The sequence below is a fragment of the Mirounga angustirostris genome, unplaced genomic scaffold, assembly GCF_029215605.1.
Source record: "Mirounga angustirostris isolate CCGP_5_RB_7025 unplaced genomic scaffold, mMirAng1.0.hap1 SCAF_4, whole genome shotgun sequence".
Taxonomy (NCBI): domain Eukaryota; kingdom Metazoa; phylum Chordata; class Mammalia; order Carnivora; family Phocidae; genus Mirounga; species Mirounga angustirostris.
In genome coordinates, this window is record NW_026991712.1 from 114,314,351 (window position 1) to 114,375,298 (window position 60,948).

Here is a 60,948-nt window from a genome sequence, read left to right on the forward strand (position 1 = left end):
TCATAGCCTTACTGATACACTAGTCCAAACATGTCTGGACAGCTGATAGAACATGCCAAAGGAACTCCTGCCATCTGGTGGATAGAACATCATCATGCATAGAAAATAAATGTCAGGCTCACAGCATCCCAGATTATGGCAATTTTCCACTCAATGGTTTAAAAGCCCTAATAGGAGCTTAAAAAAAAATGGTTAAGGAAGAAATACATAATATTCTTAGACCAGGGGCACCTGGGTGGCTCAGTCGTTAAGCGTCTGCCTTCGGCTCAGGTCATGATCCCAGGGTCCTGGGATCGAGCCCCGCATCGGGCTCCCTGCTCGGTGGGAGGCCTGCTTCTCCCTCTCCCACTCCCCCTGCTTGTGTTCCCTCTCTTGCTGTGTTTCTCTCTGTCAAATAAATAAATCTTTAAAAAATATATATATATTCTTAGACCAGAGTCCCCTGGAGTGCGGGAAATGTAAGGGGCAGAAGGGAAGGGAAACAATTACATACTGTGTCAACATTATACTTAGGGAGCATGCTCTCACTCATTCCTCCAAACGATGAGGTAGGTATAGAAACCCCATTTTACAGCGAAGCAAACCAAGGCTCAAAGTACAGGGAAGAGCCAGCTTTGGCTGACTGCTTTGTTATGCTGCCTCTAGATGTGGTTTCTTTTTAATTGGTAACAGGTGAGTAAAGGGGCATTGGTCCTCCAGCTGTTACATCTATGCTTTCCACCTCAATGAAAATATTTAAGGCCCCATTTGGTGTGTTTTTTTGTTTTTTTTTGTTTTTTTAAGATTTTATTTATTTGACAGAGAGAGGCACAGCGAGAGAGGGAACACAAGCAGGGAGAGAGGGAGAAGCAGGCTCCCCGCGGAGCAGGGAGCCCGACGCGGGGCTCGATCCCAGGACCCTGGGATCATGACCTGAGCTGAAGGCAGCCTCTTAACGACTGAGCCACCCAGGTGCTCCAAGGCCCCATTTGGTGTTTAAAAGACATTGGAAGACTGTCCATTTTACTCATACTCATAATACATACATCAGTTGGTCCACAAAGCAAAAGAGAGCCTCAAATGCCACATTAATGCGGACGTATTTTTATTTTTATTTTTTTAAATTTTTAAAAATTTTATTACTTTAGTCACCATACAAGACATCATTAGTTTTTGATGTGGTGATCCATGATCCATTGTTTTCATATAACACCCAGTGCTCCATGCCGTACGTGCCCTCCTTAATACCCATCACCAGGTTAACCAATCCCCTCCTCCCCACCCCAAAACCCTGTTTGTTTCTCAGAGTCCATAGTCTCTCATGGTTCATCTCTCCCTCCGATTCCCTCCCCCCCATTTTTCCCTTCCTTCTCCTAATGTCCTCCATGTTATTCCTTATGTTCCACAAATAAGTGAAACCATATGATAATTGACTTTCGCTGTTTGATTTATTTCACTTAGCATAATCTCCTCCAGTCCCATCCATGTTAATGTAAAAGTTGGGTATTCATCCTTTGATGGCTGAGTAATATTCCATTGTATATATGGACCACATCTTTATCCATTCGTCTGTTGAAGGGCATCTCAGCTCTTTCCAGTTTGGCTATTGCAGACATTGCTGCTATGAACATTGGGGTGCATATGGCCCTTCTTTTCACTACATCTGTGTCTTTGGGGTAAATACCCAGTAGTGCAATTGCTGGGTCATAGGGTAGCTCTATTTTTAATTTTTTGAGGAACCTCCACACTGTTTTCCAAAGTGGCTGTACCAACTTGCATTCCCACCAACAGTGTAAGAGAGTTCCCCTTTCTCCACAACCTCTCCAACATTTTTTGTTTCTTTCCCTGTCCATTTTTGCCATTCTAACTGGTGTAAGGAGGTATCTCAGCGTGGTTTTGATTTGAATTTTCCTGATGGCTAATGATGATGAACATTTTTTCATGTGTCTGTTAGCCATTTGTATGTCTTCTTTAGAGAAGTGTCTTTTCATATCTTCTGCCCATTTTGTGACTTGATTATTTGTTTTTTGGGTGTTGAGTTTGAGAAGTTCTTTATAGATCTTGGATACCAGCCCTTTATTTGTAGTGTCATTTGCAAAAATCTTCTCCCATTCTGTGGGTTGCCTCTTTGTTTTGTTGACTGTTCCCTTTGCTGTGCAGAAGTTTTTTATCTTGATGAAGTCCCAAAAGTTCATTTTTGCTTTTGTTTCACTAGCTTTTGGAGATGTATCTTGAAAGAAGTTGCTGTGGCCGATGTCAAAGAGGTTGCTGCCTATGTTCTCCTCTAGGATTTTGATGGATTCCTGTCTCACATTGAGGTCTTTCATCCGTTTTGAGTTTATCTTTGTGTATGGTGTTAGAGAATGGTTGAGTTTCATTCTTCTGCATGTGGCTGTCCAATTTTCCCAGCACCATTTATTGAAGAGACTGTCTTTTTTCCATTGCATATTTTTTCCTGCTTTGTCGAAGATTATTTGACCATAGAGTTGAGGGTTTGTATTTGGGCTCTCTATTCTGTTCCGTTGGTCTATGTGTCTGTTTTTGTGCCAGTACCATGCTGTCTTGGTGATCACAGCTTTGTAATATAGCTCGAAACCAGGCAACGTGATGCCCCCACCTTTGTTTTTCTTTTTCAACATTTCCTTGGCGATTCACTGTCTTTTCTGATTCCATACAAATTTTAGGATTGTTTGTTCCAGCACTTTGAAAAATGTCATTGGAATTTTGATCGGGATGGCATTGAAGGTATAGATTGCTCTGGGTAGCATAGACATTTTAACAATGTTTATTCTTCCAATCCACGAGCATGGAATATTTTTCCATCTTTTTGTGTCTTCAATTTCTTTCATGAGTGTTTTGTAGTTCCTAGAGTATAGATCCTTTACCTCTTTGGTTAGGTTTATTCCGAGGCATCTTAGGGTTTTTGGTGCTATTGTAAATGGAATCGTTTCTCTAATTTCTCTTTCTACAGTTGCGTTGTTAGTGTATAAGAAAGCAACTGATTTCTGTGCATTGATTTTGTATCCTGCCACATTACTGAATTGCTGGATGAGTTCTAGTAATTTGGGGGTGGAGTCTTTTGGGTTTTCCACATAAAGTATCATGTCGTCTGCGAAAAGGGAGAGTTTGACTTCTTCTTTGCCAATTTGAATACCTTTTATTTCTTTTTGTTGTCTGATTGCTGTTGCTAGGACTTCTAGTACTATGTTGAACAGTAGTGGCGAGAGTGGGCATCCTTGACATATTTTTAAAGCTAAAAAACTAGAACACATTTCTAACATTTTCACACTACTTCTAGTTGAGAGACATTCTTAAAAATGCAATTTGGATGAAGAAATTTTGGAATTCACAGAACACATCAAGGACTGACAGTTTTGGACCTGAAGCAGTCTCAGGAAAATCAGAGATGAACAGGGTCCTACAGCATGAAAACGAATCACTTCAGCAAAGTATTATCAAGTGTGTATATAATGCTTTCCCATAGTACTTGATGCATACTTACAAGTCCTTGAATCGATTTGATTGTTATGGCACCTGGTACACTGTAGGAGGTAAAAACACAACTGTAATAATTATGAAATTTTTGCTCACTTGCCTCTTATACAAGGATGTGAAAGGTTATTTCAGACCGAATGTCCACCAGCTATTCTGTCTCCACTGAGGTCAAAGCAATGGGAATGGAACACCAGCAAAATGGAGTGGAGGGAAATTAGAACTGATACGGCTAGGATGGGGTGGGGAGTTGGGAAATCAGGAGAGGGAAAACAGTATAATCTTGTAGATGTTTAAAAATAAAAGGGCTGGGGTGCGTGGGTGGCTCAGTCAGTTAAGCGTCAGACTGTTGATTTCGGGTGATCTTGGGGGTCCCGGCATCCCAACCCTGTGTGGGGCTCAGCAGGGAGTCTGTTTCTCCCCTTTCCCCTGCTCATGCTCGCTCTCTCTCTCTCTCTCTCCCTCAAATAAATGAAATCTTTTAAAAAGAACAAAAGGGGCTGTCCTTAGGCTGGGATTGTCCTGGTAGGGTTTGGAAATACCTCCTGGTGTCAGGTTCCTAGTCAACCCCAAAGTGTTGACAATGTACTTGATTCTCTAATGTGGTAAGAAATGTGGGGGGACATAAAACAGTCTCTATCTTCCAGAAATTTATCATCTGGGTATCAGAAATCAGGAAATGATCATTTGGATTGATGAGGAAAGGTTTTGTAGAGGGAGGAATGTGACTTCTGACAGCCTACTAAGAGCACATTTGGGATATGCAGAGATGAGGGAGAGGCATTGCAGGTTATGGCAACTGAAAGTCCACAGACCCCTTTAGGGCTCTTCAGAACCTAAAGCCTGACATCAAAATATTGCTTTCATTTATTTATTTATTTATTTTTAAAAAAATTTTTAAAGATTTTATTTATTTGACAGAAAGAGACACAGCGAGAGAGGGAACACAAGCAGGGGGAGTGGGAGAGGGAGAAGCAGGCTTCCCGCCGAGCAGGGAGCCCAATGTGGGGCTCAATGTGGGGCTCGATCCCAGGACCCTGGGACCATGACCCGAGCCAAAGGCAGACGTTTAATGACTGAGCTACCCAGGCGCCCCAAAATATTGCTTTCATTTAAATTACATTTTTGTTGGGGGTCGGCAGAGTATACTGAAAAGAGATAATGTAAAAAGGAATGAGGCATTTCATTTTTATGTTGCTCCCTATCAAATAAATTATACCAAATTTAGGAAAATAGGCACCCGTATTAAGAGAGGTTTTTTTGGCTTAATATCTTGCCAGAAAAGCAAATTAATCAAACTTGACTTTAATTAAATATATTTAATTATATAGAAAAAATGTAGGTTAAGGAATATATACAAAAATAAATATATTCACTTAAATACTTATTGAACACTTGCTCAATAAATGCCAGGCCTGGTTGTCACACTGCATAGGGACAAATAAGAAAGATACTTCCTCAAAACATACAACTAAGGGATGTAAGATGCTCGTGTTTATTTTTACACATAAAAGTGATAATGGGTTTCAATATTAGGAGTACACATTTCATATGGCCATTTATCTGTGGAGTTTCAAAATAAGAAATTAAAATGACAGGACACTCACAGAACACCAGGCATTCATTTCACAAACCTTGAGGGAAAAGTGTAAAGGAGCATTGCTAATACTTGTCCAAAGATTACTCATATATATATATATATATATATATACACACACACACACATACATACAGTGGGGCTGGTTTTGTTTTTAATCAGAATATTTGAGTGTAGGAAGACCAGCAACATGCCAGAAGAAATAAAGAAACTTCTGGGTAAAAAAGTATTAAAGTATCTAGAAAAATTTGGTGGTGGCTAGATTCCCCACCCCCTGCTCCTTTTGCTTATGGACAGAGCTAAAATAACAAAGTGAGGCTACACAGCCATACATCTGCTTCTGATTTACTGTCTTAATCTTGTCTGAGTTGGAGTCATTTCTAATCTTCAGAGAAGTTACAGAAGGAATTTATACAAAGGGTGAGTACATCACTAATATACACCTATAAAAACACGTCATCAATAGAATGTAGGTTAAGAAATATATACAAAAATTCTGATTAGAAAAATTATTAGGTGCTGGGGCGCCTGGGTGGCTTAGTCAGTTGAGCGCCCAACTCTTGATTTTGGCTCAGGTCATGATCTCAGTGTTGTGAGTCAAGCCCTGATTCGGTCTCTGCACTCTCCATGGAGTCTGCTTGGGTTTCTCTGCCTCTGCCCACTCACCCCCAACTCACACATGCTCTCTAAATCTTAAAAAAAAAAAAAAAAAACGAAAAACAAAAAAACTATCAGGTGGCTCTTCCATTTTCTGAGTTGTGCCACTCATTCCCCAGCTGATAGGTTATTACTGATTTCAGGATCTCAAAAGCCCATCCCTTGGTTCATCTTGGTTTCTTACTAGAGGGAGTGACACTTGCCTTCTCTACATCTAGAATTAGAGATGAATCTGTAAGTTATTCTCTGTTTTCTTTCATAAGAGAGTATTAAATTTCCTAGTGCTAAACTGTTACTTTCCTTGAAGAATTGCTTCAGTAGGGTCCAAGATGGAATCCACTTAAGGGCTGGGATGGTGTGTTAAATTTAAAAGGGTATTTTGCATACGGTGCATGCTTAAATCAGAATTCTAAACCGTTTACAACATGTTTTCTAGTCATCTTCCTTGCCTTATAAAAGCTATGTACACACTCCCCCAATAAGATTTTTCTTAACCTTTTGAATTCCTTACCAGACCTTATTTTTTTTTAAGATTTTGTCAGACATTATTTTAATTTTTTAAAAGCACTCAAAACAGTGGTCAAGGGCAATTATTTTAATTCATTTTCTTCTATTAAGAAAAAAAACTGAGCAGGTCACATTAAGCTTGAACTATTTTGACATCACTTTTCTGACTTCATTTTTATAATTTTCTCACCAAACCTGCAACTGCTTTCCTAAGACCAGAGCCTTTTCATTATCTAAAATGTCATTATTTAGTAAACATTTGCCTTAACACTGACCTTTGTGGTTACTTTGTTGAAAATCTTACTGTAATCTGACACAGCATTAACTACTCCTGATTACTTATCTACTACATGGGTGATAACGTCCACCTTTCAAGAAAGGAAGACAGTTCAAACACAAAATTTGACAAAACTAGGAAATGGCAACCTCAGTTCTAAGAACAAAGGAAAAAATCTGAACGGGGAGTTGACATTTCTGCCTAGTGTTAGGTAGTGTTCTTTAAAGACCACAGACAGCACGCACAATGTAGGCGGAAACAATACATCTGCAGACACTGGCAGACAGCATTACCCGCCAAATTTGGCCACAGTTTCTTAAGATAAATAACTTTTCGGTGACGCGCAGGGCTGAAATCACATAAACAGCAGAAATTACTAAGACCTAAGCCTACATGTCTTGTGGGTTTCAAGATTTTACGCAATCAATATTCTGACATCTGTAACATCATTTTGTTCCTAAAATGCTAATGCCAGAAACATGAGATTAACATCACTTGATGACTTTTGTTCAGATTTTGAAACAAAGTTTCATTCTTTGGAATAATCATTCTTGAGCCATTTTATTTAGGTCATTAAGACAACCATAATCATCTCCATATAAGGAAAAGTTTCATTAAAAATGCTACAGAGCTGCAGCCTGTTTCGAAAACCAATACTTGAAGCTTGTTATATTAATAGTTCTAAATGTCTAAGGCTTATTAAATGAAAACACCCTTAACAGTTTTATCTCAAGAGTCTGAGCAGTAAGAATTTTAAAAAGCTGACAATGAAAAATAGCTGAATATTCTGGGAACTTCCATAATAATAGGAAATGGCATTAACTAGTTACCTTCTTCATCCTTCCCTAAAAATGACTATTTTGACTAATTAAAATCTTTTAGACTGATATATGCCATTATTTAGAAGGCTGAAAACCTTGAATATGCGTATGGAAGCGCCTAATTTATGTCTATATAGCACCCAATGCTCTAGTGGGGTTGAAATTCCCTGAGAACTAATTTACATCACTGGATGGCTTTTAACACAGTGGCTCCCTTTACCTCCCACCTCCCCTTGCATATCAGCCAAGTTCTCTTCTGTGATATTAATAAAAACTTCAAACAACCCTGAATATTAAACTTTCTTTGAGAACATCTCCTGCCCTGTACTTTTTGGTAGTTAAATTTTTCTTCCTGTTAATTTTCTTAGAATATGTTAACTTGATTGTGAAATCACACCATGAACTTTTTTTTTTAGCTAAGACTTCTGATTACTGAGATGACTTACTGCTTTACTATCTGCTTATAAATTTCCTATAGATGAGGTCAATAAGCACCTTTCTATAACAAAAATCTGCTTCCATCTTTCACATACTAGTTGAGCCAGGTCAATTTTTGTTAATCTACTGCCTACTATTTGCTGGAGAGAACATTCATCAGTCCCAGAAGGAAAATATTTCCAGTGATCAATACTTTTTTTTTTAAAGGGTATTTTTCAAATGAGTAGTCAGACATAAAAAATATAAAATAACTTTATTAAACATACAAATTCAAGAACATTCAGGTTTTGTTGTTTTTAAAGATTACAGTATGAGAAGACAGCACATCAGCGGTAGTGGTTTCTGTATCTACTATACTTACCAAAGAGAGTAGGTGGACATACTGACTTGAATGCACAAAATAACAATGTATGTTTTATATCCCTAGGCTGTTTCTATACTCTATCCCTACTAAATGGGAAACTTCTCAGCAGATCCATACCCCTAGACTTATCTCCCACAGAAAGAGTTTGATATATTGTCAATGACATTTGTCATTTTGGAATGTAGTAAGCCTCCATCTCTGATCCTCTTCTACTTTACCCACTTATCTCTCTCTCCCCAACACACCCAAGACTCTAGTAATCAACCTTCTCTGAGCAGGACCAATTTAGTTATAACAGGATATAGAGATCCTGATGACACTATGCAGAGGAAAAAAATCTCCAACAATATTCTCAAGGTTGTATTTATTTTTCCTTTTAGCCAGCTACCTAATTACACCTAGGACGGCGAGAAAAAGAAAACCATTTTGGACTATCCGTATTCACCTTGGCTCTGCAGCTTCCCTTTAAACAACCAGTGTACACAGTGAGTTCCCAACTGTAAACACAGGCAATATTTAACAAAGACCCAGAAACTTTGTGGAAAGCACCATATTATTTCCAAGGAGAATGTGTTAGGTGGGGAAAGAGAAAGTGGAAAAATCAAGAGAGAAACCATTAAGAAAAACATGGCAATTCACACAAAATATGCTTTAACAAAATACTTTGAAAAATGGATAAATTCAATTTTAAGTGATATTACCCCCCAAATTTTCTCATTAATTGTTTTAGTGTTCGGAAGTATAATATATGTCTCTAGAAGAGGAAATGATCTCCTTTACCCACAGAATGGTTAGAGCACCAGCACCAGGTTGAGTTTTCCAGAAGTACACACAGCTCACAGTTTAAAGAAACCAGTAACATCTTTTGACTCATTTAGTCCTGATCACATCCATTAATTTTAAGACTTACACCTGAAACTCCTATGTACTAGGCTGAAACAGCTTCTTTTTCTGTGTATGGCAGTGACAAGTAATTAGGGAAGCTAAAGATCTGATTCTACTTGGGTAGATCTAACTCAAAGATCACGTAGTTAGCCCAAAGAACTATCCCAGGCATTTTAAGTAATCTTAATCCATATTTTAGAATCTGCCAAAGAGCAAATACTAAAATTTTAAAATAAATTATTCATCCTGCTTGCCCTGGTCTCCAATCAAGAAGTTACAGCTATTACAAAGAACTCTTTTTCACCCCGTCTCGTAACACAAAACATCAAACATTACATGATGAACGATAATCACAAGCTCGTATCTTTAAAAAAAGGGTGCAACAAAGCCTCTTCTGCTGTTATTCTTGAAGCTGGATTTAGATCTAGAAGTTTATCAAGCAGGTCGTAAGCTTCATCAGGTACCTCATTCCAGCCTTCTAAATTGGTAGTATCCGTATTCAAACTACCCCCACAGCCATTACTGTCCCCTTTATACAAGGAATTCCCTGAGTGCTGTGCTTGAGGTGTTTGTATAAGGTGAGAAGCTTTATGGTCAATCTTCTCTGAAAAAGTTGGGTCACGAGAAGCAAGCCCCTGTATATCACTTGTTAATTTGGGAGTCTTAGAATCGATACCTCTGAGCTTCTCACAGAGTTTTCTCAAGTCTTGTGCTGGAACTTCTTTGCTACACAATATTGATTTGCCTAAAAAGGAAAAAATACATGTATTTTATATTATCTGAATATATCAGAATCATAAGAATCTCTCATAAGAATCATGCAAGTCCATAAGAATCTCTCATAAGAATCATGCAAGTCCAACCATGCACTTTGTGGATATATTTACACTGTGTGTGAGACAGAGCACCACATGCTCATATTTAAGTTCTGTTTTGTACTACATAGTAGTAAGTAGAAATCACACAAACAGGCAGTAGTGTATTATCTTGGCCTTATATTTCCTTATTAAACAGAAATGTGGGAGCACCTGGGTGGCTCGGTCGGTTAAGATGGGACTTCAGCTCAGGTCATGATCTTAGGGTCCTGGGATTGAGCCCCATGTGGGGTTCCCTGTTCAGCCGGAGTCTGCTTGAAATTCTCTTCCTCTGCCCCTCCCCCCACTCTCTCTCAAATAAATATCTTTAAAAAAATATTTTGTTACAGACCATGTCAGGCATTTGTTTTAGCTCAAGGTTTTTCTGAATTTCTTTGACAGAACTCAACAAGTACTTGATGACAATCCACAGTGGGGCCAGCTCTATGAGTTGAGGACAGTGAGGTAAGTTATACATAATAGAAGTAAAAGTACTCCCACTGCTAATCCCAAGCAAGTCATTTCTTTGGGTCTTAAAGGAGAACTGTGACTACTGAAGTTTTGAGTCCTTCTGTACTCAGCCCAAAGTTACAGTAAGATTTGACTGAAACAGCTGAAGAAGTCCTACTAATAAAACTGAGACAAGTACTACGTGGCATTATTATTTTTCTAATATGAGAACAAGCATTACAATGATAAACCTTTAAAAGCCCTTGCCTGCTATCCTGACACTTACCCTAGAATGTTTTTGTGTCGCATGTTGTGCTTCCATTGTTGATCCTCATTCTTTGACTACAGATAGGGGAGATTTAAACTCTTCAACAAAATGTTTTGGTGTTCACTCTCTGATAAACTTCATGTTCATAAAGTTCTCAGGAAGTTATTCAACAGCAGATGAAAAGTTTTCTCAATCAGTTGAGAATAAATATGTGTAAGAATGTCTAAGAATATAATTTCCAAGTTCTCAATCTTGCCTTCCATTTATTGTCACTTTCCCTTTGTATGTGTGTACTATTTCACCGTATTACCTCAGATAAAATTTTCTTATAGTAGGTGCAAGAAAGCTACAAGTTGTGGATTGACTTTGATGCAGAAACACTTTTTGGTAAGCCTCTATCACAAAGCTTTCTTCACAACCACCACCAAGTTTTTCTGATGGGATTAGACCGTAGCAGTGGTGTCTAAGTAAGGGGCAATCATTTTTGCAGTGGTTCTTTGAAGTTGTTCTTGGTCAAAATCACTTGATTTTTCAAATAAGCCTGGACCTTCCTATCATATTTTTCTGAATCTTATTTTCCAGGAAGGAGTGGGGTGAGAAAGTTCCTCAGATAATTTTGATCTGGACCCCTGATGGAAGACCCACTGATCCTGGGGCTGGGCACAAAGCAGCCCAGCTACTTTTGAAGTGGGCTGCCTGAAATTTTGTCCCACACGGGTGTTGTATATCATGTGGTAGCATGCTGACTCAATCATAGGCACCCACTTTGGAAAACATTAACTATAATTGTACATGGAGAATAAATACAAGGTGAGCATTTGATTTCAAGTCATTGGCCAGAACAAGGCTGAGATAATTCTCAGGTGCCCTATGAAGTACACTGCATATCCCAGTCTTGGAAGTGTAAGAATGTGGATAGCTAAGGAGAGGATTTCCCATGTCCAATATATGCTTACAATAATAACTCCATCAGCAAAGGTGTTCTGCTCATTTCTCCTCTTGCTACCCTAACCCTAAGGAATCTAACAACTAACACATATTAACTGTTTATTGTTAGTATAGACTAAGATCACTTAAGGCAGGCCCAAGAACACCTGATGCTTAATAAATATATAATAAATTAAAACATACTATTAAAAATATATAATAAAGTCAAACCATAACTACAGGGAGTTATTCCTTATTTTAAGATTATAAAGTTGAATTTTAATTTAAATATTTAAATAGCACTTTGTGCTTGGTAAGATTAAATGATTATATAGAAGAAAAGTGATAAATTATTTTCTTACACAATGCAATTAATTTTAGAGCAAGAGAAATTTTGTACCTAACATCAGAGAATTTTACGAACACAAAATATGTTTCTTTGTAAAGAGAATTTCATAATAATTTGATTTATAGGAGATAATAAAGGCATTTGTTTTGTTCTAGAAAATAAAACTGCTTACCAAAAGTTTTAGCAGCTTGGATAGTTTCCCTGGATCCACGAATTGTCATAATTTGAGCCAAAGCAGTTAAATCATCACTTGCTTTATAAAATGGATATCGCCCACTAAGCAAAGAAAGGAATATGACACCTGCAGACCACATGTCAATTGCTGTAACAGAAAACAAACTTTAAAAAAAAATCCCAAATCTGTAATTTTATCACCAGTAGTCAGTTTATATCAATGTTACATCCATAGCTCTCAACTTTCGTTGTGCAAATTATCTTGATCCTTACAAAAATTCTGATGCCCAGGCCCACTCCCTCAGAGATTCTGACTTAATTGTTCTGGAGTATGGCTCAGGCATCAGTATTTTTTTTAAGTTCCTCAGATGCTATAATGTGATATCAGGACTGAGAAACCCTGGTCCAACATTCTTAATACAAAATACAATGTCTTCTTTCTTAAGCAACATGTTAGTAAGTTTAAAGGATATTTCATCATTAGAAAACAATAAGTAGATATGTATTTTATAAGATCAAAAGAAATCCAAAAATAGCTGTATGGGAAAAATCTGGATGCTCCTCAAGAATTACCCACCATAGTGAAAGTGGTTTATTTTAGTGAAAAGTACTGAACATCAGAAGCTTTTCTTCAGCCAGGTACTAACCCTAACTTCTGCTATAGAAACTTTAATCTCTAGAATTCTGGCAATTAACATTAAGACCAGCCCAGGCTCACATTTAGAAACTATTTTTTTCTTTTAGGGACATCTCTCCTAATTGTTGACCTCCTAGTAAGTCCCAAGTTATTTGCTCTCTATTCCCTTGGCTTTTGTATCACCTGCCTTTCTTCGTTCCCTCTGTACATCTGCTTCCTCCTTCGACATTCTCTCCAAGCCTTAAGGCTGAGGTTCCCCAGAGTTCCAACCTCTTCTTCCCCTGTATACTCTCCCTGATTGGATCCATCTACCTCATGGCTTTAATGATCTTTTCTGCACTGATGGCATTCAACTATGTTTCCAGCCCGGACTTCCCTGAGCTTGACTTTTATTCTGTTGGACATTTCTGTGTCTCACAAATATCTCAAGCCAATTATGCCCCAATCCACCTTATCTTTCCTTGTAAACCAGTTGTTTATTCTCCACCTTTGTGAATGATACCCATTCAAGTCCCCTAAGCTAGAAATCTGATAAACATCCCGGGTGCCTTTTCCTTCACCATCCCAAACCCAAATCCCACATCCAATTATCTATCAAGTTCCACCTTTCCAATCCTTCACCTTTCTTTTCATTCCTATTAATGATGCCCTCATTCAGGCTTTCAGCATCTCTCACTTGGACCACTGTAAGCCACCACTCTCCAAAACCTATCCGCTCTGTATACCTGCCAGAATGATCCAGTTAGAACATAATTAATACCATGTCTTTCCCTTGAATAACTTTCCAACACTTACAGGATACAGTCCAAGCTGTTTAACATGTGTGATTTGACTTGTCTACCTATTATCAGGTTTATTTCTCACCATTCCTTTACTTCCATCTTACATTCTAGCAACACTAAACTTACTGTTTCCTATATGACTAGACCATTCTGTTTCTTGAGATCCTCTGCTCATTTATCAATGCCAACCACCCACTCCAATTTACATCTCTTCTCAGAGGTTCCCTCTTCTGTAAATTTCCTTCCATATTCCCTTCAGGTAAGAATAGTTAGGTATCCCTAAAATACCTTGTGTAAAGATTTATAACCATCCTCAGCAGGTTATTAATTATTATTTGGACAGTAAGCACTTTAATTTTTTTGTATCATTAGCAAGTTAGAATATACACAATGGGTGAATGTATTTCTTTGAAGTCCATAATCCAAGTGAATGGTAGGATTTATTTACTCAAGACTTTTCCTGGGTTTTGGCTCCATGATAACTTTTGTAGATTATAAACCTTTTCCTTTTTTAAAACTCTTGAATGCTACTGTATTATTTTCACATTAACAAAAAATAATTTTAATCACACAAGCGCATCACAAGACTTTTGGGGTACTGGGCAAACAGATAAAATGCTGCCAAGTCTCAAGTTAGCAAAGACTACTAAACACAATTTTTCTTCCAAAACAAAATTCCTGGCAAAAATCATCTTGTAAATAGATAAGCAAGATGTAATCTATAGGAAAAAATTTGTTACCAAAAAAAAAAAAAAAAAAAGGCAACACTAGTAGAAATTTTCATTAATAGCATGATCTCAAAAATGGGACTGCCACACTGCTAGAACCACTTATATAATTTATTAAAAGCAGAAAAACACTAATATTAGTAAAACAAAGATCATAAAATAAAATATACCTGGGATAACCAATTCTAATTGAGTTCTGTATTTGTAGTGCAACATACCTGTAGTTTGATTGGGGCACTTTGTCAAAACCTCTGGTGCTCTGAATCCCGGTGTACCTGCCCTAGGGGCAACCTGTTGCCGCCTTATGATGATGAAATAAGATTTTTCTAGTTATGTTAAAGTTTATTTAAAACCAAAAAGTAACATTTATTGATCTATTTCACAGTAAATTCTGCCTTGATATCTATATAAATAAAAGTTATTTATAAAGCAAAAGATAATCCAGTGTGATGAAAATCCTAGATTTTGTTTCTACTGGTCCCTTCCCCCTCTACCCCACAAATAACCAGGCCATATTCCAGAAAAATTTTAAGGTAACTTCCAGGTATAAAAATAGGTAGTAGATGATAAGGACCCTAACAGAAAAATGTAATACAACAGAACTGAATACAACAGAATTCAGAGGTATAAAAATTCATTTCTGTTTGGAGTGATATCAGAAAGTTTCTGATATACTTATTCTCATATATTTGGGTTAGGAGAGGTTCATGAAAGCTCATGCAACTTTTGAAAGAAAGGAATTTATGGGGCTAAGAGTAGGAAGTGGGAGTGAGAGAGACACTCTATTTTTGGTTCTGGTTATTCTACATAGGTGGGAATAAAGAAAGAAAAGATTAAATTAGCAAACAAAATGTGTGATTCTAAGGTTCCAAAAAAACTACCCCTACCCCCACCAAAATTATTTGCATATAAGAGCAAAGGTGTTTTTCAAAGAGCATGTAAATGTCAAATGAACAATACATGACAATAGTTATCATTTGCTCTTCAAGGTACCTCTCCCGACATCAGCGTGTGTTGTTTCTTTCCTCACACTAAATCAATTACCCACCAAAATCATTGCAATTTCTAATCTTGTCTGGCAGCATGCTGGTGATTTTATAGCACCATCAAAACACATTACCTTGAAAGGCAAATACTGCAAACTTTATCTGTTGCATAACAGTCACAGGTCAGGCTAGCTGGGCAAGAACTGGCAGTTTTCCTCATCACACCACTATTCATAACTTTTGTAGAAATAGCCTTCTTTTTTGTTGCTAACTTTCTAGATAGTACATCCCCAGTCTTTGACTGCTTCATAAGCTGTAAAAGAAAAGTCATATTTCCTATTTTCATGATATTTAACATACCTTCAAATGCTAGTATGGCAAAACGTTAACAGTAGAAACGTAACTTTTAAAACTGCCGAATGTGCTGTTGGATTTTAAGTAAACAGTTGTCTATTAAAGTATTTTAGATCTTTTTAGGTTTTCCTGTTGAATAAACATTTTAAAATTTACTAAATAGTCCTCAATTGGTAAATACTTGACTTACACTTTATCAGAACTTTTCCTGATTTATGTTACGAAAGTATAACATAGTTACGTTCTAGTGTCTAACTCCATTTCAGAACTGTAAACTGCACAATTACATTGGCTAAAATCAGAGTTTTAATTTGTTGCTCATGCTATCTGTTACAGGATATTGTAAGTCAATTTAAAACCATTTAACATTGATTACAATTTCGTAAACTTGACAAACATCTTTACACTATCACCTGTGTGTCAGAAATGTGTTAGTTATTAGGAGCTCACATTCTAGCCAATGAGAGAAAAGGCCTTAATGTTCTAAATGTTCCTTTAGAAAAGAGCAACAACAGTCAGCTAACCAAAAATGATGAAAAATTCCACCAGAAAAGTTCAGGAAAAAAAAACTGGAGAAAATAAAAGTGTTGACAAGATGCTCAAAGCAGTTAATACCGTCTGCCACAGCAAAACTCTACTTTTAAAAACTTAGTGATAATAAATACTAATCTACCAATCCCTAAATTCTCTTCACTGTACGACTGACTGATGATTGCACTATTAAGCTACATTACTTACTTTCACTGCAGGGCTCTCATGTGAAATGGAGCTGTGTATATTGAAATTTCTTTCTCCAAAAACAGAGCGCTGGACAGAAAGGCCTACAGATCCCTCCTACAATACCAACAAAAACAAGGAAAATAAGGATTATATCTGTAACACTTTCTGCCAGCCGTACTCTGCCAGTTTTGAAAGAGTTAAGTGACATGAAACAAAAACAGCTGCATCCAAGTCATTTTCAGGCACCAAAACACTTCTGTGAAAGGAGAGAATAGTCTAGACAGAACTCTTAACACCCATATAATGTTAATCATAATCCACAAATAATATATAACTAAAGAATTTAAAAACCACCTGCATGGATGTTACATTTTTGCTGTGCAGCTAAAATGGAGATAGACACTTCAGAATTTTTCTCCTATAACTGTTTTCTTTTAAAAAGGATAATTAATCTGAACTTTAGAACATGCAGGGAAAATTTGTTATTTTCCATATTTGTTACATAACGTAATGACAGAGACATTGTAAATCTACCAAGTAATTTCAGTTTTGAAATGGTAAAACAATCCATTATAAATCTTAGTGGAATCTAATCCATTTGATGTGTAACAAATGTAAAAATAATTTTTTAATTGCAAGTATTATCCTAGTATTATATCTCCCTCTGTTGGATGAGGAAGTACATTTCTAAAACCTTATTAGTATTTAAGAAATAAAAGAGATAGAACCTTTCCATCTTTTCCTTGTTTAATCTGACTTTGTGCATTTGTGTAGGGCCTTTTAACAGAAGTTTTCATGGTGGACTGCTGATCCAACTCCTTAGGTGCTGCTGGGCCACTCAATGAAATCTTGTTTCCTGTGATTACATGGGATTTATTTTGTGAACAGCTTTCCTGCTGAGCTTCAGACTGGACAAATTTGAGAAGCTCTATTTTCGTATCATGGGTTCCTTGGGCCAAACCAAAGTCTACCAATGCGTACCTAGGATAGACAAAAGTAAGCATTTTTACTTCTTTGTAACAACTAAAGCTTAATAACATCATAATACGCTCAAGTCATATTCATATAAAAAGTTAATTCTTTACGGGATCAATTAAGAATTTATAACATTCTTGAAAAAAGACAAGAAAAATGAGTTTATAGACAAGGTAATGATTTAGTAGCTAACTAGGCTTGAAAATTAAGAAATGATACATCCCATACACACACAAAAATCTTTCTGCCCTTTCTCCAATGGCCTGTGCTAACAAGGCAGACAAGGACTGCAGGATAGAAGCCCAATCCTTTGTTCTCTTACAATGGCAGAGATGGCATCATAGTAGATAATTTTTAATTAAACAAGCTTAAAAAATTTAAAATCATGTGTTTAAAATTTGATTTAATTAAAGAAAATTAAAGAGACAAGCCAGAAGTATAAAATTCAAGAAAAGAAGTTATAATTCTATACTCCCTACCATCCTCAGTGTGACCAATTGTATACTGAACAGTATTAAAGTTAGGTTTTCAGCTTACAATGTCTCTATCCGTATAAAACACACACACACATATAAACATATACAATATAAATATACATAAAAACACAACTTTAGTGTTGAAACAGGAAATTGGCTATCATGTGGGCAATCCTCTCCTTTACTAGAAAAGAAAAATGAAGCCCAGAGATAAGAGCAATGTGAAGGTCAAAAAGGCCTAGACTTTTTCGAAGTTTCTTTTAGCTAAGTGCTATTTCCACTGAACCATGGTATATCTAATGATGTACACTGCTTTACCAATACAATTTTATCTCTTCTTTCACTGTATTTTCGTTCCCCAACCACAATGAAAATTTGAAAGAAAAAAAAAATCTGTGCATGGCTGTTGCAGTATGTTCTGTATCTCCGAGATGAACCCCATAGCACAAATTCTTTCAAGTGTAGTTATTTTCTGGTAACTGTTCATACTTACTTTTTCAGGCGCCTATTATATAAAAAATTGCTGGGTTTAACATCACGGTGAACAATACCAAACTGATGAATGCGTTTCAAAGCTTTGAACAGATTAAACATATATTCCCGTACTTCTTGAAAGGAAAGAGAATTCAAAATGTCCTAAAATAAAGTTATGAATAAGGTCATAGAATTGTTTTCAATTAAATATTTAGCCAATAAAAATTCAAGTATTAAAACCTACCAAAAAGGACTCATGCTCCAGATATGGCATAGCAATAACCACATGATCATTTTTCCTAAAGCAGTATTTAACTCCCATGACATTGTCTTGCCCCCTAGTGGAAAAATGCATAATGAACTTTAGAAGAAAGGTCAAATGAATTGAAATTTTGTGCTCAGTTTCTTTAAAAATGAAATTTTAGCAATGCATAAATAATGCTAGAAAACTACTTAAAACCAACTTGTAGGATAGTATACATGTTTAACTTGTACACGATAAAGTTTAAAAAAGAAATCACCAGTTATGAGGTTACTATAATAATTCAAACATGAGATAATTATAGTTTTAAATTGGGGAAATGACAGAATGAGAAGCACAACATGAATAACAAGAATGAATTAACAAGTCTTAGTAGCCAATAAAATGGTAATAATAAATAAGTTAATTAAAAAATAATAGCTAACATTTATTGAGCATTCACTATGTCAAGCTTTGATTTAAGTAAGCACTTTACATTTATTAACTAATTCACTGAATCCTCACAACAGCTCTATCAGGACAATGCCATTATTTCCTCCCCCTTTTGTACAGATAAGGAAATTGAGGCACAGAGAAGTTCAGGAATGTTCCCAAAGACACTAAACTAGTAAGTCATGGAGACAGGATTTGAATCTGGACAGTCTGCTCTAAATCTGTGCTCTAAATTGCTATGCTATATTGCATCATAAAAGATGAGGAAAACAGGGTAAAGCTGACTTCCATGGTTTTGAGCCCAATTAGTAAAACAACATGGATACCAACAAAATATGTGGAGAAATCAGGAAAAGAAGCATTGAAAAACAAGACATTTTGATAAAAATTTCTAGATACAAAATTATATCTTATGTGAGAAGTGAGAGGTCAGTGACAGTACTTAAGAAGTGATACCTAAAGCTCTGAAAATGATTTGAGAGAAAACCTGAGTCTTGGAAAAGTCTCAAGTTGGAGGGCAAAATAAGGAAGAAGAGGCAGAAAGCCCAGAAAGGGATGTCACCCAGATGAGGAGTTTTAAAGGAAGGTAGTAATCAATATGAAGGTCATGAGAATAAGGACTGAGGGAGGTCTTTTAGTTTGGCAAAGAGGAATTAACTGGTGATTTTTCAGAAAGCAATTTAAGTGGAAAGGAAGAGGCCAAACAGGATACAATGGAAGCAGAACACTCAATTTCCCTGAAATATCTGGCAAAGAAGAAAAACCAGTGTGGGAGCTAGAAAGGAAGCAAGATCAGATAAAGATTTTTTTTTTTTAGCATGTACTTTTTTGAAGTACTCAGAAAGGAAAAATGGTAGAGAAAATATTTAAAATATGGAAAAAATAACAATTTTATTCAAGTGATTAGAACATATGTAATTCTGCCTTAGAGAGGCCATCTCATCCTCTTGTCTGCTCTCATAAACAGAGGGGTGAAACAAAGAAATAGGCTTGTCCATTCATCCAATAAATATTTAGTGGGCACAGGTATGTGGCAGACATTATGTTAGATATTAGGAAAGGGAAGGTGAATTAAAATTAACATGATTTCTGCCCTCATGGAGTTTATTATCTAATGAGCAATAACAGATAATAAAATAACACATGACAGATTATAAGGGTTTTGAAAGAGATCAAAAGGTGCTGTGAAAATAACAAATAAGTGAATCTAATTTAATTCAGAAGACATCTTTGTTTTTTGTTTTTAAGTAGGCTCCAGGCCTGGAGTGGACTCCAACTCGAGGCCTAAACTCAGGACCCTGAGATCAAGACCTGAGGTGAAATCAAGAGTCAGATGCTTAACTGAGCCACCTGGGTGCCCCTCAGAAGACATCTTTGAAGTGGTGCCACTCTTGCTCAGATCAGAAAGAAGAGAGGTCAGTATGCAAAGACTGGGAGAGGTCTTACTGGGGAACAGTATGGGTAGTGACACCAAGATGAGAAAGCTTGAGACAAATTTGAGGAACTAAAGAAACTAGAGCACAGAGAGAGGGAGATGGGAAGAGTGGCATTGAGCGTGGTATTGATAAGGCTGGATTTTTTTTTTTTTTTTCAAAGGACACTGGAAAACCACTGAAGGATTTTAAGGGATGGAACTAACAGTATACAATTTACATTATTTATATATATATACACACACACAAATTTTTATACTTTAAAAACTCTGGCTGTTTTGTTAACGATGGGTTTCAGCGGGAAAGAGAAGCAGCAGCCTAGTTTAGCAATCTAGGCTCGGTCTGAGGTAGTGGTTGAGAAGACAGAAAAACATGGATGGATTTTGATATATTTTGGAGGTAAAATGGCCAAGACCTGATGATTGATGCCCAAATGAGCAGATAAAATAGGCTGTTGCAATAGGGGTTTTTGGGCAGGCAAAGGAGTATTAAAATTTAGTTTACAGAATATGTTTGAGATATTTATTAGGTGCTCAAGTGGGTATGTCAAATCAGCAGGTGGGTATATACAAATCTGCAGGTAAGAGGTCTGAGGCAAGACACATACTTATGGGAATCCTTACCATACACTGAAAGCCACATGGAAATACATACTACCTACAGAAGAGTCCGGAGCAAGAAAGCCCAAGATCAGGCACTCCAACATTTAGACGTCAGGTAGAAGAGGAAGAACTGGCCAAAGGATACTGAAAATGAAAAGCCAAATAAAGCAGGAAGAAAACAAGGAGTGTGTGGCAGTACAGAAGTCAAAAGACAATGGTTCTAGGGCGCCTGGGTGGCTCAGTCGTTAAGCGTCTGCCTTCAGCTCAGGTCATGGTCCCAGGGTCCTGGGATCGAGCTCCACATTGGGCTCCCTGCTCGGCGGGAAGCCTCCTTCTCCCTCTCCTCCTGCTGTGTTCCCTCTCTCACTGTGTCTCTCTCTCTGTCAAATAAATAAAATCTTCAAAAAAAAAAAAAATGGTTCAAATCAATGATGTTAAACACTGCTTATGTTCGTATGAACAGAAAAAGAAAACTGGCAAAACGGAAGTCATGGATGACTCTATCTAAAGCAGCTTCGGTTTAGCACAGAGGACAGCAGACACTGTGAGTAGTGAAGGTAGGGTGTGAAAGTGAAAACAGTTTATGTAGATCATTTTTGGGAAGTCTGGCTGGGAAGGGCAGCAAAGACTTGACGGAGCAGCTGGAAGAGGGATGGCAATACAGGGGCATAAGAGATACCAGATCATGTACCTTGGTTGACAGGAATGACCTAGAAGAGAGAGACCAATAAGAAAGACATGGCAGATGTTTCTGTTGTTCAAAATTAAAGTATGAAATGAGGCTGTCAATAGCTGAGGAGATATGAAATATGAATTCCCCACATTTTAAAAAATATCTAGATCATGGTTTAGGATTTAGCAGGAAGATTAGAAAAAGCGGTAAGAGAACAGGAAGTCAAGCTAAGCCTCAAGGGTAATCCACTCTAAAAATATAAATTTAATTAACCATCCCAACGTTAGAGGAAAAACGCTACCAAACTGCAAACACCTGACTGAAAAATGTTTAATTCATGGATAACCTCATCATCCCTGTTAGATATCCCTTAAAAAATCTTAAAAATTATACACAGCCAGTTCAATTAAAATATCTTTAAATTACCTACCCAGCCACTGTTAGGCACTGAAGTTCAGCTGCAATTCTTATAGGATGACTTGTTGGAATTAAATGTTTTAGAGCAATTTTCTCTTCAGGTCCTACTTGTAACTGTGCTGTGGCCAAATAAACAGAGCTAAAAGTGCCTGTAAAACAATTTATTAGATTTTTCAATATTTGGTTTTTAAAAATGTCAATGAAACGATGCTAAAATAGATCCTAAAAACTGTATGGAATCCATAAAATTATCCTAATCATTAATATATTTAATGATACTAAACACGAAGAGTAACATTCATAAATACAACTTTCAATTTTTAATAAATTCTTAACTGTTCTCAGTTCTTTACAGGGTATATTAATTTACCAAAGCTCTACAGCAAATCTATTTGCCTGGGTTAAAATAAAATTTTTCCATGGTCACAATCCATTCTAATAACTATTTTTCTATAATACTGTCATTTGAAATTACTTTCTTACGACGTGGATACAGGTCTGTTAGAAGCAGAAATGTTAATAGTCTTCAGGGAAAAAAACCTACAAAAACACCTAGGCTTTTAAATTCAGCATTAAACTAAACAGAAAACATAAAAGAGTTAGTGGCCAGTTAAATGTGAGAAATACTGAGTTAAAACAAATTGATAAATTTCTCTACTACAAAATTTTCCAGAGGTTTAATGTGTTTTAAGTATATCACGAATAACCAAAAGGGAGCTATACCTACTACATTTTCCAACTTATTTAGCCATAGAACACCCTCCTCCTCCTTCCCCCCTCCAAGAATAGCTATCAATTTGTTAGGAGGACACCAGTGGATTCCAGAACAGAGTTCTGAGCACTAAGTCAGAACACACTGGGATTCAGTCCCGCACCCTGTTCAGCGCAGTTTCTTCTCCCTCTCCCCCTCCGCCCTGATCATGCTCTTTCTGTCTGAAATAAAATCTTTTAAAAAAATTTCTAAAAAAACAAGGTAAGGAAAAGATGGAAAGATCTACTTCTTACATCCCAAATCATCTCATCTTCTAATTCTTTTGCCCCCAATGACCCAGCCTTTTCTTGTCTGACGCTTTTCGTTGTCAAAAGCAAACAATGAAGTAAGTGGAAGGTTTTTTGTTTTTAACTATTTAGGCATTTCCCAATATAGCCACCAAAAACTTCTATTATCTTTTACCTTCTCATTCACTTCACAATTGATAAATTTACCCTTCATTCAGTCAACAAGATTGCCACTCTCAATGACATTTATGTTAACACCATTCTTTTTTTAAAAATTTATTTATTGGGGGGGGAGGAAAAGAGAGAATCTCAAGCAGACTCCCCACTGAGTGTGGAGCCCGATGCAGGGCTCAATCCTTCGACCCTGAGATCGTGACCTGAGCCAAAACCAAGAGTCGGACACTTAACCAACTGAGCCACCCCAATACTATTTTATAAACATCGTACCACTTTATTTTCATCTATTTTGCCACTTTAGGTTTCATACATGTTTCAATGTACAGTTCTACCTAACTATAATGGAGAAAGGAAAAGGAGCTGACTTCCTTTGATCAAATTCCTCCATATGAATTTATAATTTCTCATTTTTAATTATTATTAATAATATATTAGTATATCAATACTTTTAAAGGTATAACAGCATAAAGATTAAAATAGAACTATTCATTTTACTGTAAATACTTATTCTTTCACTCTTTCCAGGGGAAAATGAAAACCTGATGTCATAATTAGTAATATGACCATGGTCTTAATATTTTAGAAAGGATATACTTTTCAATAGGAAATAGTAATGAAAATCAAGATTATACAAAGGAAAATGTAAGGAAAAGAAACTTATAAATAAAGTATATCTCTAAGTTACCTTCTCCAATTTTGTCCTTAATCTTAAACAGATTACCAAGCTGTGGTACAGCTTCATAAAGCTTCTCAATATCTTTTTTAACACCTATCAAGGAGGAAGAATTTATAGTTATAATTAATGAGAGTATATTTTATACTTTAAGTTAAAATCAACTCGAAATAAATTCTAAAACAAGAGTAAATTACAAATTTAAAAACTGCTATGCTAAATCTCAAAATCATGATAAAAATACTTAAAATCCCATTAAATTGCTGTAACACACACACCTCTTGAACAAACAGATAAAACTGGTAAGTCCCAGAATCACACACATCAAACTGGTATTATTCTGGAATTACATACTAGCAGATACATTGTCACTGCATAGAGTACAACACAATAAAGAAGCTAAATTAAAAAACTAACAATTTGTCCTGTGATCACTAGATGGCATGACAAGGACATAATGCAATCTTCTTTAAAACTATTTCTTTCCCCCAAAGACACAAAATCTTACAGGCTTGGGAAAGTTTTATATATTGAATATTCACAGTGTACCTCCAAGAGAAAAGTCTACCAAAGCTCTCAGGAATGTTAGAAATATTTTTAAAGAATTGTCCCAATTATCAATAGTATCCTCTATCCTTGAGAGCAAATACGATAAATTGCTACTTTTAAATAAATATAAGCTCTTTGCAAAAATACACGTGGTTAAAATAAGGAGAGGCAATAATACTTGTTGTGATAAACTACTGGATATAAAAGAAAACTACATACTTATTAAGAGTCATTGGATTTTGGGAGGGAGGAGCAAGATGGCAGAGGAGTAGGAGACCTAAATTATGTCTGGTCCCAGGGAATTCAGCTAGATAGGGATCAAACCATTCTGAGCACCTACGAACTCAACAGGAGATCTAAGAAAAGAATAGCAGCAACTCTCTGAACAGAAAAGCGACCACTTTCTGGAAGGTAGGTCCTGCGGAGAAGTGAATCTGAGGCGATATTCAGGAGGATAGACAGCGGGGGAGGGGGCCTCCGTTGGCTGCTTCTGGCAAGTGATAGAGTAGCGGTGCACAAAATCAGAACTTCTAGAAATCTGCTCTGCTGGGGGATGTCACTCCAGTGGCTAAGCAGGGGGTGGAACCCTTGCTGGGACAGTGGGGTCTCAGGACCCTCGGGGTCACAGAAAGACCAGGGGTGCCTAAGTGTGGCAGAGTTCCCAGGGATCGGAGCAGGGAAGCCGGGGGCAGAGACGGAGCCGAGGAGGGGGCTCTCAGCTCGGGGTTGCCATAAACCGAGATCTGTGGCACAGTCGGGCCACTGCTCTTCCATCAGGGACCCAACAAGCGGCAGATCCGGGGAAACTCCCCTTCCTCCCCCGGGGAGGAGCAGCGTGCGAGCACACTGCAGGGATCTGCTGGTTTTGGAGACTCCATACTGGGTCAGGTGCCAGAGACAGAAACGCTTGGTCACAGGCAAGGTGAGCATGGAGTGCGGCCGGAGACCGGGGAGACGGGAGTGATTGACTGGTTTTCTCTGGGGCTCATGGAGGAGTAGAGCCCCAAGTTCTCAGCTCCCCCAGGGCAGAGATTGGGAGGCCGCATTTCACTCTCATCCTCCAAAGCTGTACGGAAGGCTTGCAGGAAACAAAAGCTACAGAGAGCAAACCCGAGCAGATTACCTAGCCCGGACCCAGCAAGGGCGGGGAAATTCTGCCTCCGGCAAAGACATTTGGGAACCACGGCAACAGGCCCCTCCCCCAGAAGATCAGCAAGAACAGCCAGCCAAGACCAACTTTACCGATCAATAAGAACAGCAGAACTCCAGCGCTAGGGGAATACTGCACATAAAATTCATGGCTTTTTCCCCCATGATTCTTTAGTCTTTCAAAGTTAAATTTTTTTTTTTTTTTACTTTTTCTTTTTTGAATTTTTCTTTTTCCCTTTTTCAATCAACATCTTATCAATCCCTTTTTATTTTTCATTTTTAATATATATACATATTTTTTAAGATTTTATTTCTTTTTTGACAGAGAGACACACAGCGAGAGAGGGAGAAGCAGGCTTCCTGCAGAGCAGGGAGCCCGATGTGGGGCGCAATCCCAGGACCCCGGGATCATGACCTGAGCCAAAGGCAGACACTTAATGACTGAGCTACCCAGGCACCCCTATTTTTCATTTTTAGAGTCGTATTCTATCCCTTCATAGTAGTTAACCTTATTTTTGGTATATATATATATACATAAGTTGTTCTCTCTTTAAAACTTGGGGATAGTTTCTTCTAACAGACCAAAATATACCCTAAATCTCTAGTGTATGGCTTTGTTCTAGTCTCCTGCCTGATCACATTCTTTTTTTTTTAAATCCTCTTTTTTCAACCAACTTTTTTTTTTTTAAGATTTTATTTATTTGAGACAGAGAGAATGAGAGAGAGAGAGCACATGAGAGGGGGGAGGGTGAGAGGGAGAAGCAGGCTCCTTGCTGAGCAGGGAACCCGATGTGGGACTCGATCCAGGGACTCCAGGATCATGACCTGAACTGAAGGCAGTCGCTTAACCAACTGAGCCACCCAGGCGCCCTCAACCAACTTCTTATCAATTCCTTTTATAAAATCTTTTATAATTTTCATCTTTACAGTCATATTCCATCCCTTCATCGTATTAACCCTTATTTTTGTACATATATAAGTTTTTCTTTCTTTAAAATTTTGGGAGTCACTTTCTTCTAACAGACCAAAATATGCCCAAAATCTGGTGTGTGGCACTGATCTATGCACCAGCCTGATCATATTTGATCATATTGTTTTTTTGTTGTTTTTGTTGTTTGTTTTTATCTTTTTCTTTTTCTCTTTTCTTTCTTTCCCTTTCTCTTCCCCCGGTTTCAGCTCTCTTCTGATTTGTTTAGTGTATATTTTTCTGGGGACGTTGTTACCTGTTAGCATTTTGTTCTCTCATTCATCTATTCTCCTCTGGACAAAATGACAAGACGGAAAAAATCACCTCAACAAAAAGAACAAGAGGCAGTACCAACTGCCAGGGACCTAATCAATACGGACATGAGTAAGATGTCAGAACTAGAGTTCAGAATGATGATTTTAAAGATACTAGCTGGGCTTGAAAAAAGCATGGAAGATATTAGAGAAATGCTTTCTGGAGAAATAAAAGAACTAAAATCTAACCAAGTCAAAATCAAAAAGGCTATTAATGAGGTGCAATCCAAAATGGAGGCTCTAACTGCTAGGATAAATGAGGCAGAAGAGAGAATTAGCGATATAGAAGACCAAATGATGGAAAATAAAGAAGCTGAGAAAAAGAGAGATAAACTACTGGATCACGAAGGCAGAATTCAAGAGATAAGTGATACCATGAGACAAAACAATATTAGAGTAATTGGGATCCCAGAAGAAGAAGAAAGAGAGAGGGGCAGAAGGTATACTGGAGCAAATTATAGCAGAGAACTTCCCTAATTTGGGGAAGGAAACAGGCATCAGAATCCAGGAGGCACAGAGAACCCCCCTCAAAATCAATAAAAATAGGTCAACACCCTGACATCTAATAGAAAACTTACGAGTCTCAGAGACAAAGAGAAAATCCTGAAAGCACCTCAGGAGAAGAGATCTGTAACCTACAATGGTAGAAACATTAGATTGGCAACAGACCTATCCACAGAGACCTGGCAGGCCAGAAAGGACTGGCATGATATATTCAGAGCACTAAATGAGAAAAATATGCAGCCAAGAATACTATATCCAGCTAGGCCTCCATTGAAAATAGAAGGAGAGGGGCACCTGGGTGGCTCAGTTGTTAAGCATCTGCCTTTGGCTCGGGTCATGATCCCAGGGTCCTGGGATCGAGCCCTGCATTGGGCTCCCTGCTCGGCAGGAGGCCTGCTTCTCCCTCTCCCACTCCCCCTGCTGTGTTCCCTCTCTCACCGTCTCTCTCTCTGTAAAATAAATAAATAAAATCTTAAAAAAAAAAAAAAAAGAAAAGAAAATAGAAGGAAAGATAAAAAGCTTCCAGGACAAACGAAAACGAAAGGAATTTGGAAACACGAAACCAGCCCTACAAGAAATATTGAAAGGGATCCTCTAAGCAGAGAGAGCCTAAAAGTAATATACACCAGAAAGGCACACAGACAATATACAGTAACAGTCACCTTACAGGCAATACAATGACACTAAATTCATATCTTTCAATAGTAAACCCTGAATGTAAATGGGCTAAATGCCCCCAATCAAAAGACACAGGCTATCAGATTGGATAAAAAAACAAGACCCATCGATATGCTGTCTGCAAGAGACTCATTTTAGACCCACAGACACCCCCAGATTGAGAGTGAGGGGGTGGAAAACCATTTACCATGCTTATGGACACCAAAGGAAAGCTGGGGTGGTAATCCTTATATCAGACAAATTAGATTTTAAACCAAAGACTATAATAAGAGATGAGGAAGGACACTATATCATAATTAAAGGGTCTACCCAACAAGATCTAACAATTGTAAATATCTATGCCCCTAACATGGGAGCAGCCAATTATATAAGCCAATTAATAACAAAAGCAAAGAAATACATCGACAACAATACAATAATAGTGGGGGACTTTAACACCCCCTCACTGAAATGGACAGATCATCTAAGCAAAAGATCAGAAATAAAGACTTTAAATGACACACTGGACCAAATGGACCTCACAGATACATTCAGAACATTCCATCCCAAAGCAACAGAATACACATTCTTCTCTAGTGCCCATGGAACATTCTCCAGAATAGATCACATCCTAGGTCACAAATCAGGTCTCAACCGGTACCAAAAGATTGGGATCATTCCCTGCATATTTTCAGGCCACAATGCTTTGAAACTAGAACTCAATCACAAGAGGAAAGACGGAAAGAACTCAAATACATGGAGGCTAAAGAGCATCCTATTAAAGAAAGAATGGGTCAACCAGAAAATTAAAGAAGAATTTAAAAAATTCATGGAAACAAATGAAAATGAAAACACAACTGTTCAAAATCTTTGGGATGCAGCAAAGGTGGTCCTAAGAGGAAAGTATAGAGCAATACAAGCCTTTCTCAAGGAACAAGAAAGGTCTCACATACACAACCAAATACACAACCTAACCCTACACCTATAGGAGCTGGAGAAACAACAGCAGATAAAGCCTAAGCCCAGCAGAAGAAGAGAAATAATAAAGATCAGAGCAGAAATCAATGAAACAGAAACCAAAAGAACAGTAGAACAGATCAATGAAACTAGGAGCTGGTTCTTGGAAAGAATGAATAAGATTGATAAACCCCTGGCCAGACTTATCAAAAAGAAAAGAGAAATGACCCAAATAAATAAAATCATGAATGAAAGAGGAGAGATCACAACCAACACCAAATAAACACAAACAATTATAAGAACATATTAGGAGCAACTATATGCCAGTAAATCAGATAATCTGGAAGAAATGGATGCATTCCTAGAGATGTATCAACTACCAAAACTGAACCAGGAAGAAACAGAAAACCTGAACAGACCTATAACCACTAAGGAAATTGAAGCAGTCATCAAAAATCTCCCAACAAACAAGAGCCCAGGGCCAGATGGCTTCCCAGGGGAATTCTACCAAACATTTAAAGAAGAATTAATACCTATTCTTCTGAAACTGTTCCAAAAAATAGAAATGGAAGGAAAACTTCCAAACTCATTTTATGAGGCCAGCATTACCTTGATCCCCAAACCAAAGACCCCATCAAAAACGAGAATTACAGACCAATATCCTTGATGAACATGGATGCAAAAATTCTCACCAAAATACTAGCCAATAGGATCCAACAGTACATTAAAAGGATTATTCATCACAACTAAGTGGGATTTATGCCTGGGCTGCAAGTTTAGTTCAACATCTGCAAATCAATCAATGTGATACCTTAATAAAAGGAAGAACAAGAACCATATGATCCTCTCAATAGATGCAGAAAAAAGCATTTGACAAAGTACAGCATCCTCTCTTGATCAAAACTCTTCAGAGTATAGGCATAGAGGGTACATATCTCAATATCATAAAAGCCATCTATGATAAACCCACAGCGAATATCATTCTCAATGGGGGAAAAACTGAGAGCTTTTCCCCTAAGGTCAGGAACATGGCACGGATGTCCACTATCACCACTGCTATTCAACATAGTATTAGAAGTCCTAGCCACAGCAATCAGACAACAAAAAGAAATAAAAGGCATCCGAATCGGCAAAGAAGAAGTCAAACTCTCACTCTTTGCAGATGATATGGTACTTTATGTGGAAAACCCAAAAGACTCCACCCCAAAACGGCTAGAACTCATACAGCAATTCAGTCAAGTGGCAGGATATAAAATCAATGCATGGAAATCAGTGGCATTCCTATACACCACCAACAAGACAGAAGAAAGAGAAAGTAAGGAGTCGATCCCATTTATAATTACACCCAAAACCATAAGATACCTAGGAATAAATCTAACCAAATAGGCAAAGAATCTGTACTCAGAAAACTATAGAATACTCATGAAAGAAATTGAGGAAGACACAAAGAAATGGAAAAAATGTGCCATGCTCATGGATCGGAAGAACAAGTGTTGTGAAGATGTCAATGGCTACCTAGAGCAATCTACACATTCAATGCAATCCCTATCAAAATACCATCAACATTTTCCAGAGCTGGAACAAATAATCCTAAAATTTGTATGGAACCAGAAAAGACCCCGAAAAGCCAGAGGAATGTTGAAAAAGAAAAGCAAAGCTGGTGGCATCACAATTCCGGACTTCAAGCTCTATTACAAAGCTGTCATCATCAAGACAGTATGGTTCTGGCACAAAAACAGACACATAGATCATTGGAACAGAATAGAGAGCCCAGAAATGGACCCTCAACTCTATGGTCAACTAATCTTCGACAAAGCAGGAAAGAATGTCCAATGGAAAAAAGTCTCTTCAACAAATGGTGTTGGGAAAATTGGACAGCTACATGCAGAAGAATGAAACTGGACCACTTCCTTACACCACACACAAAAATAGACTCAAAATGGTTGAAAGACCTAAATGTGAGACAGGAGTCCATCAAAATCCTTGAGGAGAACACAGGCAGCAACCTTTTCGACCTTAGCCACAGCACCTTTTTCCTAGAAACATCACCAAACGCAAGGGAAGCAAGGGCAAAAATGAACTACTGGGACTTCATCAAGATAAAAAGCTTTTGCACAGTAGAAGAAACAGTGAACAAAACCAAAAGACAATCGAAAGAATGGGAGAAGATATTTGCAAATGACCTATCAGATAAAGGGCTAGTATCCAAAATCTATAAAGAATTTACAAACTCAACACCCAAAGAACAAATGATCCAATCAAGAAATGGGCAGAAGACATGAACAGACATTTTTCCAAAGAAGACATCCAAATGGCCAACAGACACATGAAAAAGTGCTCAACATCACTCGGCAGCAGGGAAATCCAAATCAAAACCTCAATGAGCTACCACCTCACACCAGTCAGAATGGCTAAAATTAACAAGTCAGGAAACGACAGATGTTGGCGAGGATGCGGAGAAAGGGGAACCCTCCTACACTGTTGGTGGGAATGCAAGCTGGTGCAGCCATTCTGGAAACAGTATGGAGGTTCCTCAAAAAGTTGAAAATAGAGCTACCATACGATCCAGCAATTGCACTACCGGGTATTTACCCCAAAGATACAAATGTAGGGATCCAAAGGGGTACGTGCACCCCAATGTTGATAGCAGCAATGTCCACAATAGCCAAACTATGGAAAGAGCCAAGATGTCCATTGACAGATGAATGGATAAAGAAGATTTGGTATATATATACAACGGAATATTATGCAGCCATCAAAAGGAATGAAATCTTGCCATTTGCAACGACATGGATGGAACTGGAGGGTATTATGCTGAGCGAAATAAGTCAATCGGAGAAAGACATGTATCATAGGACCTCACTGATATATGAGGAATTCTTAATCTCAGGAAACAAACTGAGGGTTGCTGGAGTGGTGGGGGGTGGGAGGGATGGGGTGGCTGGGTGATAAGACATTGGGGAGGGTATGTGCTATGGTGAGCACTATGAATTGTGTAAGACTGTTGAATCATAGACCTCTACCTCTGAAACAAATAATACATTATATGTTAAAAAAAAAAAAAAAGAAGAAGATAGCAGGAAGGGAAAAATGAAGGGCGGGAAATCGGAGGGGGAGACGAACCATAAGAGACTATGGACTCTGAGAAACAAACTGAGGGTTCTAGAGGGGAGGGGAGTGGGGGGATGGTTTAGCCTGGTGATGGGTATTAAAGAGGGCACGTATTGAATGGAACACTGGGTGTTATACGCAAACAATGAATCATGGAACACTACATCAAAAACTAATGATGTGAGGCGCCTGGGTGGCTCAGTCGTTAGGCGTCTGCCTTCGGCTCAGGCCAGGGTCCCAGGGTCCTGGGATCAAGTCTCACATTGGGCTCCCTGCTCGGCAGGAAGCCTGCTTCTCCCTCTCCCACTCCCCCTTGCTTGTGTTCCCTCTATCGCTGTGTCTCTCTGTCAAATAAATAAATAAAATCTTTAAAAAAAAAACAACTAAGGATGTAATGTATGGTGATTAACATAATAACAAAAAGTCACTGGATTTTATTACAGTATCTAAGCCAACCATCAGCTACTTTTTCAGTTATAATAATAATTTGAATAGTGTATATAATGGTTTAAGACATTTTCAAACCGTTTTCACATGTATTATCTTTTCAGATCTTCACAATAGCACTGAGATATTGGCAGAACAGGTATTATCCTGATTTTCAGATAAGAAACCCTACTCAGGGAAGTGAAATCATTTGTCCATTTAACAAACATTGTATTTTTAAAAATGCTTAGCGATGGGTAGTTAAAAAAATTTTAACAAATTTGGTGCAGCCCCTGTTCTCTAGGAGCTCAGTCTAGTGGAAAAGACAGATTTTAAAAGCTCACTCTGAATACAAGACAGTAATTATAATAATACACGAATGCATATTTTACTAGATAGAAGGAGGCGGAGGGGAATGAACACATCTGAAGGTACCAGGAAGCTTCAGGTTGACAGTTAAGCTGTGTTTTGAAGCACTCACCAAGTAGAAAAAGTGGATGAGGCATTTTAGGAAGAAGGAACTATGTATGTAAAGACATGGAAAAGGAAAAAGACGTGGATTATTTTGGGGGGAGAGGTGGGTGAGGGAAGTAATGAAATTCAATGTGGCTGAAGAAGGGAAAGACAGAGAATGCAAGTGAAAGCCATGGAGATTTTTAAGCAGGATGAGAAGAAGAGGACGAATTTGAGGGAGAGGAAGAACAACATTAAGATCTTTCAGAGACTAGGGGTGCCTCAGTTGGTTAAGTGGCTGCCTTTGGCTTAGGTCATGAACCTAGGGTCCTGGGATCAAGTCCCGCATGGGACTCCCTGCTCAGTGGGAAGTCTGCTTCTCCCTCTCCCTCTGACCTCCCCCCATGCTCTCTAGTGTGTGGGGGTGGGTGTGCACATACATTCTCTCAAATGAATAAAAAAAAAAGAGCTGGAACTATGTAACAGGCCAAGAAGATCTAGTCCAATATTCTTTCCACTATATCAATCCGTATGAGGATTACTTTCCCATCTACTTCATAGGTGAAGTGGAGAAGCTTTATGGGTTTCAATACAAGAGGCAAGAATATAACCGTAACTATGCATACCAGTTTTGGAGATGGGAGGCCTAAATTAAAATCCTGGCTCCAATATTTAACAGGCAGTATGACCTTCCTTGAGCACACAGCTTATCGCTTTGAGCCTTAGTCTCCCCATCTACAGAAAAGGGGTAATAACTGTACCCATGCCACTGAGATACTGTGAGGATTAAATGAAATAATATACATAAGAGAAACTTTTAACAACAATGCCTGGCACGTAGTAAATATTAAATAAAAGTGATCATTCTTATTGTTGTAATTATTGTTATTAACATTATTTCTTTAGCACTTTTGCTTTTATTATTCCCTCTACTTGAAATCTTTTTCCCATATAATTTCATGTGGCTGGCTCAATGTTCAGTCTTCTCTGACACCCTATTTAAAACAGCATTCTTCTCATTACTCACATTACCCCGCTTATTGTCTTTAGAGTACTTACTATAAAATCATCCTGTTTTTTTGTTTGTTTGCTGTCTGCCTCCTCCCACTAGAATATAAGCTCCACCAGTACATTTCCCTATTTATGTAATTTACCATAGTACATTCAGCTCCTAGTTAGAAACGCCTGGCATGTTTGTTCAATGAATGAATTATTACTATCATTATGGGGCATTCAGAGATAGCTGCGAGGAAAAAAAAAAATGAAAGTTTAGAAGTTACAAAAGAGTGAAGCCAAAGACAGTAGCAGCTACCTCACTATCAGCTACCACACTACTTCACTCTAAAAACCAAAACCAAGGCCTGGGGGGTAAAGCCAGCTTTCTAGCAGTCATAGTTGCCACAGTCAATTACAATCTTTCCTAATGAGTGTCAATTCCAACCAGCTTCAAATTCCAGTGTTATAGGAAAGGTACCATGAAAGGTACTAAAATGATATGTTCAATTTTATATTACCTTGATTCTGAAAAACAATTTTTAAAACTCTGAAATTGGGATGCAACCTACAATTATTGTCAGCCAGCATCAACAAACTTGCAGAACAGGTATCAGTACCTTAAAGAAAATCCAAGGTATCATAAAGGCGCATTCACATTTAACCCTTAGGCGCAGATGGTTGTAGGGAGAAATGGTAAAGGTGGTGAAGGAGAAATCAAATGTAGGCCAACTCCACATAATTGGGCTTTTAGGAGTCCATTAACAATGGCTTTAAAAAAATAAACTTCAAAGAAATTCTGCATCACTAATGTATAGAGAACAATATTGTGAGGGGGGAAAGTAGGATGTCGGTGAGTCTAAGTACTAAATTGATTCAGAAGAGAAAGAGGTGAAATGTTTGTTTTCCTTTTTAATTATGTACCAGAGACATACAATTATTTATCTAATTAGATCTAAAAGAACTCTTTCAAAAAGTATAAAATAAAAAATTCTGGTGGTAAGAAAGCATTGTGTCATAGTATAACCGGCAGCATTTCTGAGCAGTATGTAAAATGGTGTATCTAACAATGATACTTCCATATGACGGAGTATGTTAAGAAGCCTGTTTGTAGTCTTTTTATTACTAAATGTATTGAAGTGTTTGTGTGCATCTTTTGTTTTATGTGTATATATGATTAATAACACCAGGGCGCCTGGGTGGCTCAGTTGGTTAAGCGACTGCCTTCGGCTCAGGTCATGATCCTGGAGTCCCGGGATCGAGTCCCGCATCGGGCTCCCTGCTCGGCGGGGAGTCTGCTTCTCCCTCTGCCCTTCCCCCGTCTCATGCTCTCTCTAATAAATAAATAAATAAATCATAACACCAAAAGCTTTGTAGGAGTATGACACAGAGTTGTGCTGTCTACGAGTTTCATGCAACTATTCAAGATTTAAGCTAAAATTTAAAAAAATTAAAAATTTTCTCAGTCACACTAGCCACAGGTGACAACAGAGACATTTCCATTATCACAGAAGGTACTACTGGAGTGCTGATATAGAAGAGAGCCTAGATCCAGCTCTTATCACTAAACTACATTAATGTCCAGTTTCTTAACCTGCAAATCAAAGGGGTCAGTTTAGACGAACTTTACTTCCAAGTCTACGAGTTCTATATTTTGGAACTTCCCTCTGTAGTAGCATGAGCTGGCAGTTAGTAGTAGAGATGCTGGTTAACTATAAGAAATCACCAGAGAAAAATATATGTAATAAGGAACTACTGTAATGCACAAACCATGTGAATGACTGTGTAAGCTCAATGTGCTTCCATACCACTCACTACTAACTTGCTATGTACTTACCTGTCTTTACAAAACTCAAAATATGCTTAGTTTCCTGTCACTACACAGCAACTCTGACATTTTTAAACAACAGCAAAACTTTCTGACAACCAAACTGAATGCAAAATCCTCCAATCTAAAGTGGAGATGAGAGTAAACTGCGGAAGAGAGCATTAATGTTAAACAATGGAAACTACTACTAAAGGCAGAGATGAATGAATATATACTTTGAGGATTAGGGCAAGACTGTGAAAAGTGTACAAGTCAAAAAATTAAGTGCCTATATTTTAAACATAAAGGTCTAGGCTTCTGTTTTGAAATTTTAAGTAAAATTTTTTTTCCTGCTACATAATATATCCAAGTGATTTTATTTTATTTTTTTCCAAACATATCCAAGTGGTTTTAATAAAGCCACTATACTCACTGTTTTCATCATTGCTGGCCTGTATAATCTATTTGTAACATAGCCAGAGTGATCCTGCGAAAGCTAAGTCACCATGTCACTATTTTGCTCAAACTAATAGTTTCATAACTCGCTTCGTATAAAAGCCGAGGAACTACCTCCTCTCCTCACACCTCTCTGCCATCACTCCCATCACCCTCCAGCTTCCACTCACCAGGACCTCCTTGCTACTCCTAAGTGCTAGGCACCTCCCATCTCAGGGCCTTCTCCCTTGCTGTTTCCTCTGCCAGGGAATGGTCCCCCAGATTTCTACATAACTCACTCCTTTAACACCTTCAAGTCTTAGTTCAACTGTTATCACACTGAAGTCTTCTCTGACCAATTACACTTATTAAAATCACAATCTCCTCCACCAACGCTTCCTATCTCCACTTCCCTTCTATTTTTTCTTCACAGTACTAACCACCTTTGAATATTTCTTTATTGTCTATCTTTCCCCTAGGATGAGGGCATTGATTTTTGTCTATTTTATGCACTGATTTATCCCAGCACCTAGAGAAGTAACTGCACAGAATAAACATTTAATATTCATCATATAAATGAAATGTTTTCAATTACTTACCAAGGAGTAAAACTGACACTCTAGGAATATATGTGATGTTTATTCTGGAGTTTCATGTACTGCCTGACTTACATCTCTTAAACTAGGAAGATCATGTAATTTAACCCAAACTGAGGCACTCTTGAGAGTGAAAAGGGGTGCTAATAATAAGGACAGTGTGACAAGAGGCATAAACTGGATCTGTCCCAGGCAAATCATATGGCACGTATAACCTATTTTAGTCGTATCAACTAAGAGCATCCACATAACACACCAAATGCATGCCTTATGGTATAGTTCAACAATACAAAGGAAAATAAACATTTGATACAATATTATGCCCAGTACTTTGTTCATTGGAGCATTTTTCTTAATAGGTAAAAATGGAAAACAATCTAAAGGTTCAATAAAGAAGGTAATTAAATTATAGCATACTACGCAATGAAACATTAGGCAGTCAATTTAAATCAAGCTGTAGATTTAATTACATAAGAAATGCTCAAGTTACATATTGCTAAGTAAAAAATTAAAGATTAGAAATAAGTTGGTTACATTCCTAATTTATACTTTTCTTAAATGTACCTCTGTATGCACAGGAAGACTAAAGGACTGTAACAAAATGTCAACAGTGGCAATATTTGTATAGTGGGATACTATTTCCTTATTTTGGCTTTCTATACTTTCTAAATTTTCTTCAGTAAGCATGTATAATTTTTTTATCAAAAAAAAAAAAAAGCTATAAAAAACTGACAAATATCCCAAAACAAAAGATCCTGTTATTCATCCATTACACGAAGTATTTTACTTTATATTCTTGCATTAAGCCATTCACTGGGGGTGCATGGGTGGCTCAGGGACACCTGGGCATCTGTCTTCAGCTCAGGTCATGATCTTGGGGTCCTAGAATGGAGCCCCAAGTCCAGCTCCCCTCTCAGCGAGGAGTCTGCTTCTCCCTCTGCCCCTCCCCTGCTTGTGCTCGCTCTCTCTCTCAGATGAATAAATAAAATCTTTAGAAGAAAATAAACCATTCATTCAAGTATTTTCAAGCACCTACTATGTGCTAGACACTATTAGGTTCTGGGAATACAAAGATACATAAAAAGTTCCCACCACTCAAAAGTTATTCCATCAAGGGAAAGTAAATCATATTAGATCATGAGACAGTTATGGGCCTGGATCTCATCAGCTTTACTCCTGACTGAAGTTGTTTTTGATAAAACCTTAGCTTTTACTAAGAGTCATTAGAAAAAAGGTATTACTAAAATTTCAGCATGTTTTATGAATTATCAAAGGTACTGCTTGGGGCGCCTGGGTGGCTCAGTTGGTTAAGTGTCTGCCTTCGGCTCAGATCATGATCCCAGGGTTCTGGGATCGAGTCCCGCATCGGGCTCCCTGTTCAGCAGGAAGCCTGCTTCTCCCTCTCCCTCTCCCTCTCCCACTGCTTGTGTTCCCTCTCTCGCTGTGTCTCTCTCTCTGTCAAATAAATAAATAAAATCTTTTTAAAAAAAAAAAAGGTACTGCTTATAAGGTTCAATGTTCTGATACGTAAAAGCCATAAAACTTTAGAAATTTAGAATAAAATTCATCTCTCTTTATTTCTCAGGTTTTCAGAAGAATATTAGAACAGTAGCTTTCACTTGAACATAATACTAGAACCAAGTCAGATTCATCTGTTCATATACTCTGCCTAATGTACAACATACACCAGGAGCTGTATGAGATACTGCCTCCAAGGAGCTTACAGTATAACTGAAAAGACAAATTACACGGAGTGCTAAAAAATACAAGAACGATAATACAATGACTCTGTTATTGTATTATGTGTCCAATGACATAGGGGAAAGCTGAATTGGGAAGAACAGGATAAATGGAAGAGGGACAGCATCCATGAAACTGGATGAAGTGGCATCTTAAGATTACTCTAGTAGCAGTGTACCAGATGAACTGGAGGATGGAAAAGAAGTGAAAGCAGGCAGTTTAGATAAGAAACTTCATTGCAATTCAGGAGCAAAGTGTAAGGGAACAAGTTACTGTGGTAGGAGTGGGAATGGAAAGAAGCAATGCCATACATATTAAAAAGAAGATAAAGCTGGGTAACCGAATATGGGGAGCAAATACAAATCACAAGTGAAGACATCTTTAAAGTTTTAAGCATAGATAACTGGAATAATAGTGGCTTTCACCACCAAAAATAGGGACATCAGAAAGGGTACTCATTTTGAAACCAAAGAAGAGTTTAGTTTCAGTCAAAAAGCAAAAGCAAGGGATGTCATTCTTCTAGGGTGTTGTTAAAGTCTATTTTGTAGTGAATAAGTATATATCATGGATAGAAGGTCAAATTAATATCTTTTGGACAAGCACTAAATACGCTTAAAACAAAGATGGAAAAGATTTAGCTACCTTTTAGGAAAAAGAAAAATGGCCAACTGGGACTCCCCTATTTAACAAGTATTTATTAAAGGTCTATTATGTCCCAGGCACTGCTACAGCAGGAATGAAGGTGCACATTTTAGTGTACAAGATCAAGTACTGTTTGTCCCCCTCCTTCTCACTTCAGGGTCTGGATTAGGGTCAAACAACACTTCATAAGGTACACGGAGAAACAGTGCTTTACTATTGCTAAACCATTTATTTTTGTCAGTGAATTCTGCTTTTCAACACTTTAACTGAAAATCCCTCCAATGTTGACTTCTAAATCCAAGTTTAATGCAATATGGTGAGGAGAGATAAGAACATAGGCCTAGGAGAAAAGAAATTCTAGTCTGAGTATCAACAAACTGTGTTCTTGGATAACCACCTTAGCAACTTCATCTGTAAAATGACGTGGATGGACTGTAATCCATTGCTATCCATCCACTGGATAGCAACCCAATCCTAAATCTAGATCCTAGGATGCTTTACTGATTTGTAAAATGCTCCCATATAATCATACAACTCACTTTACCATTCAGGAAGTTCCCTTTAAAAAAAAATAATCGAAATCACAGAATTGTTGCCTGCACATCCTTGGAATTAAACACATACCTGGTAGTTTAAAATTCTGCTCATGTTTTTTTAACGAGCCATCCGCCTGAACCTGGTCACGCTGGGGAGAAAAAGCCATTGGTTCATCCATCTGAATCCCCAAAGACGCCTCCATCACAAAACAACTGGGATGCAAAATGCCAGCTAAGGGGTCATGTCCACAGGGGGAACAAAGCAGCTGTGAAAATTAGAATACTGGAGAAGATGAGAAGTTTAAATCACTCACTGAACCAAGCACTAAAAAATGCCACTCTCCCCAAAGGGGCAAACATTTAAGAGTGCACCCTACGTCTGAATCCCCAAAGGTGGGAAACCTGTGGGCCATTGCTAAGGATTCCGTTTGCTTCACTTTCACCTTCCAGAAACACAAGCAGGGGGAACGAGGGGAAAATGTCCTGGTCAGGGGAGCCTCCTCGGCGGCCGGCGGCAGAGGAAAGGGTGTTGGTGGGAACCGGGGTGGCAGACCGCCCCGGCACCAGCCAGCTGGAGAATGGGGGAGCAGGGACAGGTTGCGGTAGGCCTTGTGGGGAGAGCGGTTTGACCTGAGGGAGAGGACTGGAGGAGGAAATCGTTTGACTACTCAAAGAGAGCGCCAGGAGGCTTGTCCAAAGCCCCGTGCAAGCTGACGGAGAACTGATCCGATACAGGCCACGAGCGCCGGGCAAAGAGAAAAGGGAACGAATGGGATCCTTCTAGGAGCACAGGCCGCGAGCGCAGCCGGGAAGGACCTTTCTCCCTCAGACCCGAGAGCGAAGGGATGCTTAGTGCGCAGGCGCAGGACTTTCCCGCCGTGGGTCAGCGGGATCCCAAGGGGCTGAGGGAGTTACTGCGCTGCGACAAGACCGAAGTCACGATCCAGAATTCGTTTCTAATCCCTCAAAATCCCGCGCCATGGAACAAACCGTCGGAAACTCACAGTTTAAGGGGATACGACTTCTGTGGCTCCCCAGACGCCTGGGTCGCCGCCTCCAAGAGCTCCCCACCTCCAAGAGCTCCCCACCTAGCGAGTCTGCCAAACGCGCCTGCGCAACACTTCCCGCCTCGCCGCTTCAGGTTGCTCATGCGCACTGTAAAGCCCTCGGAGTCGCGGAATCGGCTGCTGGGCGCTTGCGCAAGAGGGTTGGGTTTCTTCCCCTAGGCGGTGGTTGGCTAAAAGAGCGGTTACAGAAATAAAGCCCGGGAATAATTCTTTGCTTAAAAAAAATAGTGAACCGGGGGCACCTGGGTGGCTCAGTCGTTAAGCGTCTGCCTTCGGCTCAGGTCATGATCCCCGGGTCCTGGGATCGAGCCCCATATCGGGCTCCCTGCTCCACAGGAAGCCTGCTTCTCTCTCTCTCCCCCTCCCCCTGCTTGTGTTCCCTCTCTCGCTGTGTCTCTCTCTGCCAAATAAATAAATAAATAAAATCTTAAAAAAAAAAAATAGTGAACCGTAAGGTTAAGGATCCAGCACTATTTTCAGGAAAGATAATTCAGATACAGAAAGGTCTCAGGTTTTAGAAGTTCTAGCACATCCTGACATACGTGGCCACACAAGACACTAGGCACACTATGGATAAAAGATGGTCAGTTTCCTGACCCCCTGCTTTTCACTTCTTTTTGTTGAGTGCGCTACTAAATTAAAACAAACAAAAAATGCAACTGCCGGTTGTTTATTGCAGAAATGAGCCCAGCGACATTCAAACATTCATTCATTCCTACTGAGCCCATGGCTGTAAGGCAGGTTTCTGGAGGCTGGGGTTACACCCGTGAACACTGCAGAAAAACATCAACCCTGTATGAAGCAAAATTCCAGTAAGGAGACGACAACAAAGAAACGAACAAACGAACAAATTTCTTCCAGATATTGATTAGTTCTTTGAAGGAAATAAAGTGGAAGGATGTGTAAATGACTAGAAAAGAAGCACCATGATGGGAGCCAATAGGGAGAGACTACCAGGCAAAGGATAGAGCAAGTGCAGGGGTAGGAATGAACTTGGTTGGGGGAGGTGGTAAGAGGGGGTGTAAATTCACAGAAATCAACATCTGACAAAGCCACTCTATGACCATGGTAAATCAAGACAAAAATAAAAGTTATTTTTGTAATTATACCTGTAACCGTATCTGACCATAGGCAAAACAGAAACATTGTCTGAGCCATGAAAATGAGCAAACATTTTCCTATCCTGGCTAATATGAGTGACTGCTGCTGCTTTACCGATTACAGTTTTAGCCTCAGCCCAGTAGATAATACTCAGTCCTTCTAGATAATACTTATTAAAATTTCCATTATAAAATTACTCCTGCCTCCTACAGTTTCCAACCCAGAGCAAAGTCCCTCTTCCTTGAACCCTCCCGTAAATCACCTAACAAGTCCAAATTTCTACCACCCTCTTACTAAGATGCCCAAGGTTCTCCATAGTGTGTATTCTCACCTACTAAAACAATAAACCCAGCTTGTTCAACTACAGTTTTTATTCCCAGTGGTCTTTGGTTGGTGGGTATTGACGATAATCAAGTCTGAGAGGCCTGTTAGATATCCAAATGATAACGTCAAGTAAACAGATGGATATATTGGTCTGAGTCTAGGCTGGAGACATAAAATTGGCAGTTATGAGTTTATACATGAAACCTAAAACCTTGGGACTACTTGAGATTACCTAGGCAGACTACAGACAGAGAACTGAGCTATGAGAACCTCCAACATTTCAAAGTTGGGCAGAGGAAGAAGAGCTAACAAGAGACTGAGAAGGAATGACCTGTGAGGTGAAAAGTTGATGTCATAGAAGTCAAGAGAAGGAAGTTTTCCAATTGAAAGGAAGTGGTCAACTATAGCAAATGCTGCATAGGAGTCATGTAGTGAGTACACAGAAATGACCAATGGATTTGGCAACATAGCAATCATTAGAGTCTCTGGCAAGAATAGTTTCAGGGTGTGAGGCAGAAAGATTGAAGTGTACTAAAGAACAAAAGATGAACAAGTGTGGACAAGTCTTAAGGTTTTGTTTCTTTGGTTGGTTTCTTGGAGGTTTTTTTGGTGGGGTGGAGGTGGGGGGTTGAAGATCAGAGAAATAGGATGGTGGCTAGAGTGGGTTAAATAGAGTAAGGGAAGTTTTCTGTTAATGTTGTTGTGTTGACAGATAAATGCTTATATAATAGTGGAAATGGTGTAGTACAGAGAGAAATTGTTGATGTTGGAGAAAAAGGGAATATCTACAGGAATGGAATTATAGAGGAGAATGAAGGAAAGGATCCAAAATATAAGTGGGCCTTCGAAAAGAACCTAGATGGGGGGGAAAAAAAACAACAAAAACGTAGATTCCCATCCTTTTAACAGGAGGGAAAAACAGAAGATGAATTCAGGTGCAGATGTTTTGTGTATGGGTGGGAAGACAAAGTAGTTCCTACCAGATCACATGCATTTTCTTAATAAAATGAGATGAGGTCTTCAGCTGAGAGTGAGGCAAAACGGGGGTAAGAGGGTGGAGGGGTGAGAAGACCAGAGATATATTCTGAGAGTGAGAAGGTGAACTGTGGAAAGACTGGGATATTGCCAGCTGGATTGAGTGCCTATTTTCAATTTAAAGTGAGTCCAGATGGAATAGTGGTATGAATTTCTCAATTAACCTTCAGTCAAGAGAAGGAAGACATGGAAAAGAATGGTTGGACTTAACTGAGGATGAATATCACACAGAGGGGCAAATGAGGGTGTTTATAAGGAAGTGATTGTAATAATACATCATGGAATCTTTGGGAAGCAAGAAGGAAAGGTTATAGGAAGGTGATAGATACTGATATATAGATTGACAGATCAATACATAGATAAAAAGTACTGGGAACTATGGATTGGAACACTCTGTAATCTAAGAATTGGTATAATTGAAGTATAAGATTGAGCTAAAAGGATAGAGCTAGTAGATGGTGCACAGAATGGTGAAAATTGGGATTTCAGAGATAACAAGTGTTCGAGAGGGTAGTTAACTTTGCTGGAGAAAAAGATCTGTTTTGGTGCGAAAGGATTGTATTATCCTGAGTCCAAAACCCATGCTCAGGCCAGGGAGATATCAGTTATTTTGCCTAATGCACTTTCTCCCCAAGCAGTAAGTAATATCCCCTCCTCTGGGTTCCATTAGTATTTTATGCCTGCTGTCATTTCAACACACAGGCGTAGGAAAGACATGAAGAATCTGGGCCCTACCACAGACCTATGGAATCAGAATCTTCAGTAAAACAGGCTCCCCAGGTTATTTGTATAATCTCTAAAGCCTCGGAAGCACTGTTCTAGAACACTGGCTCTCAACCTTACCTGCACATTCGAATCACCTGAGAAGCTTTTAAAATTCTGAAGCCCAGACTATACCTCAGATCAATTACATCAGAATTTCTGGGGATGGGATCCAAACATCAGATTCCTTTAAAGCTCCCCCATTTGACTCCAATGTGCAACAGGGTAAAAACCACTAATTTAGATCTGGTCACATTAATCTGTAAAGCTTGTTATCACAATCTTTGCCAAAGTTATTTCCCCTCATTTATTTTTTATTTTTTAAAGATTTTATTTATTTATTTGAGAGAGAGAGAGAGCATGAGCTGGGGGAGAGGCAGATGGAGAGGGAGAGGCAGACTCCCCCCCACCCCAGCAGGGAGCCTGATGCGGGGCTTGATCCCAGGACCCCTGGGATCATAACCTGAGCCGAAGTTAGTCTCTTAACCGACTGAGCCACCCAGGCGCCCCTATTTCCCTTCATTTAATCATAGAATTACCTCTGTAGTTTTTAACCTCTCTTTTGTATCTTTTACACTAAGTGCGCAGTAACTACTTATTTGAATGACTGTATCTTGTGTCTCAAATTGTTTATAAGCTTTATACTACCTGTGTAGCCTGCATGGATTACTCTATATCTGAGTGAGAGACAGTCTCTATTTCAAAAATGTAAAATGGACAAAATCCTTGCTTGGTTTTGCTGGAGGGATTGAGTTAGATAAAGTGAAATAAGACATGTTAAAATGCTTAGCCTAGTAAGCCTGACTATGTTAGCTCATTTAATTTATATTCGGTATTTTTTCCTCTTTCCCTATGTCCTATCCCCAGTGCTGTCCACAAAGTAGAGACACAATAAATGGCTATGGAATTAATGAACAATTAGAGTTTAGGTTTTATTTTTTTTATTTTTTACTTTTTTTAAAGAGGGAGAGAGGTAGAGAGTGGGGGAGGAGGGGCAGAGGCAGAGGGAGAGAAGGGACTCTTAAGCAGGCTCCACATCCACCCAACTCTGAGATCATGGCTTGAGCCAAAATCAAGAGTCAGACACTTAACCACCTGAGCCACCCAGGCACCCCTAGAATTTAGGTTTTAAATGGCTGGTTGCTTTTTTATCTCCAGGAACAAATAGAAGATGAGTTGATTTAATGATTGTTGAATTTTAATTATAAAATTCAGTTTAATAATACAAATGGGCATATAATTGACATTTAATTATTAAATAAAAGTTTAATAATTGCTGACTTGTGTGTTGAATTAAGAGTTGTTACTTAGGGATGTTGATAACTCTGTAACACAAAGTTTTCTTTAGGGTCAGACCAGTGCTTTCACTATTTTTCCGTTAACAGCATGTTTATTCAGCCTCCACAGAGTGTGTGTGTTTGTGTGTGTGTGTGTGTGTGTGGTGTGGTGTGTGTGTCTCGTTTTTATCTTTTATTTATTTTCTTTTATATCTATGCATCCTCCAAAGTTAGTGAAGGTTCCATTTCTCCAGATATCCCAGCTCAGGATCTGTCCCTTTCCTAATTCATGTTTATCTCCTTATGGACCATCTACAGGTAAACTTATCATGTGCTGTTTTGTTTTCTAATTAACTATTGAACAATTTAGTTCCTTATTAAATATATTTCATGTTCTCTGAAGTACACTGCTCTTCTGTGCATTTCATGTTCCAACTTGACTGCAATCTTGTGGAGAAGGACCTTTTCTTCTAAGGATCTCTTTTATTCTTCATAGCACTTAATTCCATACTAGCCACAGAGTAGGTGTTTTACTAATGCTTTTTGCAGTCATCATCAACATGTGCTGAGTTTTTTAAGTTTTTATTTTAATTCCAGTTAGTTAAAATATACAGTGTTGTATTAGTTTCCTGTGTACAATGTATCTACTGAGTTTTTGATCCTACCTAAATGAACTCATATTCTGAGGAAGGGAGTTTGTTTATCCAGTAGCAATGAAGGATAGAAGAAAGGTAGGCAGGGACTAGGGAACCTAGTCACCCTAAGAGGAAACCACACTTAGAGGGATTTTATACTAAATACGCTGGAAGGACCCTCCACCCTTTCCCATGTGATAGATAGTTGACAACAACCTGTTTGGGTGACAGGCACATGGAGGGTTAATCAGATTAAAACCACCGACCAACAAGCCCATAAAACCCCCTAGATTTAGAAACTCCAGTGGCAACCCTCTTGGGTCCCCTCCCTCTTCGGGAGCTTTATACTGCACTTGATACTATTGCTCATTAAACTTTGCTTTGCTGCCCACCACTCTTCATCTGGTCTACCTCTTCATTCATGAAGCAGCATGACCAAGAACCATAGGCACTAAAGGAAAAGAAACCCTGTAACAGTAGGTTGTTCTCTCTTTCCTCCACTTACACAGGCAAGAGTTAAGGATTGCCAAGAAGGGGAAACAGAGAATTGGGGACTGAGACTTAAAAGAGACAGAAGCAGAAACCATTGGAACAGGAATCTGGAGGTAGTTTTATTTCAAAGGCATGAGAAAGCTCTGCAGTGATTTTAGGCAACTGATAGCAGAACAGGGCTTTTTACATAGGTCCTTCTATGGTTCTAAACTGTGTCAGCAAAAAGACAAGGACTATGTAAAATAACTGTTTTGAATTCTTCATCTTCAAAGGTAAGAGATAGGGAATGCTAAGGGGAAGTAAGAAAGAAAGTGGAAGTAGAAAAGGGAATTAACCTGTTAAAGTACAGACCACTGTGCAGGCTTTAATCTTATTATTCTAGATGTCCTGTAAGAAAGGGAAAAAGTTAATTGGGGGAGTGAGGTTCCTTTAGAGGGGGACAACCATGTTGGTAGATCCTGTCCACTGGAGGGGGAGATGGAAGACTTGAGTGGAGAATGACTGAGCAGTGCTTCTAGGAAGACTGCTTCCTAAGCCTGGCAAGATGCCCATCTCAGTTGACAGGAGCAGGGAGGGACCAGGTGGGCTGGACAATGGGACAATGGATACCTCATCACTAAGAGGTGGTCTCCCCAGTGCTATGTGCTACATAAGACACCCCCCTGGAATCTTTGCATAATTCCTGCCAGGTTTAGAGGGGATGAAGAGAATGAATTTCCTACCATCTTAGTAGAATGATGTCTCAGGGCCAAATTAAATTGGATTTGGATAAATAAATGCAGCAGTTTTTTGAACAGCTGAGTTGGAAGTCGAACTTGCTTGATAGGTTCACACAATAAAACAGGTAAGTCAGGACTTAGAATTCTACTCTTCATGTCCCAAAGCCTGTGCATTTTTCACTGGAGGAGTGACCAATTAGAGGGACAATTAAGCCATTGCCTACCTGGGCTGGGGCATGGGGTGCCATATGGCCCCAAGTCCTCCTATGTTTATCCAGTTGTGTTAAAAATCTTTCCCTGTCAGCAGCCCACTTCTCCCCCTCAACCCCCTAATACAGCTGCTTCTCAAAACCTTTTACTCCTGAGTGCTAAGTAAAGCAGAAATTTTTATTTGACAAATAAGGAATCATTTAAGGCTGTCCTCCAAGGTGGCTAAGAGTGAATTCCATAGTGTCAGAATCACACAGTCTGGAAAAAGGAATAAACTTTATTGGGAAAAGTTATTAGCTAACGGTGAGCAAGAGAAGCTATGGACCTCTTGTTACTAGTGAGATTGTGGGTCTGTGCTGCAACAAAGCTTATTCTGCGCTCCTGTTGTTCTCCTTTCTTATAGGGAACACATGGGGACAATCTTAGTGGGATTCAAACTACTTGGGCATCAGGCAATCTGTGTTTAGATACTAAGTGATTATAGACAACTTATCTGGGAAAACCTGGTACCCAGCAGGTGGAGACCTTGGAGCAGGTGGAAATTTGAGTTGGGTGCAGCCACTCCCTCTAGGAAAAATAGGGAGTCCCTGTCAGTTGTATGGTCAACTCAGAATAAGTTCCCAGCACAACGTTCAAAGAATTTTGCTCATCTTTTTTTCTTCTCGTGGAGGCACCTATTAACAGGAAAAGTTATTGGAAGTCTTATCCCCCTTCCCCCCCTTTTTTTTTTTTTACCTCCACTATTAAGCGGAGGCACTCTCTCAGGAAATCCTCAAAGATAGAGAACCTAGGATAAAGATAAAACAAATACATAACTTTTAATATGAACAGAAAATTTCTTTTAGGACAATAGCTATAAATTTAATGTTTCTGGGGGCCCCCCTTTCACATGTTGATTTTGAAACCTAATCCCCATTGTGATGGTGTAAAAAGGTGATGCCTTTGAGAGGTGATTAGATCCTGGGAGTGAGAGCTGCAGTTGGAATTAGTGTCCTTATAAAGAGACCCCACAGAGTTCCCTTGTCCCTTCTGCCAGGTGAGGGCACAACAAAACCAGGAAAATGTTCTCATCCATCTGGTCCTTGATCTTGGACTTGCCAGCCTCCAGAAATGGGAGAAATAAATGTCTGTTGTTTAAGCCACCAATCTGCAGTAGTTTTGTTATAGCAGCCTGAATGGACTAAGACAAAATAGGTACATGAAATAAACCTCCATATTATAAAATAAAAGTCTACACATTCATTGTAAAATATACGTGGGACAAAACACTTAGCATTTCATGGGGAAATACTATTTCAAAAATAAAATTATAGGGCGCCTGGGTGGCTCAGTCAGTTAAACACCTGCCTTAGGCTCAGGTCATGATCCCAGGGTCCTGGGATTGCAGGAATGTTACACAGATTGAATAAAACATTTAAAGCTTTTGGTAAAGCTCATAGAAGACATCTAACATTTTAATTAATTTATTAAATCAATAAATACCTTCTCATACTTGTGCCTAGCCAATAGAATAGGTCCTGTCATATGGACATGACTAAGAAGAGGACTCCTCTTCTAAGTGGCTTAAAGTCTATCTAGGGGCTGAAGGAGACAGTTTTCATATTCATCCTTCATGACCTGGCTTTACTCTTTCTCAAGGAAGCCTCACCAACTGAACATGTTAGGTCTCTAGGTGTATGCTTCCATAGCATACTGTACTCTTTCTTTTATCAATTTTGTTACAATTACTTGTTAATGTTGATCTTCCTCATTAGACTTGTTATCTCTTATAATAGGCATGAGGCCTGTCTTGAACATGCACTCTGAAGCTGGACTGTTAGGGTGACCATGGGAAACTTACTTAACCTCTCTGGGATTCAGTTTCTTCATTTATACAATGGTGATAAGTAATAGTATCTACTTCACAAAGTTGTTGCTCAGGTAAATAAATTAATAAATGTATGTTGTTTAGAACAGTGCCTGCCACATGGTGAACTATATGTGAGTATTAGCCAGGAAGACAGAGGTGAAGATGAAATTCCCTAGCACAGTACTTGACATGTGTTAAGTAGGTCAATAAATATTTGTTGAATGTTATTGAATCTTGTCAAATGAATGAGTAAAATGGCATAAGTGCACAGAAGAACAAGTTATTAACTCTGAATCAGAGAACTTTTTCTGGGGAAATTGAAGTCCAAGCTGAGTTTTGAAAAATTAATGAGTTTACCACCACCAGGTGAATAGGGGAAGGAAGAGGCATTCTCTTAGCCAATGAAAGAGAACTGAAACAGACAAATGTGTTCAGGGAACTATAAGTTGTTTAGAAATAGAAAAAGATTGGAGGGAGAGGAGCTAGAGACTAGAAACCGACCTCATCAAGAACCTCCTTGTGTGCTATTCTCAAAATGGGTAATAGCAAGATAATAGAGTTAAACGGGGGTAAGAAAAATATAAACTGAGTTTTATTAAGATCACTTTGGGAAGAGTGCAGAAAATAAACTATAGGAGAAAGAGGCTATAACTGGGTGACCTATCCAATAAATGTTTAGAGTCAGTAGGAGCAAGAACTTGAAATAGACCTGAAATGGTCTCTTTTTGGAAAAGCTTCATTTTTTTGTGATTCCTCTTTCATGGCTTTATGCTGCATTCAAGTCATTTCTATTTTGTTTGGGTTTGTATCTCCTTGTGGGATGTTGAAAGGAGAGCAAGTCTCTAGTTTGTTTATGAACAGGTGTACAAGAAAGCAAAAGTAGCAACCCTGTTCTCATCATTGCTGACTTGACCACAAGAATGTTGTTTCTAGTGTTGCCAATGTGGTCTCCTTTGCAAGAGAAAACAGTTGAAGCAATATTAACTAAGCCAACAATTCTAATGAGTGAATGTAGGAACAAATTAGCCAATGAAAAATAGTTCCCTTCTTTTTATGTAGCCATTTTTGGAGGAGGTGCCTTTCTGGCTCAGTCAGTTGGGCATCTGACTCTTTGATCTCAGCTCAGGTCTTGATTTCAGGATCCTGAGCTCAAGCCCAGTGTTGGGCTTCACACTGGGTGTGGAGCCTACTTGAAAAAAAAAAAAAGAAGCTGGTGAATAGTTGAGAGAGAACTGGGGTAAATGATTCTAACCCAAACCCCTTTCTTCAGGGTTTGGTTGTAGTTGAGGTAGGTAAATAATATTTAAGTTTAGTCCCGCATTAAAATAGTGAGGAAAATGGGCATTTTCCCGTGGCATCAAGGGACATAATTATAGTGACCAAACTAGGAGTTCACTCCCATTCAGGCATCTTGAACAGAAATTAGGAAAATTTGGGGTGCCTGGGTGGCTCAGTTGGCTGAGTGTCCAACTCTTGATTTTGGCTCAGGTCTCAGGGTCGTGAGATAGAGCCCAGAGTGGGGCTGCGCGCTCAGTCGGAGGAGTCTGCTTGAGATTCTCTCCTTCTCCCTCTGCCCCTCCCCCTGTTCGTGCACCCTTTCTTTAAATAAATAAATAAATAAATAAATAAATAAATAAATAAATAAATAAATAAATAAATATCTTAAAAGAGAAAAAGAAACTAGGAAATTTCAAAAATAGCAGTGCATTAAGGGAAACCTCCAAGAATTCCTTCTTGATCCCATTTGCTGTAAGCTTGAATTACTGGTATAATGAGAGAGAAAGAAGAGGATACATTAAATGAGTGGTATCATAAGCACTGAATCGGCACTGAATTAAGACTTTTTATATGTTATCTTATTAATTCTTTCATTATTGAACCTTTTTATGGACCAGGAAAGTGAGCTTTAGAAACGGCTAAATTGCTGACAACAAGCCAGTAAGTGGTAGAGCTGGAATTGGAATTTAGGACTCTTTGGTTACAAAGGTCTTGATTTATATTAGTTATCAACTATATTTTTAAAAAACTCTTTTATTGTGGTAAAATACACAAAATCTTAACCATCTTACCCATTTTTAAGTATATAGTTCAGTGGTATTAAGTACAGTCCTATTGTCACAGAGCAACATCACCATCCATCTTCAGAACACTTTTCACTCTACAAAACTAAAACTCTACACCCATGAAACAGTCAGTCCCCATTCCTCACCTCCCCCAACTCCTGGCAGCCTTCATTCTATTTTCTGTCTCTATGAATTTGACTATTTTAGATACCACGTGTAAACTGAATCATACAGTATTTGTCTTTTTGTGCCCGACTTATTCCACTTAGCATGATATCCTCAAGGTTTATCCATGTTGTGGCATATGTCAGGATTTTCATTCTCAGGCAGAATAATATTCGATTGTATGCCTATACCACATTTTGATTATTCATTCTTCCATTGGTGGACATTTAGGTTGCTTCTACTTTGTAGCTATTTTGAATAATGCTACTATGAATATGGGTATCCAAATTATCGCTTAGAGACCTCGCTTTCAATTCTTTGGGATGTATAACTAGAAGTACTGGATTATATGGGAATTCTATTTTTAATTTTTTTAGGAACTGCCATACAGTTTTCCACAGCAGCTGTCCCATTTTACATTCTTATCAACAGTGCACAAGGATTCTAATGTCTCTACATTCTTATTAACACTTGTCATTTTCTGTTTTGTTTTGAAATAGGAGCTATTCTTTTTTTAATTTAATTTTATTATGTTAATCACCATACATTACATCATTAGTTTTTGATGCAGTGTTCCATGATCCATTGTTTGCGTATAACACCCAGTGTTCCATTCAATACGTGCCCTCTTTAATACTCATCACCAGACTAACCCCTCCCCCCACCCCCTCCCCTCTAACCCTCAGTTTGTTTCTCAGAGTCCATAGCCTCTCATGGTTTGTCTCCCCCTCCGATTCCCCCCCTTCATTTTTCCCTTCCTACTATTTTTTTTTTAACATATAATGTATTATTTGTTTCGGAGGTACAGGTCTGTGATTCATCAGTCCTACACAATTCACAGTGCTCACCATAGCACATACCCTCCCCAATGTCTATCACCCAGCCACCCCATCCATCCCACCCCCCACCACCCCAGCAACCCTCAGTTTGTCTCCTGAGATTAAGAATTCCTCATATCAGTGAGATCATATGATACATGTCTTTCTCTGATTGACTTATTTCGCTTAGCATTGTACCCTCTAGTTCCATCCACGTCGTTGCAAATGGCAAGATTTTGGTTTTTTTATGGCTGCATAATATTCCATTGTATATGTATACCACATCTTCTTTATCCATTCATCTGTTGATGGACATCTTGGTGAAATAGGAGCCATTCTAATGGGTGTGAGGTTGTATCTCATTGTGGTTTTGACTTGCATTTCCCTAATGATTAGTGAAGTTGAGCATCTTTTCAAGTGCTTGTTGATCACTTGTATATCTTCTTTGAAGAAATGTCTATTCATGTCCTTTGCCCATTTTTTGAATTGGATTTTGTTGTTATTGAATTTTAGGTATTCCCTATATATTCTGGATGTTAATCCCTTATCAGCTATATGATTTACAAATATTTTCTCCTATTTTCTGGGTTGCCTTATTACTCTGTTGTTAGTGTCTTTTGATGCACAAAATTTTTTTCATTTTCATAAAATCCAATTAGTCTATTTTTTCTTTTGTTGACTGTACCTTTGCTGTCATATCCAAGAAATCATTGCCAAGTCTAATATTGTGAAGATATGCCTTTGTTTTCTTCTAAGAGATATAGTTTTAGCTCTTATGTTTAGGATTTTGGTCCATTTGAATTAATTTTTGTATATAGTTTTAGGTAAAAGCTCAACTTCATTCTTTTGCATGTGGATATTCAGTCTTTCAAGGAGACATCAAATATACATATATATATATATTTTTTAAGATTTTATTTATTTATTTGAGAGAGAGAAAGCACATGCTCATGGGCAGGGGGAGAGGCAGAGGGAGATGTGGGGCTCAATCTCACGACCCTGAGATCATGACCCAAGCCGCATTCAAGAGTCAGAGGTTCAACTGACTGAGCCACCCAGGCGCCACGACCTCAACTATATTTTTTAAAATGTCTTGTTCAGGGCACCTGGGTGGCTCAGTTGGTTAAGCATCAGACTCGATTTCAGCTCAGGTCATGAGATCAAGCCCTGTGTTGGGCTCCTGCTGGGTGTGGAGCCTACTTAAGATTCTCTCCCTCTACCCCTCGCCACACCTCCTTTCTCCCCCCTTTAAAAAAAAAAAAAGTTTTTTTCAACATAGCTAACACATAAATGGCTCAGGTAAAGTTAATTTTAAATTCAATTTGAAAGTTCAAATGATTCCATACTCCATATTGGAAAGAACATAGTGATTTTGTGGCATAGTTTAAAGAGATATAATTCTTTTAGGATTAGGTTTTTTTTTAAAAAAAGGAAGCCAAGGGGCGCCTGGGTGGCTCAGTCAGTTAAGTGTCTGCCTTCAGCTCAGGTCATGATCACAGGGTCCTGGGATCGAGCTCCACCTCGGGCTCCCTGCTCAGTGGGGAGTCTGCTTCTCCCTCTGACTCTCCCCCTGCTTGTGCTCTCTCTGTCAAATAAATAAATAAAATCTTTAAAAAAAAAAAAGGAGGCCAAGCTGTTTAGTATAATACCTATCTTGTTGTCTTGTCTGTCTGTTCATCTGTCCATCTTTGTGGTACCTGTGGATAGTTGTAACCTAGTTTCAAAATTAAAAATATGAAGAGGCACCCGGCTGCCTCAGCCAGAGGAACATGTGACTCTTGAGCTTGGGGTCGTGAGTTTGAGCACCATGTTGGGTGTAGAGATTACTTAAAAAAATAAATAAATAAAATAAATCTTAAATAAATAAAATAAAAATAAAAATATGAAGAATGGGAAGTGCTGTAAGAAATATCTGGAATTCTAACAAAGAAGAAAAAGTATTTATAGGATAAAATAAACATGCTGTACTTGAAGGTGACTGAAGCATACAAGGAAAAAAACATATTTTTCCCCCTAAAACATAGATTTCAAACACTCACAAGTAAATCTTGTCATTATTACTAAATTCAGAGAATCATAAGACCAAATTTGTATTTTTAAAATTTAAATGTAAACTTACGAAAGTTGAGTTTTGTTTTGTTTGTTTTGTCTTTTTTTTTTTTTTCTTTTTTCTTTTTTAATTCACTGGGCTCCCTTGTGAAGTAAAATACTAGTAGGACTGGGAGGTCAAGGAGCAAATCCCGTGATGTGTCAAGTTTCATCTTCAGGCACTGAAACTCTGTAGCATCTGGTACCACTCTGAAGTAGGCTGACAATTTCAGTTTAGCCATTAATGGGAAGAATATTCACTCCAGCGAAGTCATAATGGTTTGACTTCCAAATTGCTTGTTAGCTTTAAAGAAGATCATTTAACATTTTGAAAAATCCCTAGAAATTCCAAGTTCAGGGCCTTTGTCTTGGTGCCCTTTTGCTGGAAAAGAAATACACTAGAGAGTTTTCTTAAAATGATGTATCAGTATTATATAGAACTTTTAATATCCCTGTATGTTTTAAAATTCCAGAATAAGATTACGATTATACAATTAGTCAACTTTTATTTAAAAAACCCAAAGGGGTAAATGGCCATTAATTTTAAAATAGTTTATCAAGATATAGTTTAATACAGTGATGTCGATTGGGGTTCAGTGCTCGAGATTTTTCAGACGTGGAATAAATTTTTTTCTTGGCTTTAGGTTTTAAATACCAAATTTTATCCCCAAAAAGAACTTTACAGTTAGGTTGTAAATCCCTGCCCCTCCCCCAAAGTGCTAAAATGTAATTTAAATGGAGCCACAGGCAGAATTTACTCTTGAGCTTTAAACACAACAATAAACTTTAATGAGTTTGACATTGGAGCATCAGTGGTCTGTGAATTATACTCTGCGTGCCAAATCTAGTTTGCTGCCTGTTTTTGTACACATAGCAAGAATATATTTTTACATCTTTAAATTATTGGAAAAAATTTTAAATAATATTTTGTGACACATGAAATTTTATAAAAAACAAATGTCAGTGTCCATAAAAACAGTTTTATTGGTACACAGCCACACTCATTTGTTTATTGTCTGTGGCTACTTTTGCCTTACCATGGCAGGGTTGAGTAGTTGCCATAGAGCTCTGTGGCCCACGAAATCTAAAATATTTACTATCTAGGGGCGCCTGGGTGGCTCAGTCGTTAAGAGTCTGCCTTCAGCTCAGGGCATGCTCCCAGGGTCCTGGGATCGAGCCCCACATCCGGCTCCCTGCTCAGCGGGAAGCCTGCTTCTCCCTCTCCCACTCCCCCTGCTTGTGTTCCTGCTCTCGCTATCTCTCTCTCTGTCAAATAAATAAATAAAATCTTAAAATATTTACTACCTGGCTTGTTATGGGAAAAGTTTGTCAACTCCTGGATTATCAGAAAAGCAGCTTGTATTGTAGCATGGATATACAAATTAAACAAATGTCACCAAGGAGTGCAGGACAAACTTTTACCATACATTAAATCAGCTATTTAATGTGGGGAAGAAAAGGACACAAATACTTTAGTGTTGTTAATTCCAACAGTTAAGATTTATATCTAGTACTTTCTAAAGGTAGCTTCTTTTTCTTGACAGGAGAGCCTCAATTTACCCTCTTCATGTGAGAAAAATACAAAAGGCAGAGATGGAGGATATGTGGCATGAATCCATTCGCTGAATGTTAACAGCATGACTATGGATGGACAGTGACTTGGGTGTTTAATGTTGACACCAGGGCAGAGAAGCCAGCAAAAATCAGGGCCTCTGTGAAGTGAAGGTAAAAGACTCCACTGAGTCTTTTCTTCCTGTGCTTGCATCGCTGGGAATTGTGGAAAAGCCAGTAAAATTACTTCAACATCCTTCGATAGCAATGACTGTAATCCTTCTTAACAGTTTTAAGTCTTATTACATTGCTACTCATACATTCTAATACATTTTTTCCCTTAACCACATGAAAAGGATAGAATAGCACATGTGTCTTAAAATTTGGAGTGAATTAAAATAAATTACATCGGGGTGCCTGGGTGGCTCAGTCAGTTAAGCGTCTGCCTTCAACTCAGATCATGATCTCAGGGTCCTGGGATTGAGCCCTATGTTGGGCTCCCTGCTTCTCCCTCTCCCTCTGCTCCCTCGCACATGCTCTCTCTCTCTCTCTCAAAAATATAAATAAGTATTTAAAATAAGTTACATCATAAACTTTTAAAAATGATTTTTATGGCACCTCTTTGGAAACCTAGTTCTTCAAAAAGGGCAACAGTGATCTCAGAATACGCTGTAGGGAGCTGAAGAGGATCCCTTGTCTACTAGCCATCGCTGAAGATAGTGAGCTATATCCTGAGAAAGTGGCTGAGGGTTGCAACCAAAAAATAAAAGAGAAGGAAAAACAGAGGCCCAGGAATTAAAATGATCAGTGCCTTCTTACATGTGACATGTAAAGCATAATATCCCAAATAAACAGCAGTCTTACCAAAAAAGATTAAAATAAAAACCCTATTCTGTTTTTAGATCCTACAAGTAGATAACTGGTTATATAAACACTCATCTTCTATATAGCAAGAAATCACATCTTTATGATCTATGCTAGGCTCCAATATCTCAATAATTCTGGTAGATGCAGCACATCTGGAACTTGTCAAAGCGAGTGAACTTTACAAGATAGTTCCTTATAGCAAGACCCCTGGCCAGTGCCTTCTTTCCACCACATTTCCACTGCAGTTTACCCATGGATAGTCACTATGAATATGAAAAATGAAGGATAAGTTCCCTTAAACTTTGCATTTTGCTTGAGCAAAATGAGCACTTTATTGTAAAATTGGTCTAACAACCAGCATTCTAAAATCCTGTTGTTTTTTTTTTTAGTGAAACTTGAGTAGGCAGTTATAAAAACTAATGTGTTCATGGGATATGCCTATTTCTCTCTTCCATGCATTTTGTGCTTATCATTTTACATTTGCTCTTTTTCAATATGAGATTAGCAAGTCCTGTAATAGCAATTAATAGAGGGACTAAACATTCTTCTTAACATACCTGAAAAGCATTGGTATTCTGTTAGAACCTAGGATCCCACACTCTACACTAAATAGCTTAGTCCCAACACTGATGCAACAATAATTCTTCAAATATTCTGGACATTAACTTATAGGAAAGGCATACAAGGCAGGGAAGAGGAGAAGGCAAGGCAAGAATGTCTTAAGGGGTTAGTTACCCTGTGGGTGATTGGTACATGATCCTGCAATGATCATCCTAGAGGGCTTTTATAGAAATGTACCGCAGAACATTCCACCTGGGGTTAAAAGAAGAAGCAAGTTTATATCCATTGGTTTCTGTTCCCCATTGGTCACCTTCCTCTTCTCTTCTGGGTTGCACATCCCAGAGCACTGAGTGGGATCTTCTGGGTGTCCTACACAGGGGTGTCAGAGGTTCCTTAGAGCAGACAGGTAGAGGGACATATCACAAGTTGAAGCAAGGCACTATCAAAGTGCCCCTGCATAAAATTAACTGAGATCTACCTGAAAAAAGTTGCAGCAGGAGTGGCTGAAGTGAGAGTGTGGCTGACAGGGTTTTTGAAGTGGTGCGCTGTCAAGAACTGTAAAGAACCCAGATTTTACCCTACTTGCAAGCTCTCAATTTAGGCTGTCACAGTTTCATGGAAGCTGGCAGAAGACATGAGATTCCTTGGTCAGAGACAAAAGACTTGATTACTTACTGCACAGCAGACAGCATGAAATTCATGTTCGTATTAGTCCTCTTTCCCCCAAGTCCCACTGGGACACTGCAGAGGTGGGTCCAAGTGGATATGGCACACACAGTGTGAGGAACAGCTGAGAAACTCGGAGAATCCTCAGTTTTTTTCATACAAGGGTTGCAAGCAAACATGCCCAAACTTTTACTGGTGGGAGACATGACCTTTATATATTTTGTTTGTTTATTTGTTTGGATAAGTTATACTTTGATTTTTCAGAAGCAAAAATGACAAGTGGCAACTTGCATTTGGAAAAGACATTAAAGAGTATGAGAATAATAAATAGAGACAATAGCCTAAGAAAGACTCTGTTATCATACAGCTCTCAAAGAAACTCCTTTTATTTATTTTTATTATTATTATTATTTTTAAAGATTTTTATTTATTATTTGACAGAGAGAATGAGAGAGAGAGAGCACATGAGAGGGGGGAGGGTCAGAGGGAGAAGCAGACTCCCCGCCGAGCAGGGAGCCCGATGCGGGACTCGATCCCAGGACTCCAGGATCATGACCTGAGCCGAAGGCAGTCGCTCAACCGACTGAGCCACCCAGGAACCCTATTTTTATTATTTTTTAAGGTTTTATTTTTAAGTAATCTCCACACCCAATGTGGGGTTTGAAACCACGACCCTGAGATTAAGAGCCATACACTCGACCAACTGAGCCAGCTAGGCACCCCAAGGAAATTCCTTTTAAATAAATCTCAGAATAATATGCTCTTAACTAAAACAACAAGACAAAAACCACAACACCAACAAAAAATTTGTAGAGAATCCATAAAGTGATACATGAAGAAGGAAAAGGAAAATCCAGAAATCTACATGCTGAGAGTTCTCTGTGAAAATCAAATAGGCTCTCTTTCTATATAATCTCAGAGAGAGAGAAAGAAATCATTTGCAGACTCAGCCCTCCCAGACAACTGAAAGCCCATCTTGATAGTATATTAGACTATCCCATCTGGTTCCAGATTATTCCAGGTGCACTGTAGTGATTTAAAATTAAATTGCTTAAAGTATTTCCCCTTTTTATTTAAAAATAAATATATTGCCTTAGTAGCAGGAAGAATAATTTATATCCATATAGCATCTTTTCTGCAAAACTTTAATACTAACATATCGCTAAGAGTGCTATGTTCAGAAATGAACAACTTACAGGAACAAAATAATCTTAAAGAAAGAAACACAAAAAACACAAAGAGACTCTGTTATGCCCATGGGTCAATTTTCTATAATTCACTTATGCAAATTAAGTCTATTGAGTATGGTCTTGGAATGAAGAATAAAAAAATATAGAAATGCCCTTTGTTCTTTCTTTACCCTGAGTATAAGATTTTACATAGGAAAACTCAACATAGGAGGTTTTTGGTTTGGGAGGTTTTTTTTGAGAAAATATGTTAAGTTTAAGTTGTACATGTTAGTCATGCTTTATACAAAATTGTTCAAACTGGGAAAATTTTGAGAGTGAAAGGGGGAATCATTAATAATTATGATGGGACAGCAGGTATAAACTGGCATTACGGTCAGAGCCGGCCTGCACTCCCTTGGTTCTCGGTGCCTGCTCCCAGTGGCCCTGAGGGCGTGCGGGCGAGGTGGGCGGGGGGGAGCAGGTGTGCAGGTCTAAGTGCCGCAGGGGGGCGCACTCTTCGGCGAGAATCGGGAGGAGGAGGAGACTGCAAGGATGGGCCCAGGAGCAATGGCGTCCAAAGAGGAACAAGCAGTAAAAAATCTCAACGTGGAGAACGCCAAACAGGAAAATGAAAAAAGGGATGAAAAGGAGCAAGTTGCTAATAAAGGAGAGCCCTTGGCCCTCCCTTTGGAAGCTGGTGAATATTGTGTGCCTCGAGTAAATCGTAGGCGGTTCCATGTTAGGCAGCCCATCCTGCAGTATAGGTGGGACATGATTCAGAGACTTGGAGAACCACAGGCAAGGATGAGAGAGGAGAATATGGAAAGGATTGGGGACGAGATGGGACAGCTGATGGAAAAGCTGAGGGAAAAGCAATTCAGTCATAGTCTGCGGGCAATTAGCACTGACCCTCCTCACCATGACCATCATGATGAGTTTGCCTTATGCCTTGAGTCTTGATGTTTTCCCTGAAGTTAATAGGAAGACACACCTGCTTCCTAAACTTAATGTTCTCAGTGTACATTTGTTGTAAACCTTTTGGTGTTACATGTCTCTTGTGGGTCTCCTATGACCAGCTTCTAATTGAATGTTGAATTTTGACCCAAAATGTAAGATTCTGTCAGCAGGGGAGTTTCACCCTATTGCATGGCAAGATGTTCATTATATATTGTGACGTTAATAAAGCAGTTTAAAAGACAAAAAAACAAAACAACAACAACAACAGAAAACTGGTATTACTCCCGGAAAACTAGAGCGTATGATCACTCTAGGTACAGCTTATTTAAACTACCACTTCAGTATTCTCACGTAAAGTAGGTCGGTAATTTGAAAATGCCTCGCTGCTCTCCAAAACACTTTAAAGCTGCACAGTACTTTGTTTCAGTTCTTTAAATCTTCAAATAACCTCTATTTAAATATACAGCACCAATAATGAGACAAAATTGTGTTAATTTCATTAAGTTCCATTAACTAAAGCTGTTAACATTTAGCTTTGTGGCTGGTCAAGATCAGGCCATAATATTTTTTTCTCCACTAAAGCAGTTGGAGATCGGGGAGATGAGTAAATAAATATATTATGTTGTTGTTTTGTTTTTGTTTTTGTTTTTTCTTTGAGAGAGAGTGTGAGTGGGGGGGAGGAGGGCATGAAGGAAGAGGTAGAGAAAATCTTAAGCAGATTCCACACCCAGCGCAATTCCAATGCAGAGCTTGATCTCACGACCCTGAGATCATGACCTGAGCCGAAATCAAAGAGTCAGACGTCTAACCAACTGAGCCACCCAGGCGCCCTTTTTACTTTTTAAACATAGCCTTAGAACATTTAAAATTATATATATGACCCGCATTATATCTCTA

General features: G+C 38.5%; 2 protein-coding genes across 6 annotated transcripts; one reads left to right on the top strand and one right to left on the bottom strand.

The window, feature by feature from the left end:
• Positions 1 to 8,002: 8,002 nt before the first annotated feature.
• CDC7 (cell division cycle 7) lies at positions 8,003 to 40,834 on the bottom strand. Of its 5 annotated transcripts, none has more exons than XM_045897206.3 (12): positions 40,680 to 40,834; positions 39,764 to 39,958; positions 23,852 to 23,935; positions 22,004 to 22,139; positions 18,416 to 18,509; positions 18,191 to 18,333; positions 16,975 to 17,227; positions 16,265 to 16,360; positions 15,307 to 15,485; positions 14,405 to 14,487; positions 12,038 to 12,187; positions 8,003 to 9,762 (listed from the first exon to the last, which is right to left on the bottom strand). In XM_045897206.3, exons 2-12 carry the CDS (start codon positions 39,876 to 39,878, stop codon positions 9,368 to 9,370), a joined length of 1,728 nt encoding a protein of 575 aa, XP_045753162.1. In that variant the 5' UTR covers positions 39,879 to 39,958; positions 40,680 to 40,834; the 3' UTR covers positions 8,003 to 9,367. The 5 variants fall into 5 exon arrangements, with proteins under 5 accessions (XP_045753162.1, XP_045753163.1, XP_064444902.1 ...); XM_045897207.2 differs by having other exon boundaries at positions 39,764 to 39,941; positions 40,680 to 40,824; XM_064588832.1 differs by lacking the exon at positions 40,680 to 40,834 and adding an exon at positions 40,306 to 40,616.
• Positions 40,835 to 59,604: 18,770 nt separating this feature from the next.
• LOC123858312 (protein BEX1-like) lies at positions 59,605 to 60,378 on the top strand. Its single transcript, XM_045895392.3, has one exon. The coding sequence runs from the start codon at positions 59,647 to 59,649 to the stop codon at positions 60,052 to 60,054; it is 408 nt and encodes a 135-aa protein (XP_045751348.1). The 5' UTR covers positions 59,605 to 59,646; the 3' UTR covers positions 60,055 to 60,378.
• Positions 60,379 to 60,948: the final 570 nt, after the last annotated feature.

What these genes read in the sequence shown, in the direction of transcription:
- CDC7 (XM_045897206.3), bottom strand. Translation starts at nt 39,878, where the DNA reads ATGGAGGCGTCTTTGGGGATTCAGATGGATGAACCAATGGCTTTTTCT. An exon ending in ATGAGAGCCCTGCAGTGAAA is followed by an intron (nt 15,486 to 16,264) that starts GTAAGTAATGTA and finishes TTTCTTTTACAG; the next exon opens with CTTATGAAGCAGTCAAAGAC. An exon ending in TGCAGTATTTGCCTTTCAAG is followed by an intron (nt 14,488 to 15,306) that starts GTAATGTGTTTT and finishes CATCATCATAAG; the next exon opens with GCGGCAACAGGTTGCCCCTA.
- LOC123858312 (XM_045895392.3), top strand. Translation starts at nt 59,647, where the DNA reads ATGGGCCCAGGAGCAATGGCGTCCAAAGAGGAACAAGCAGTAAAAAAT.